Genomic DNA, 66,109 nt, shown 5'->3' with positions numbered 1-66,109 from the left:
CGTTCGCAGCTGATAATAATACTGTACGTTTAATAAGATTAGTAGTACGGCACTCGCAACGTTAAAATTTTATTTTTTATTTATGTAACTAATTTTTTTTTATTGATTGCAAGTTGGATGTGATGTAATATAACAGATTATAAGGTTTAATTTTAAATTTTAGTTAACTTTGTATTATATTATATTACGTGTACGATAAATATGTGTTGTATAATAATTAAATATAATTAATTAATGAGCAACTTTGACACTAAGTTTCGATAATGCGTGATAAATTACTAATCAAATCGATTACAATCAAACCGGTTCATTAAAACCATACGTTAATTGATTCGGAAACGAGTTATTTAAATACTAGACTTATTTAATTAGATAAGTTGATATGAAATATATTTCGAATCGATTTTCACTCGATTAGATCTGCTAGATTCCTTTAACAAATTGAATTGAATTCACCGTGTATCATGTTTTTTCTTTTTTTTTTTAAATTCAGTTTATCGATAACAGGACATTATCGACAACATTAAATCTTTTTAAAATGATTTTCAGATGAATAATTGAATTTGCTTCAAAATCATAATCTTCCGTTTTGTATTTTGTAATTTATTATTATATTAATATTTCGGATATTACTTAATACGAATCAAAATCGACTGCCAAAAAATGACAAATTTGTCTTCGCATCTTCACTTCCCAAGATGATGACCAAAAAACGATGTATAAATTGTAAATAAATCGTCGCAAAGCGACATCCGCGGGTCGACGGCTCGTTCGTTCACCGAAGTAATGTTAAGTGATAGAATAGCCATATCTTAAATGGTTCTGTTTGTTTCGTCTCCGTAAAGGTATTGACCGCGAGCGCTTACCGCGAGGCGACGTGGGCGTCCGATTGGCGGCACAGCGTCCGGTCCGTCCGGTCGCCGGTCGGTGCGCGGCGCAACTCGCTAGCTATACGACAACCTCGAGCGGGCCAACCGAGTAATATCTCAAAAATGATGGGATCATGTAGTACTTCGCAATAAATTTCGTTTAACTGTCGCTTTTTAGGAGTGAATATAGATAATAAATACTTCAATCGGTTAGGGGTACGGAAAAGGTTTTTTGTATTATAATATCCGATCGAAAACGAACAAATCAATCGATATCTCCGAACAACAGCCGAGCAAACGCGCCTCTCGGTGACGCATTCGATAATTTTTTATAATACATATCATTTTCAACGGTGGCGGTAGGTCGGTTTTAGTTATATCGAGACATACGAATGATAGTATATTCGGGAAGACAATAATATAAGGACTCCAGTTAGTGGGCTATAGGCTATAGAGTGGGCTAGGTTCGACTCGTAAACGTATTCCTGAAACTGAAGTGACTACTTGTTCGTTAGAATGAAATGAATATTTTTTAAATGAATAAATCGTAACGACTTTATTATCGTTCATATTTAAATAAATTCTTTAACAAAATCAACAACACCAAATTATCTTTCTCTCGGTTGTTTATCAAATTTATGTTGTGACTGTAAATACATTATATATTATACATTTTGTAATGATATACATGTTAGTGCCAGATAGGTTTTTGTATGAACGTTTATAGTAAGATCGTAGCTCGTTTGTCCGTCTGTCGCGACGGTGACGCCTCGCCGACACACGAACGAGATCTGGGGCGGTTCTGTAAGAATATGTCGGTACGTATTTTTACACGGCGATGCGCCGCTCACGGTCGTCGCCGCGACGGCTGGCAACACTATCGCGTTCGGATGCGAACACAAAATACAATGGACAAAATACAAAACTTTGTAATGTTGTTAATAAAACGCGAGATGCCTTGTATATAGTATTAAATAAGAAATGTGTAGTTTTCACTCTATATTTTAATTAATATGTAAACTATATTTATAGAGAAGACGAGATCATAATAATTAATAAGAAATTATAGTGAGGGAGCGTGACGAGGCCTGGCGTGCGAGTCGACGGGCGGGCGGGCTCGGCTCGGCAGCTTGCAGCGTCCGGCGTGTTAGAGCGTAGGTTAGCTAGTAGCACGCGATTGGGCGATTCCGTTTACCTTGAGCCAGTTACCTGCCGCGGCGGGCGCGATCCGGCGATGCTATGCGCTGCGAGTCACGGCGGCGAACCCGGAGCGATAACGCGCTTAGCATTCTTTTAATTCATTCAATATCGGTACTTACGATTCGCACAAATTATTTATAATTCTTTTTTTTTATTTTGTTATTTATTATGACATGTTTAATTTATTGTACTGCGCACGAAGCGAAGGTTACTTAATGACGAGCGTCCGAGCGAGCCGGCGGGCGCTCGGACGGCCGGCTGTTTTTTTTACGGTTTCTTTTATTCTTGACATGTTGTGTATAATTCGTTCTATAATTATTTATTTTTAAATCAAAATTCCTCGTCTAAAATCATCTCGTTCGGAAACTCGCGAAAATGTACTTTGATTTTTGTTAACGTTCTTAGTTTATAATTTTGATTTATCGAGATAAATATTACAATTTGTTGCTTATTTAATTTTAAGGCTAATCAATTTACGGCATCGGAATTACAATTAAATATGATCAAGTGCCCTTTGTAATCTGCAATACGGATAAAATTAGGTACAGATAATTAAAAGTTTAATGTTATTTAGACACATAGATTAAAAGTGCAGCCTAAGCTATGGACCTTAGCGTTCCTTTGTATTGTAAAGTTACCTCATAATGTATTTCGCACACGAGTCGATTCCGACGAACTTCGGACCACAGTGATTATGTTCAATTACAATCAAAATGAACCCTAAAAATGACGCCAAAATCTTATCGACGATTTTTATATTTTAAGGAGTAATGTGAACGCCGGTTACGAAGGCTAGGCGATTGTTTTAGGTAAATTGTAAAATACTGTTTTTTTTCCATTTTTTTTTCTAAGTAGCATCTTGTGTTGATAGCGTGTATAATTTGTTTTTTTTTTATATTTACGTTAAGAGATATGTATAAATTTGTTTTCCTTTAATTTTATTATTTGTGTAACTATACCCTATGTTATTGATGATAGAATACATTAATTTTTATGTATAGTATATTTTTGGTTCTTTATTTCCCTTTTTTTCCTTTTTTTTAAATTGGCGGTATACGGCTTAAATCGATCAGCCACTGTTCATTATTATTAAAAACACAGCGACACTGTTCACGCCTCGTAGCGGTTTTCAATGCGGTTACGTTAATATTTTGTCGTTTTGTAATTTGTAGAAAATACGCGTAAGTAATTTTAGCATTATCGTAAAGGCTCCGGTCGGTGCGGTTTATTAAACGCCATTAACACCAAGCAATATTTATCACTACCTCATGATATAAATGTGTGAAATCATATGAAAAAGTTGTATAATAAATACATGTTGTAAATCTTAATATGTTTATCAATAAAAAAAGTTATGTTTCATTAAAAATACCTATCAGTATATTGTATGTAATCCGTTCTCCATATTTGTAAATGCTATATATATGTAATTTGACTTTGAACTTCATCCAAATAACTGATATACCATTTATGGGTCGTTTGCAATGCTTCAGTATTTAGTGTAATAAGTTCAAATACCAATAGTATCGCAGTGTGTATATTTTTAGCCAATCATTTTTCAGCGATTTAGTTATTAATCAAATCAAAATGTACTTCAAATCTAAATCCAAAAATATTTATTATTTTCTAACTCTAACTTAATTCTGTTTTATTATAGTATAAACTTGTATTGAACAATTAATATACTTTATTTATTTATTTATGTTTCTTTACATAACATACATGAGAATTAATAAATAAAAATCAAAGCTTACTAGATAAGTATGAAATATTTAACAAAATATACAACTTTTTCATCGTGGAACACACAGTATGTACTTGCAATAAAAACAGTTCAAAGTGATTTTGTAATGCCTTATAGTGTTTCAATAGCCATTCTAGATGTATCGATTATTATAAGTAAATGTAAATTCAGTACTTTTGAGAGTTTATATTGAAATTATCGCAAAATTAATAAATTAAACATATATATGAAATTTGCTAATTGAAAAATGTATAGCACAGTTAACATTTTTATTTTTTTTATTCATCAATGCAATTTTTTTTTTTTTCGTAAACATATTTTAAGGTATCAATGTCCACCAGTATGCTCACAAATTGAATACGTCATATGTCACAGCACAGCAGCACAGATAAAATAATACGCTAACATAGTGTGGTGGAGTAGGCTTCAAACCTTGAATGGAGGACTTCACTCAGTAATAACAAATTTTCATTGATAGAAATAATTATTAAAATGAGACTTTATATACATTTTGTTCAGCTGATTGTTAAACTATATATCTTCAAAAGTACTGAACTCATATAAGCAATAGCACAAATCGAAGCATATAATGAATATGTCAAAGTAGATAATATTTAGTCGTTATATTGATGTCGAAATTGGGTAAGTAAAGTAGGATCGCTGCAAGCTCGCCGCTAACGAATTAAAATCGCTGGATCATCTCAAACTGGCTTACAACTCGGCCAGATCGCATGTTAATAATATCATCTATAAACACTTTATTTTAATTATATATTTTCTTTTTTATCTGCATTAAAAAAATAACTATCATAACATGCGATCAGTTGAGCGCTTGAAGCGCTTTAACAAACAATGGCTTAATACTAACATTATAAGGCAAAAATCCGAAGAAAACACGCGCGAAATAAAGCGATAAGAGCTTTGTATACGATAGATATAGTTTATTCGATGCGGAGAAGCCAATGAATTAACTCTCGTATCAAATATGGTAAACAGACTGCAGTTAAAACAGGCTAGATTAATTAGTAATGAGAAACCGTGTTCCAACATTGTTCACATTAGCTGTAAGTATTTGTTAGTATAAGTATTAATTTAATTGACTCGACGACAAATAACAGAATTGGGAGATCAATTGACTTCACGAATAAAACACGACTTGCAATTTTGTTTACCATATTCAGAGGATAATTTGTAATTTGGCAAATATCATTTCATTTGCAATTTTATTTGTTTATTAATAAGAATACATTGACCAAATTCAAACAAATATTACGGATAGTTGTGACTACAACGGATGTCTTAAATGGAATCGCTCATGTGTACAAGAGGCCGAGTTTTAGTCGTATTCATGACAAAGTTCATGCTAGATATAATGAAACGAATGTTCACATTAATATATTCGTATTATTAAGTTTTACGTCTTGGTGTTTAATTACAAAACAAATGTAGACAACAGCTAGCGAATACCTCACAACTCTGAGGAGGGGAATTGAATTAATTTATTTTAGAATTAAATAAAGTTCAAAGAGGAAATTTAAATTGTGCCTTAGTGAGAAATCGGTCAAAAATTCATTTTGAGGATAATGAGGAACGTGGTGGTGTTACGGATAAACAGTGAACACAATCTCGCACTGTACACAACTGCACGTTATGTAAAAAGAGATTATATCGTTTCAAATGAAAACCCCCTTCTGATTTATAGTTGAACTAAATTAATGCAATAATGTTTAACAATATTTTGTTTTATTGGATGTTGTAATTGATTATTGATTATATTTACATTATATTATAAAGAAGTAGATCAGTATCTATATGTCGTAGCAATAATTTAAGAGTGGCAATAAGGTCTAGTGGATTTGCTTTTGTGTCTTTGAATATATAATTATTAAGATGTATAGAGTCCCTTCGTCCTCACTAGTCCCCCGACTCCCGACGCTGTACACTGCTTACCGAACCCTACACTATGTTCAAAATCTTGACGTTTTTAAAAATATATATTTTATAATACATAATATTGAAAATTAAGTAGAAACGATTTATATTAAGTATTTAATATTTCATCGATGTGCGTGTTACAATTATTTTTATTAATTGCTAATTTGTAGCTTATTACGAATGAATGGATTATGGATATTATGCTTCTTAATCCGAGTCGAGTGCAGACAGGGCGACCGACCGTATGCAATAAGAGATCGACGGCGATTGTTTCTTCGGAGTCGCCGTGTCTGAACTCAGCTTGAAGTTTTTGTCTTTCCCTCTGCCAACATTTGAATCGTTTAGTACAATTTTGTTAGTTTTCCAATTTTACATATTATTAACGTAATACAAAGTGCCAAGAGTCGCAAACCTTTCCTAAGTGCAATTCCTTCTCAATTACTGTACATCTGTATGTTGTGTGCAATCTACTCTATTGTTTAAAGGCGTATTGTAATTGCTGAGCCTTAAGTTTTCTCGCGGGATACTTCACGCAGACGACGACACCAACACACACATCCGTTTGCTTCGCTTTCTCCGCGAATGAATCCAATCATTAAATGTTTCTATAAATTCTGTCGAAGTATCCCGTTGAGCGAAAGTGAGAAAAATATAACGAAATTTTGTAACAAGTAGATTATAATACAGCCAACTATAATGTTCTAAATTACGTTTTGTAGGCGACGTTTTTTCGATAGATCATAGTGAACGCGAGGCTGGTACGTACGAGTGATTTGCGCAGATTTGTTACACGGCTTCGCATCGTCCGCGGTGTGCGCTTAGCATAAGTCTAACACAATCGTTCTACACCAAGATATGAAACAAGCGAAGACGTCGGGCCTTCGCTAACGCGAGCCGTTTCGTTAAGGTAGTGCGTGTTATCGTAAGAGACAAACTAATGATAGTATAAAATTGTTTACCACGCGCCCGTCAGCGGCGTTAGACGAAAATATTATTTTTCTTAGATCACATTATATTGTAATAAAATGGTAAAGTCTAGCGCATGCGTGTGAGCGGCGCGCTGGGCGACGGTCGCTTCACACAAAGAGTATTTTTTTACGAGCGCCGCGCCCCTCCCCCGCCACATGTTTGTTATGTTTAAGAGGAAATATCTATTGTCTATTCCAAGGGTTGAATAACTACCGACACTTTTTTATATTACAATAATTATAGAAATTATTATTGACTATGTTGTTTCCTTTTGTATGACCCCAGCTTTATCTGAAGAATGCCAATAAAGAAAATACAAACTAAAATACTAATATACATTTTTATCTATAAAGAAGGCAAGGCAAAAGTATAAAAATATAATCTCTGTAATAATTTAATCTCTATGTTACATTCAAAGAAACCCTTTGTGAGGTATTTATCGCTGCGCTGCGCCCTGAGCGCGTCGCTATGCGAATGCTATAAAACATTACGTACAGACCTGCTGTCTGCAGCGAGTCTTAAAAACTAAAAAATATACATGGTATTACTCATATGAAAAATATGACATACTTTTATTACTATTACATACCGAATATACTTTTGCAATCTTTTGAAAATGAGATAGATTGTGTAAATAAGAAAGATATTGCCAGTAGCCGAAATCACAAAGCAAAATGAAAACAATACGCAGAAGCTGGCGACAATGAGGAGACAGCCTCTTCAGTTTACTAACGTGGTCATATTTGTGACGTCAGAATAGGACCCGATAATTCGACATATTCATTGTAAAAATTTGAAATCAAATCAAATACATGTAATGAAATAGCACCTTCATTTTTGTATCCGGTTACAATTACTAGTTCAAGTTCTTGTTTAATAGATAATCTAGAATAGATGAGGTAGGATTTGGTAGGACAGAATGGAGACGCCGTCGAGCTGAGCGCCGATGTCGACGCACGCCGAGATAATTACGACGACTTGCTTAAATCTATCGAAACAACACTTGATTTACCTGGGTACATTAAGTTCATTTGTTTATTCGATTCTGATTATAATCTTAAGGGAGATGAAGTCTTAGTCCATCAGTGAGACATTTACAGTTCTTTTAATTTAGTTATATGAAAAATGATCAACTTTGCGAAATATGTTAAGAAATAAATAATTGAAAGATACATTCAAAATATCATATACATAACATCAATAGCTCTGAGTAATAATAATAAAAAGAAAATAAAGGTATTTGTAAATACATTTAGCAACATGTGACTTTAGGAAAAATAAAACGTAATATTTTTTAGTCAAATAAATGTATTCGATTTAATTCCTAACATGCTTCTTCTTCTTTTTCTTCTTACTGGAGTGTGCTTCAATTAGTTCCTCTATTTCTTTACTGTCTTCTCCGAGTCGCTTCTCACCACTGAAAAGAAGAAACACAAAAATATTTATTGTAAGTATATGTGATCACTTCTCGTTGGTAGAATGACTTACAAATTAAAGCCTCTGTGAATAAACATATATAAGTACATATTATATTTTAAAAGATTTTTATAGAGTTCCCGTTGTGACTCATCGCTAGATAATGCTGGAGCACACAATAGATTAATCATAATAGGCTATTTGACTAGTTTTTAAAATCCTGTTTATATAAGATTTTTTTTTTATATATTGTTTAGTAGAGGTTAAGGAACCCAGTAAAAGTTGTTTTTTTTTTAAATTCTAGTACATATTTGCTGAAAAATATTGCGCGCAAACGTTACTTTGACAATATGGCGCTGCAATGGGGTTGGTGATGTCACTTTCTTGTATTGTATCTGCGGCACATATAATCCACATACAGTAGGCAAACGAGGTTAACCAGCAAGTGACGTCATCATAAGCCCGACCAATCAGGAGCGTTTTGTGTCACGTGACAAACTGATTACAATAATTGACAATTTATTTTTCGCATTGTCAAATAGCCTATTGTCAATCATGTGCTGCTGTGGGCAAATTGATTACACTGCATGGATTACACAGCCAACTGCCTACCTGGCGCCAATCCACCTTGTGAAAGTCTTTACTGGTGGTTTTGAGTGTTAGGTGCTGGGGATTAATCATAATGTGGTATCATCCACTATTTTAAGTGTTTGATCTATTATACTCTGTGATGAACTTTGAGATAAACCAGGTCGTAGCTACCACATATCACTATTTATAGTCAGGAAAAGACAAAGGTAGTCTATAGAAACTATACTAACCTCTTAACAGATACTAATTGTTTCTGGTTGGAAACAGATAGAGCTTTGCCCCAGTCGAGATCGCTGCCCTTGATCCTGTACTGCGCCAGATCTTCGCCCATCAAACGAGATAGCTCCTTACGTTGTTTACGCTCCAACTCCTGGAATTTTAATGATTTAATTTATTTGAGAAATACGATAAAATATTAGTTTAATATCAACTCAAAATAAGTTTTATCATATGTTTTATATAGTTATAAAAATAATTAAAGTAGTCGTAAGCCCGGTAATAATGCCATTTGTAAAATCGCACGGACGTTCCACTTCACGAAAATGACGAACTTCCGTAAAGAACTTTCCCCTTCTATTTAACCGCTTAGAGGACGAATTTTCTAGAATATAACAATTAATTTTTATTTATATATACAAAATTATGTCAAATAAACATATTCAACATAGTGTAACAACTGCTTTTAATCATAGCTTATTTATAAATAAATGCCTAAATACCAATTATTATGGTTCTAGTTTTAAAAATGATGAATTTCCCATACAAAATTGGCTCCTCTATTTACCTCATCCAGACTAAATGCTCATATAACTATTTCATTTACAAAACATAAGCTTTAACGCTTACTGCTCATCACATTACATAAGGATTTGATAATCAAATATTCATACCTCTAATCTCAGTGACTTCAGTGGTCAGTCATTTTTAAAGTTTTATTCAGTACATTTTACCCAGAAAACTTGACCTTCTTATCAAAGATTTTAATGTATAACGTTTTTTTTTTTTTAAATATAATTTGATATACATTACAGATAAACAACAAAAACAAAACACTACGGCTTTTCAGAACGATATTTTATTTCTAAATTTCCAAATAAGTACAAATATACCACAACCGAGTAATACCTTTGCCGCCTTCGACAACTCCTCTTGCAGACTCTGCTTGACTGGTTCATCTGATTTCACGTCCGCTACTTTTTCGTCTATGCCCATTTCCTTCGCAACAGTAACTTCTAGAATGGAGTTGAGGGCCGAGTTAATCTTCTTGCAGGCCTCGTAGAACTTCGCTAGGATTTGCGAGCCAGGTAATCCGAGCTCACTTGCGATGTCATCTACATCTTTCATTTGGAAACCCATTGCAACGAACAGAACCTGGAAATTATGGACAATTTTATACTGAAATTCTTCGAAATACTTCAAAATAATGACGTCACAAATTTAAATTGTACTGTCTTTAAAAGTGTTAGTTATCAGAGATTACAATTAAAGTGGCACTTCTCATGGTCAAATATAAAATTAAAATCCAATTCACATGTAGTTACGCTGGCCTGGCTAATTTGAACCCGTTATAGCTTGTGATCCACAAACGACATATAATACATATCTTTATCGCAATCAAAAATATAATAACAGGCTGGTGTTTTTGCTAATTAATATTGCTCGCTTACCTGCTGAACAGCGTCCAACTTAAGTTTGACCTTCGTGTGGAAGACAATGTTGGCGAGTGGGACCAACAAGTCCATTATAAGGCGGTAGTCGGCTTGCTGGCGACAGTACGCCTCCAGGCGGGCCAAGTCGTGGCACGAGAGGTGCTGCTCAATGAGTTGCTTCGTCAAAACTGTTGACATATTAATAGTTTTAACCTTACCTCCTCACTCGCAGCTAATAATTGTTTACACTTCAATTGAAAATATGAACTATTATAAGAAAGGGCAATGTAATGCAGTTCAAGTAAGTATATTTCGAAAGAGTTCGATTGGAATATATACACCATACGAATACCAATGGTGATACCATGGATATTGTAGTAAAAATGTAATATAATGGCTTTATACGTATTTATAATGTGGTACTATATCATAAATAATATACTTGTGAAATGTACACGATAGTCCTGCCGGTAGGAGCATTAAGACATATCAGTCGGGTCGAATATGCACACGGTGTGCACGAGACTGGCCCCCTCCACCGGCGGGCCTACAACCGATAAGGAGGCGCGTGGGGCCTTACGGGGGCGCTGGGCGGGCACGTGGTCGTTGAGCAGCGCGGCGAGCGCGAGCGGCGCGGGCGCGCGGCGCAGCGAGCGGCCGAGCAGGCGCGCCAGGCGCAGCCGGAAGTCGGAGAAGTACGCGCCCGCCCAGCCCGCCGGCCGCAGCGCACGCAGCAGGATGCACGAGTGCTCGCCCGTCAGCTCGTTGCTCTTCTGGCTGCATGTTCATACGCAATTTGTGTTATCCGGTTATAGTTGGGGGGGTAGTTGCGCATTTTAGGTAGTGATTTTATGTTGATCATTTTAAATATGACTGGTCAGCGAAAGGAAGCGGCAATAAATTATCAACTGTAGATGAAATACTAGGCGTTCTTTCGTATTACAACAGACTCACCTTAAGTAAACTGGTACGAATTTCTGCGATTTCCAAAATTTCAGAAGTTCCTCCGTGAGACCGAAACTGGTCCCCAGATAGTCTAAGTGTTCGGCCTTCACTTCTGTAAGTCTTCTGAGTAGTGTCGGAGGTTTAGACCTGAAAAAAAAAACGAAGTTATCAATTTCTTTATACTATAGTCCTTAATATTCATATAAATGAATTTGTTTATTATTATTGTGACTATTCATTTCTATTTTAAACGTTGTATTGTAAACGCATATATTGAAATAAACATAAGTAATATACGTATTTAATCTTATCACTTTTGGGTTGTATTTTCCCAACAATCGTACCTTGGCGTTATATTTTCAGTGTGTAAAGATTCTTTCTGGTTGACTGTTCGTGTGTCATCCTCATCGCTGTTCACTTCTTCAAGGCAAGGAATATCACCCGAGTAGTACGCAGCTAACTGTTGCAAGGCGCGCTTGCCGTAGCCCATCTGTTAAAAATAATATGTCAATAGGGAATCCAACTCACTCAGTTCAAACGCTAACTAAATAACAGCATATACATTTCCCACTACTGGACAACAGCCTCCTATCCTTTCGAGAAAGTTTGAAGTTAATTTGTTAACTTACAATGGAATCAAATATTGCAGATTAATTATAGAAGCCTAATCACATGTTACATAACTGCAAAACTGCCAATTTCGCGCACGTCACGTACGTGTGTACGTAAAAATAGGACGTTTACGTTGTACGTCTCACTCTCTCTGCGCAGTTAGTTGGTCACCGACAGCAAAATTCGATAAGGATTATTGTAATGCATATTTATTTCAAAAACATCCCCAAAATTGCTTCAGTCATTTTCTGCATGAATAATGCTCATAAATATCATAGAGTCGACATGGACCAGAGATCATAACCGAAGAAATTTATCATCTTGTACTTGAGTTGTAAAATGAAGATTTTTATTAGTAAACTCTCTTATAGCTTTTGTCCAGCAACATTTACTGTATTTAAAGACTTTTCACTTTTTGCACAAAGCATATACAATTTCAGTCCATTTTAATATAGACGATTGTACCAGGTAATACAAACCCGTTGGTACGACGGGTGAGTCGCTATCCTGACGATTCTCGCCCCTGAGAGCTTCGGGAAGTCTTTATCGCCGAACTGTTCGCAAATGTTCCAAGGAATGAGGTCACCTGAGGCTTTCCTTCCTCGACCCAGGCTGTCTTTTACCGATCTAAACAATAAAATATTAAAAAAAAGATTAAAGTGTATTGTATGACCTGACCACGTATTCTGCGGCTACGTTTAACAGAAAGGTAAGTTTCAGCACAAGGGAGATCTCTTCTCCCAAGGTCTGTGGCGCATTAGCAATGTAAGGAATATAGGCAGTTACTATTTACCAGCCACTATAATTGAAGACTATATTATATTTTCAAACAAAATACAGTACTATCTCACCAAAAACATTTCCAGTTAATTCGAAACTTAGATTTTAGTTATTTATTTACACTTGACTCTCACCTGTCGCTGAGGTTCCCCTCCAGACACAGCTGCACCACACACAGCACTTCGGGCAGCGCTGCGCGGCTGGACGGCGCCAGTAACACGAACAGCTGGTGGGCCGGCGCGTCCGCCAGCAGCTGCAAGTCGTTGGGGCTGTTCTGCGGACCAACATATTCTCTCATCGATCGGCAATGGAGTTCTCAGATTACATAGAACCAGGATGATAAATTATGCTCACTTAGCTAGGAAAGACTGAAGATAATGCGATCTATTTCCATGTAAATGGACTTAGTAAGAAGTCAACTAAAAGTTCTTGATACTTTTTCACACTATAAATGAAATATCAAATTGTACGTTCAGGTAAAGCTAAAGTATATTGAAGTATATGATAGGGAGTTAAGGACCTTCGAAATCTAAACGTCAGACGTGATTTTTTAATGAGTAAAGATTGTTTCTAATTGAATCTCGTGTGTCGATATCAGTCCGTCAAGGTTATTATTGTATATAAAATACTTAGGTAGTGTATACCTTATAATGACTGGCCACGTATATGGCAACGACACGATGAAGGAACGCCTCGGCAGCTTTGTGGTAACAGAACAGAGCGTCTCTGTTAACTCTGTACAGATCGCAGGCGGCCGGCGGCGGAGCACCCACGCCCACCGCTGGGGTCACCGCTTCGAGACATAGCAACGAGTTGAGCCACTGCTCCACTGCGTCACCGGATCGGTAACGGATCGGCTCCTCCAATTTTATCTATATTGAATATAAAAAATCCTTTTATTTGTTATATATTTTCGATATTAAGCTTATTAGTTTTAATTTGCATTAGTTATTCTAAGTTGCAATGAGACTTGGAATATCACTTCTGTACTCTGATCTGAGTCGGGAAACTCTCCTACTACTGTGCCGGGGGTGTACGCGGGGGGGGGGGGGTCGACTCACCGGAGGCGGCGCCTTGTGCTCGGTCTGCAGCTGCGCGAACAGCTTGAGCGACAGCGCGCGGCCCGTGCCCTCGTACCCGGACACGGTGGAGGACAGCAGCGCGAGGGGCGCGCGGGTGGCCGCGGCCGACACGTGCGCGAGCGGGATGGCGGCCGCCTCGTCCACCAGCACTAGGTCCGCAGCGGACAGCAGCGCATGGTCGTCTGGAGTGATGTACTAGGACAGAACATTTTGCGGTGTAATTAGAATTAAAATGCGTAATTTTGAAATACGGGAAGTTTGTGGAGTTTTTTAAATAAAATGAACAAATTAAAAGTTGCCATGCTTAACTCCACTGTGATAATTTTTAATATATAGTTTTATGCAATGTTATCTCAATACCTGTACAGTCTGGCGAGAGTTCCTAGAAATGTTGATCCTGACGATGGCCTTCTTGAAGTCGGGGTTCGTTGACCTCACAATGTTGTAATCGATATGTTCTTGATATAAACAAGCATCGAGACCTTTTAAAACAAACTCAAACAAGGTGATCAAGTTTTCAGGGTGAGGAGAAGTGACATATATGTTCACATAGCCTAGTGAGACGGCGGCAGCGACCGCTAAGCCGAGGCAGGCAGACTTCCCGCGACCTCTTGCGGCAGTGAGACAATGTGGAGGTCTGAAACAAAATTTAAAAATATATGCATTATACCATTAATAAAAAAAAAAAAAATATATCCTTGAAAAACTTTTATTTATTTAATTGCATTTGTTATACTAGTATATATTTACTTGTGTACATGATTTTATTATTATATGTATTATAATTATACTCGGTAAAAAATATTACTATAGACAAAGGTCTATTAAAAAAAAAGAAAATTTCTAGTCTTTAAATTTAGTATATGTAACAAATCTTACCTTGACTGTTTATCAGCAAGTGTATTAATAAGCGCAACCAATGCAGTAGCCTGATCATATGTGCGACATAACGCTACTAGTGGTCCAGCTGGTGGAGTGTCCGATAAAGAGGAAACTAGCTCAGTCAACTTTGGATTAATACGCTGTAAGGAAATAAATATAGAAATATAAGTTTATTTATTTTTGAATGCATAATGTGATGGAATAAGTTTTACTCCTTATCTTTAAGAGGGGAGAAAGCTTTTGCTCAAGATATATTATGAATATAACTTAATAATCACCTCTGGAACAGCATCAACTGGTTCCACTTGGGCTGTTTTTGAAGATATTGGAAGTACATTCAAGGCATCATCCAGAACAAGACATCTGGGATTATCCGTTAGAGACAAAAGGAAACGCTCATTGAAACGGTTTGTAACTGTGTCAAAGGCTTCTGTTTTGAACCTAAAAATAAAAAATATGTATAATAAATACTATAATTGATAAATCATCAAAAATAGTAATCAAATAATAAAAAAATGTGTGCACTATGGAATACATTTTACCAATATAGATAGTTACTAAAAAGTTCTGTTTCACTCTTTCACATCACTAAAAAAACCATAAATAAATAAGGAGTAAATTAAAAACATGTACAAGTTTTGTTAATAAATATAAATGACAAATCACAAATAAGTAATGTTTAGAGAATATGCAAAATTGTCATATGTTGTACAAATTCTACATGCACAAGAAGGGTTATGGGGTGGCATGATAGCATAAAAAAAAGTATCATACCATTTGCCCTCACAACATTGAAGGTCTGAGGTGGTCTAACAAGTTTCACATAAAAAATATTGACCTTATAGTTTCTATGTCAATCAACCTTATATTAAAAAAGAATGCATTTTAAGTAAATGTAAATTGTACCTGGAATGGACATCCATTGTTATAGAGTGCAGCTGTCTTAATGAGTTCATGGTTTTAAGCAAGAATATTATAAGTCCACCTCCTTCAACAGTTTCTATTGTACGAGCCATCAAATTAGGAGTGAGAGCTTCAAAATCCTGAATTAAAAAAATAAACACTTAACATTGAAAAACCTAATAAATTAAGCTGAGCTACACAGGTGTCAAAAGACATAGTTCACTTTTCATATAAATGGAATTGTGATTCAACTGGGAAATTTGTAGAATTTAACTTTAAATTCTTAATGTAAATACTTATTAATTATTATATTCACAAATGACAGTATAATAATATTTATACATATACATACTTGGAGAACACACACTCCATATGTCTGTCCAAGCATAGTGTGACTCTCTGAATAGTAGCGGCCATGTATAGTAGTTGCTACTCGGAATGCATCAAACAGCGACTCCTCTGACACCTCCAACTTTCCTGCTGCAATCTTTTTAGCTCTTTTTCTTCCATGACTGCAAGAATTAAAATATAAATGAAACATAGCGTTAAGATATATTAATACCATCTACATGTGTTTAATTGAAGATAAATTTTAGTTTTACAAAAACAAAAACCGCATGCAATAATAAGAATAAAACTACAATTAAACTCTTTAAACTAACTTGCTAATGGCTTCGTCCTTGTTCTTGTAGCACCATAACACTGTAGGTCTAGCTTTGACTGTAGATTTTACAAGCATGTCATATAAGATTGGCACCTGAAATTGATTGAAAATGATTAATTACTTACTTAAAGCTTAACAGAAGACGATGAATCCTTGTAGTTTACAATTGTTAGAACATAACATATAATGCCGTCTAGTAATCATTCAGTTAATTAAAAATTTAAGTGTATTGATTTTGTGCTTACTTGATCTCTACTTTTGTCTCCGACGAGAAGGAACATTGTGCGATGGCCAAGCTTGACGCCATTTTCTATCATAACCCTAATACGGTTATCTATTTTCTTTTTCACCATTTTGAAATATCAATAAAATATATAATCAAAAACAATTATGAGCGCTTATAACCTAAAACCACATGATTATATTTTTATTACATGGGATTTGACAATTTACATTCAATACAGTGACATATGTCAATTTTCATATTGTCAAACCAAACCGATACCGTATTGTATCAGAGATATTACTGAAATGGATGGAAGGAATGAAAAATGGTAAATAGTGCTTCTAGTTTAACTGTAGTTTTTTAAATTGAATTTTTCACGTATAATGCATTGTTCTACTACATTTTTTTATATTGTCTGACCTACTTAGGCAATATAATTGTATTTTTTATACTTTAGATTAACCATTTCTCAAGCAGGTAATAGATTCAAACAAAAAATGTTTTTATTTATATATGTGTCTTAATTTACTATATATAAGGAATCAGTTCAAATCAGCACAAGCGTTTCTCTTCTCAAACGGAGTAAGTATAATGATTTACAGCATACTACTTTGAGATACCCGGATAAAAAGAAAGGAGACCATCATCATCATCATCATCCTCCTGCCCTTATCCCAATTTTAATTGGGGTCGGCGCAGCATGTCTTCTACTTCCATACTTCTCTGTCGGACGTCATTTCACTAGTAACATTCTTTCTAACCATATCGTCTTTCACACAATCCATCCATCGTTTCTTGGGTCGTCTCCTACCTCTATATCCATCCACATCCATTTTCAAAACCTTTCTCACAACATGGTCCTCATTCCTCCGCATAACATGCCCATACCAAGACAGCCGGTTTCCAGATAGTTTCTCGGTAAAAAAAAGAAAGGAGACCAATTGGATAAAATTAAAGGATATACATAGTATTGCAGGGTGGAATTGAGAGGTCTAGAAGCCCTGTCGTGATGAATGAGTGAAGTGGGATTTAATATTGAAATAAATTGAAAAGCATTGTTTTTTTTTAATTGGTGTTTTTCAATCATTTAATTTGGAATTAAATTCATTAAACAAACATAGGTAATTTATAAATATAGTAAATTACAATTGACCTACTACATTATAGTTTTTTATTTGACTTAGTTGTTTACGCGGTATGAAAAACAGCGATACTCATATGGTTTATATGTACATGTATTCTAAAGTGATGTCGTAAATAAACACATTTTTTTGCACTTACATTGCATACGCTAGCTGAACGCTACAAGAAAGATCATAATAATGTACTACAGTATTGTACATCTTATAAAGGTCTTCAAAAAAGATGGTACAGGCCTATCTCTTAGGAATACCTAGAATAACCATTTTTTATCCTTTACTTTTTACGAGAAATAATGGCTTATTTTCGAAGAGATTTTAAGCATTACAGCATTAATCCTTATCCAATTAAGTACGTTAAATTGTGCATTGAATATAGATCAACATGGCCCTTTACAGCATGTAACTTAAATGAATATTTTTGAAATATGTCATAAAAATCGGCTAAATTGTACTTTTTGTTTGTTTTTACATAAACTTGCTATCATTAATGAAGCTCAATGCATCCATAATATTGCATACAAACTGTATCAGCATTCTTTATGACTTTGTAACCATATGATTTATATATGAAAATGTTTTAGTCATCTTGAATATGATGTTGTAATCGAGCGTGCTGACCGAACTTATGGTCTGCATTTCTAAAGCATTATCTTCTTTCTTTTTTTATAAAATTATTAATTTAACGTGATAGCGTATTGCAAAAAACCTTCGCTTGTCTTCATCGATGTTATATTTTTGTAAGCGTGTAACACCGACACTAATTATACAGTAGGTTATATAGAAACACTGATCGCGTCGTCCGCCGTCGCTAGCTTTGCAGTTTAACTGTCACTGTCAAATGTGTTAGAAATTCTAATTCCGGACAATCGGCATTTTTTCCAATTATAATAAGTTTTGAATAACAAATAAAATTTTGAATATGTCACATGTCTTTACTTTATTTATAAACAGTATTGTTATTTCTTAAAAGTCTGTACTTCATTAATACGTGAATAGGCGTCCGTCTAACGCCTTTTATAAAATCTAAAAAATGGCAAAATCTCAAATAAATACAAAATCAAGAGATTATTTGCGTGACAAAGAAGTATTTTTGAAAGAACTGAAACAGTTCAACGAAAGCAAAAAGTGAATATTACGTGTTATTATTGTAACATTTAAATAAATACATATATAGTGAATTAATACATATTTAAATAACAATTGTTTGTTTTTCAGCATACCATATAAAATACCTGTAGTGAACGGAGTGGACATAGACTTGTATCTTTTATATTCATTAGTTTTACAACGAGGTGGCCTGAGTAAAGTGAGTTAAATGAAACATCATACATATTAAATTTAATAATAACCAAAAAAAAAGTGCAATATTTAAAAAAATAAACAAAGATAAAATCTGATTGCTTTTGTTAGTACTGGTAGTTTTAACGAGCCATTTATATTTTGAGAATAATTCTTTGTTTGTTTTAATTAGTATTATTGTTTTAGTATACAATATATTTTATTTTTAATATTTTACATATAATATCTTTAATTATATATTTATTGAAATAATTAAAAAAGAGACCAAAAGAAATATTATGCTTTTTTAAATTAACTATTTCTCTGTTAAATAATCTGTAGCTAAGTTTTATTAAAATATTAAAGTTGTCTTCATTTTGTAGGTAAATCAAAATGATACATGGGAATCATTTCTACGACAGCTACGTCTGCCTCATCCCTGCGTGAATGGATCAACATTGTTGAGAAGAATATATGGCACATATTTGGAGAAGTATGTCATAATATTCTTTATTTATCTAAGACTTAATACTTTCACTAGATATACATATATATATATTATTATTTTCTATATATACATACGTAATTCTTATAGGTAATACAGAGTTTACAGTCTTTAGAATCTATACTAATATTATAAAGGTGACAAGTTTGTTTGTTTGAATGTGATAATATCAGAATTTAACAGTCGGAAACAAAAACATTTAATACAGGTTGAATAACATTTGGCAGTTAAATATTATGATAGTATCAATCTAGATAATCTATCTATTTTGGTTCAATAGGAAATCAGGTTTTTTTTTATAAAATATGTAGACAGAAATATGCATGAACAGACTGACAGACAAATGACTCTAAACCTTCAGAACACAACAATACCTAGTATTACAGTATAATATTTGACGAGTGGGTGGTTCCTGCCCAGATGGGGTTGCACAATGCCCATCACGTGAACAGTACATTTACTAGGGTAAAACCTGTGCTAATGCATCTCAAGTTTTTTACATTTATATACAAATACTACACAGTATCCTTAAGTCTACTACAAATTGCAAAATAATAAAAGGGTAATTTACAGAAAAGGTTTCAAAGTAATACATTATTTATTTTTATAAATGTACTATGATCAATAATTATAATTACAGTTTCTATTTATGTGCAAATTATTTGAAGAGTAACGATTATTACATAAAAGTAGGTAATCATGATTATTTTTATATAAGCAGTTAATTTTGCCCAACTCTAGATAATGATGAACATTGAAAACTGTATAAGTAACAAATAGAATTAAATTTATCTTTTAATGGAAATTGTTATTGTCAACTGTTTTTAAAATATCAATATAATATGTTATTCTTCAATTTTCTGTAGAAATTTTTATAGATCAATGAATCATTCATACATTGTGTCATGCTAGGTGATAACTTAAGTTGCATTAAGTGCGATTATTCCAAAAGCCATTTGTCAATTTTAGATATTTTTAGTTTATGTGCTGCATGTGAGTGTGTATGTGTATATAATCACAAATATTATAGTGAAGATAATTTATTCCATATATATTTTTATGGGATTTATTTTATATAATATAGATATAAGTCGGAAAATAAAAGAACATACAAATCGTAATAAATCACTGAAATAATAATAATTATTTCAGTAATTATCATTAAAATCAATTGTCACTAATGTTACGTTGCAAAATTTTGTAGAGCTTAAGTAACTTATTTCTTGAGTAATATTATTGTCACATTTTATCCTCAAACATTAGACTACAAGAGTCTTATTTTTATATGCTAAGCAAATTATACAAACGAAAATTATTACTCTAACCTTCAAGGACACTGGTAGTCTCAGTAATATTTATAAATGACAACTAAAGTTGAGTTTACAAATGAATACAATAAATTAATGACATTAAAGGTTTTTTTTTAAATTTGTTGGTGATGGTAAGTAAAAATAACTAATAAATGTGTGGTAACTAGTTACAATGGTGGTTATTGCTACCAGAAGAATGAAATTTAAAATAGGTACATAAATATGTACATCCGATGAGTATATGTAGAAAATGTGTATGTGAAATCAGAAAATATTTAAGAACAGGTTTTAAAATTATCAATAAACTTTAAAATAAGGCACAATGATTAAATTATTTGCAGATATGAACGAGCTAAAGGTCCTCCTGGGAGGGACGATGATAATGACCTTGATGAGGATCCTAGAAGAGGAAGAGGTGGCGGTATGCCAAGAATTTCGTTTGGCAGTGGTACATATATTTCAGGTATAGTGTGAAAAGGAATATGCCAATTTCAAGAGGCTTTATTTAACCTGCCTTGTTTTATAACCAGAATGTAGTAAACATCTCATTACAATTATAGACTGCGAAATATTATGATTTGCATACAATGAAATCATAGTTTAATTTATGACTTGGATTTTTTCTTCAGTACTTTAGCTTTGTGTACTATGTCTTGACAATTTGTCTGATATTAATTGTGATGTATTTTAATGGAAAAGTGAAGGAAAACATTGTGATGAAATAGGTCTGTATTTCGAGTGGCGGAATTAGCTACAAACTTTCACCTCACATGGAGAGAAGGCCGCAGTGCCACAGTGGGACTAAACATTTACAAGCTGTCACTATACTTAAATTTTTCCACAGCTTCTGGTGAGCCATTACGAACTGGCAATCGTGTGGCTGGTCCTTCCGAGCGGCTCACACTATCTCTTCTATCGCCTATGCCCAACGAACAAGACTTTGCTGTAAATGTCTGCACAGTACTTGCGGCAGATCATTCCAACCGCTTACCTTTGAGCACTACACACCATATATTGGACTTCTTACTGGCCCATGCGGGTGTTTATAATCATTGTAAGTATTTTCAAATCAGTATTTGACCTAACTCAATGATTTATTTTAGTAACTTTTGTTTTTATGAACTATATGTATTTACTCTTAGCAAGTCTTCGAGACACAATCGGTCGATCATACTATGAAGCTCGCGGACGCTATCCTCACGAGTTTTGGCAGTTACGAGCTGGCGGCGGTGGTGCTAAAGAGCTAGCCGATGAGACCAAATTTATGCAGCCCGGTTTAGAACAACCGGAACTTATGGTCCAGGCACTCGCTGCTCATAATACCTTGACGGACTGTTTAATGCAGGGTGGAGAAGAGGAAGACAGCTTAGAGAAGATTATAGAAGATGTGAGTTTTTTTTTCTCCAAATTTGGGCGTGTGCCTTTTTGAGTGATTTATAAATCTTTCATGTTCATTTTTATTGTGATAATGTCTAGTTTTCATTTTGGTTTCAGATATTTAACATGTGAAATATTATAGGAACTACGAATAATATTATTTTATGCTCCATCAGTAATTATTTCATTCATCATCATTTTGATAGTTATTTGCTTTAGTAAATAACATAAAAATTTGCAAAATAATATTTCCAAAATAAGTACATGTTACACAATTTTAAAATAATGTCTCTTACAGGATATTCACGAAGATTGGGTTACGGAGCCGTCGGAAGAGGACCAACTTTTCGCTCCAGAGCTCACGGGTGGGGCTGGGTGTGTGTATACGCAGAGAGTACTACAGATTGCGTCTATAGTACGATCACTATCATTTCACGAGGAAAATGTTCAATATCTAGCAAGAAACACAACACTTATCCGGTAAGTATTTCTTACGTTTTGTTAATAAATAATATCATACTATGTATAGTCAAGAATTTCTATTATCTAAATGTACTATGGGTACAATTCTCTTTATGTCCTTGGTTTGTTATATTACAGTATTGCATAATTTATTGTAGGAAAGTTTTTCTTGCGATGAATAACAAGATTATATAATTACAAATTAATAGACCTGTATAAAATATATTCTAATGACATATATATAAAATTTCTAATTCTAGATACCGTTTTAATTACTTATTTTACCAAGAGATCTTTGATTTTATCTTGCTAAATAGCTTAATTTCTGTTTCAGATTCCTCTTACTTTGTGCTAACTGCTGGGTTGGTACTTTAAGGCAAAGTGGGCTGGATACATTAGGAAATGTCTCAACAGAATTGATTATCAAGGTAATACTGGCTAGATAGTTGAGGTGAACATTGTAAAACAAACTCTTAACATTATTATTTAATACATATATAAATAATATATTTTGCTAACTAATATAATAGGGGCTATTTACTAAGTTGATCATAAATATAATATTCATCGTAACTATTTATTAGGATCCTGCAACTTGTCTCATATCTCGGCATGTGCTATCAACGATACAATCGGCGCTCGTTTCACAAGATCGCGCAAGAGTGTTGGCGGCCCTGGAGCTGCTCAACAAATTAGCGCAGAACGAGGCGAACGAGGAGGCGCTACTGAAAGCGCTCGAAGCTAAGGTACACGTCAGCCGGACAACTATGTCGCTATACGCACTAATGAAACCGTTTTATCGATCGAAACTAACACATGGTTATATCTTCGTGCGTGCACTCTCGGTTCTCCTCTGATCTCTCAATGCGCGCAGGTGTACAGCGACGTGTGCGCGCTGCTGTCCCTGCGCGACATCATGGTGCTGGTGTGCACGCTGGAGTGCGTGTACGCGCTCACGTCGCTGGGCGACCGCGCGTGCGAGGCCGTGGCGCGCGTGCCCGGCCTGGCGCACACGCTCGTGGCGCTCGTCACCGTCGAGGTACCGCCCGACTGACTAGTTCCTATCGCATCTATATCGATCTAGGAATTGAGATAAACGAACAATAGATTTACGTATTCCGTACAATTTACTAGTAGTTAACTAATAACAATTCTTGATTTAAATATTTAATACAACACTAATTCACTTAACTTTCACTTTAATTTTACTTCCAATGTTCCGATAGCAGTTTTCTCAACGTTCAAAACGTATTTTTTTTGCAAATCCATAACGAATATCATAGATTCAATTCGAGCTCTCGACCAATGGTATCGCGTCAATTCAATATCAAGTGTCATTTATTTGGCTTTTGTCGACGGTACGTATGTAAGAATGTCATTAAAGTCTCTCGCGTTGCCGGCGCACGAGGCGCATCGAGCTGGCTCATTAACGTTCGAACGGGATCACGGTGTCCGCAGGCGCAGAGCTACGGGCCGCGCGCGTGCATCCTGATGCGCGTGGTGGAGACGGTGAGCGGGCCGGGCGCGCTGGCGGCGGGCGAGGCCGAGCGGGCGCCGCAGGTGAGCCGCGCCGCCCACGGGCCGTCGGGGCAGTCGGCACGGTCTAACGAACTCGATCCGCCGTTTCAGATCCCACAAAACCAGCCAGCGAAGCCGACGGAGCCCCCGCAGACGTCGGCGAGCCCGGCACCGGCCCCCGCGCCCCCCGCGCCCTCTCCTGCTCCCGTCGCGATGTCGTCGCTGCAGCAGTCGCATCTGCAGCAGAGGACAGTGCAGGTGCGTCTAAATACTTCGTATCGGTAGGAGATATATAAAAATCGATAGTGTCTAATACCGACCTTCTACTTCTTCCATAGGAAAACGAGCATTTCGCGCAGGCGTGGCTGCGAGCGACATACGAGCCGCTGCCGGGCAGCGACAACAGCGCATGTGACGCCGCGGAGCTGTACCGGCAGTACCTCGCGTGCTGCACCAAGCTGGCGCGCAAGGGGGTTATCGCGCCCGCGCACTTCCCGCGCCTCGTCCGGTGAGTGTGAGCGAGTCGGAGATGTTGACCATGAGATGAGACGGACTATTGAAAGCATAAGATGAAGTTATTTTATTAATATTTGTCAGGCGTCAATAGCCGCTCTCTCAATCTAGTTTATCATATTTGTAGTTACTTACGTAAATTAATGTTGATTTTCATTCAGGACGGTTTTCGGGGGCACAGTTGGACCAAATACCATTACGACTGCATCCGGGGAAACGCAACACGTGTACATCGGTATACGAGCCAAGAATTTGCCGAATAGAAATAATCCTCCTGTTGGTCTGTATCAATTATTTTCTGAATATGATAATATTTGTACGAGATACGTGATAACTGTATTTGTTTCGCCACCCAGGACCTTCTTCGCCAATTCTAAAAGCCCAGCTAACAAATAAAACGGCTGTAGTTGAAACGAAACCACCAGTTGTGCAAACGCAGGTATGTGTACATAAATTGTAGCCTGTTAGGTGCTGTATGTTTAAGTATGTATAGGATTATTTTTGACTACTTTGAAATTGTCGAATTCCAGACCCCGGCTGCGCCCGCTCACCCGCAGCTGTCGCAGGCGCTAGAGGGCGCCAGCAACACGTCGCTCATCAAGCACCTGCTGGCGCACAAAGTAAGCCCGCCCGCGCACGCGCACGCGCAAGTAAGTCCCACTACACTAACAACACTAACCCGGACCCCCCCCCCCTCCCGGCCGCCTGGCCACGTAGCTCTCTAGTCTAGCATTTAGGTATGGATTAAAGAATCTTAATTTTATTGGAGGCGATACAGTTGTGATAGTAATATTAGTGTGTTTTTATTAGAATTTTATTTGGCGATAACGCTTAAGCTAAGACTCGTTTGTTTTGCAAAGACCGTCAAACATTGATTATGGTCTTAATAATTCATACTTTTGTTATCTAAATTATCAATGAATAGAGAATTTATATCAGTAATACAAGAATAAAAAATATGTACCCATAAATAAAATACAGGTGACATTTTGAAACTACCCATGTTTGTACCATTTTTTAAAACAATCTGAAATACTATTAAATGAAACATAATTACATTTTCACAAAATGTTTGATAATTTAAGCAGGTACAATAATCATCAGTGTCTACTGATGTACAGTGACGGGTAAAAGAAAATTATGTAGTGTTTATTCTAAAGAAATTAACAAAGTGCATGTAAAATGTGTATCGAAGTTTATATGAAACGTAGTGGCAAGTTGTAGCGGAGCATGTCGAAATAATCTAAACTAACATGATTTATTATAACCTAAGATTATTGGCATGCTTAGAAAAAGCTTATTCGAAGCATGAGAGGATATGTAACGTTTGAACTAAATTTTAGTTTGTAATTTAATGCCGAAGTGAGAGCATTACTATACGGTCTTAAAGACTGCAGTAGATATGTTTTGTCGAAAGTTTAATTATACTTTATGTAGGTTAAAAGATTGAAAATGGTGGAGAGCTTTTTGTACTTAATATAAATTATAAATACGTTGAGTAGAGATGAGTATATCATATGTGGTTATTTACTTTAAAGAATTATATTTATGATAGTATTTTGATAACAGGTTTCATAACAATGGACAAGTTTTGTTTTAAATTGGGTTTTTGAGTTTTCGTTTTTATATTACGTCAATAAAGGTGATATAAAAACGAAAATTCAAAACTCAAACTCTTCATTGGAAATAATATTTTAAATCACGTATATAAAGGAGTCACAATTCACAATGACTGTCACGTCTAATGTTAACATGTTTAGACACAAACAAATAAAATAAATAATGTGACGTCATATTCGCTCGGAAAACTTAAACACGGCATCTGTTCTTAGTTTCAAAACATTTTTAACAATTTATAATTTTTTTTAAAACTTAAAAAAAACATATTTATTTATATACATTTTTGGTCTCTTTATTTCGACCATTATAAATGTTCACATACCCAATTAAAATGTTCGAAAAGTTGACGATTACAGCTCATTAATGTAAATGGTATTCTTCTGTCTGAATACTGCTAAAAAAGTCGATAGACCTAAACTGCTATATATTGTACATCATATTCTATATAAAATACTACTATGCAAAGGTTTATTATCTATGGTTAAGTGCAGATAAATTTCGAAAATTTCAACAAAAGATCGGAATGAAAAATAAAGCATGATTATATATTCAGGTTGCCCAAAGACAACAAAGTCAACAACGAGTGGTACCAGCAACAGCGGGGACTGTTGTTGTTCAACCTAATCAATCATCAGTACGTATATGCTTAATTATAGTACAGATTTATGTGAAATAGATGCTGATTTGATTTTCAATAATTACAGAGTATGGAGGTTGATCCTGAAGCTTTGATCAAATGTACGACAATTATACCAGGGGGTGTTGCCAATAATACGACTCAAGGCGAGAAGGTAAATTTTTTTTACACGTACTAGAATTTATTTTGGAGCCAATGTTTGTACCCAAGTATAAAATTTTGTTACTGAGTAACTTGGACATGTGATATATCTTTAAATAAAATTCGAGTTAACTCCAAACATTTTTCACTATTGCAGATGGTCTTAAACGCCGGAGAAGAAGTTATAGGTAAATATAAATATTTTGAGAATATTATATAATTACTAGTTTTCGCTGACGGCTTCGCTCGCGTTTCAGGGGTCGGTTGTCAGGTATTATTCACACAATATCTTTATAAATTATAGCTTATGTTTTATTCTGATGTTATAAGCTATATTATTGTAAAGTTTCATTAAAATAGATTCAGTAATTTTTGCGTGAAAGAGTAACAGACATCCATACATACAAACCTTCGCCTTCATAATATCAGTAAGGATTAATTTAGTTAACGTAATTTTATTCAATTTAATATTTGTCTTTTCGTTTTCAGTACAAAAAGATGACCCGGCACAAATACAAATCGATGACCAGTTGACAATTGTGAGAATATTACTGTATATATTTTTCAAAATCATTATTTTTTTTTAAATAAGATGATTTTTGTGTTCTTTTTCGTCTTTAAGTTATATGAATATTTTTAAGATTATCTTCTATTCATTTCGTTAGAAAACGTCCATAGAATTTATGTAGAATCATCTTTCCAATTCTCGACAGAAGAGCGCGCAAAATAAAATGCTAGCTGATCTCCTTGAGAAAAAATCGAACCCACCCGTCCAAGTCGTCCAAATGGGACAGCAAATAAACGCACCGACTATACAAATAACCGAAACAGGACAAATCGTACAAGTTAAAACCGAAAACAATCCTCTAATTCAAATTAATTCGGAAGGCATACAGCCGAGCGCTCCATTCTTCCAAATAAAAAACGATCAAGGTCAATTGATACAGATTAAAAACGATCAGGGACAGATAATACAATTGAAAAGCGACCAATTACAAGGCATGATACAGTTTAAGAACGATCAAGGTCAAATCGTACAGATAAAAAATGACGGACAAAATGTTGCACAGATGATACAGCCGAGTGTTATTCAAGCTGTCAAAACGGATAAAGATCAAATCGTTGAAACAGTGGTGACGGACCATTCGTATACGGAGCCGCCGGCTAAAAAGCTGAAGATCGAAGAAAAACCAGAGGTAAATGAATGATTGTTTAATTTTTTATAGAAACGAGTATGAGGTATTGGTGTCGATCGAGGTATAGTCGTGGATAGTTTGATATTGATAGACTTCGACATCGGTTGACCGATCACCGAATGTTGTAAAATGTATGTATTTTACACGGAAGTTTTTCTATTATCTAAATTGTTGTGTCTCACCGATAGATGGCGGTACATCAACTAATTTACTATTTTACCGATAGTCGATAATTGGTGTTTATATAAACACAGACAGGGAAGAATCTGCAGGGTTTTTCTAGTGTTACATTTTGTATGAAACATATACTAAAAACTAGTTGTTACCCGCGACTACGCGTTTTAGGTGTTGGTCATAAGAAAGACTGCCCTTCCTTGGAGTTCAAGCTTGCTTTGTACTAAATTTCATCAAATTCGATTCAGTGTTTTGGCCATCATGGAGCCACAGACGGAATAAATAATATTAGTAAAGACTAACTAGATTTTTAAAAAATTTACTATAGTTAATGTAGCTTTGATATAATCTAAGGTACTTGTTAATGTTAAAACTTTGTAATTATATTTGTTATTTTTTTTTAGGCAATATCGCGCTTTATTATTAAGAATAGAGTTTTGTTAATTTATGAACTATTTGATGTAACTTTTAGCTTTAATTTGGGGCGATAGTAATATATTATATTATTAGTTAATATAATAACACTGATTTAAAGGTCTGGTAGGAGGCCATACTTGATTAGGCCACTCTTGTATAGAAACAAACCTATGCATATACTTGTTAACGTCTGTACTTAGTGTGTAAGGTATAGTTATTAATATATAATTTGATCGTTAGAACAATTCTCCCCAAGAGAGTGTGTCTAAAACTGCCGCTAATCTGTACGCGGCCTTAGCGGCTTCCGCGTTAGAAGATGAAGATGATTTGGTAAGTTTATATAAATTTCATATATATAAGCTACTGACACGATATATAACACTGGAAACTTATTAATATTGTTTATAAAAAATAATGTTGGTACACCTGTTTTGAGATTAAATCGATCTCGAAACTGATTGACCGATCATTAATATCGACCCATATATGTATTACCCTTTTCGGAGCGAAGTTTCCTTACGCGGCTTACAGTAAAGTATATAGAATACATCAGTTCAATTAATCAATCAGAATCATGTTTTGGAGAAACCGCGACGTAAAGAAAAAGCGTGATACCCTCCTCCTTTCTTGATTAAAATTCACGCGTGTTTTTATTAACAATTTTAGTTTATTGTGTCTGTCGTTTAATATTTAATATAAAGTGAAAACAACTTCGTTCCGGTTTCCGGTTGTCTAACCACCCTGCATTTTATAATCAATAAGATTTTTATGCTTTTTACTTTGTTGTAACTTGTCGCTAGATGGCATTGCGTCACATGCCCGTGTGTGGCAGCGATGTTTTTTTATACTTATATATACAGGCAGGACAGCCTGCCGGATTTTACTAGTAATATAAATCGGTACAGCTAGTCGGTCATTATTTCAATATTTATTTTTTGTATTTCATGTAAATATCGTGTCAGTAGCTCCTCATTTGTCTTATTTAAAAGCAGTTATATTATGTTAATAAAGTAATTCGTTGAATTTCTTTCATGTCTGTACCCAAAGCGGGCCCGAGGGATTATATTGGCAGGAGCTTTGACTGCTAAGGTTTTTACATAATTTTAGATAGGAATAGAAAAAAAAATTCTTAGTCACCGAAGTGTGACGGACGCTGGCGCTACTTCAACTCGTAGACAGCGTAGATATTGCGTGCACGTTTTAAGCTAAACTGTAATAACTTTAAGAAGAACAAACCAAGCTTTTATTTGGCGGCATTTTAAAACGATATCACAATATTAGTTCAAATCTATCAAATGATTATCTCGCAATGTATGACACTGCTACATATATAGTTAAATAAAAGCTTGTAATAAGAGCTAGTGTAGTGTAGTCGGCGACATGTACGCCTCCGACGGGCGGCCGTTAATTGGCCATCCGGCTTACGTTCGTCACACGACGACTCGGGGGAGACACTACTGATTTGTATTCATATACATATATTGTATTTGATTGTATTCTATTGTAATTTATATTATGCCCGCGATTACACTCGCTTCGTAGTTTTCGTTTCACAAATATATATATATATATATAATATCAACGAAATACTGTTATTATAATAATTTTGTATTACCGGATTGGTAAGTAACTGCGTAATGATTGAACGCACTCCTAGGTATATAAAGCACACACAGTATGTGTACTTACATACATTGTTAATAACTAATTTTATAATTACGGTATCAAATAAGCTACAATATTGTTCCACTAATGTAGCTCCCCCCAAAACAAGACGCCGAAATTATACCATCGGTACTGGTCGCGGGCTCCTCTGACAGTCAATCGGTTATTATTCAAGAGCCGATATTACAAGTAAGGATCGTTTTTTTTCAGTGCTTGGCGAGGTATACATGAAATGCTTTGGGACTATTCGGCTTTATACTTGATAACACTAAAATGTACACACTAATTATTTTTATTGTAAATAGGAACTAATGTAATTTAAATAAAGATTCATTGTAGATATTTGTGAATGCATCTAATTTTAATTAATTAATGTTACGACTGACTAATGGTAATGGGAGCTTTTTATGGTATATTTTATTGTAATATTTAGAAAGATTATGCATTTCTAGCTTGAGACGCTGACAACAGACGATTAGGCTTCTGTTGACTCTACTTAAAATAATTTTTAGCTTAATCTACTAAATAAGTAGCGTTGGAAAAATAATGTTGATCATGATTGTGTTTCAGAAATAACTGCGTGTTCGAAGTAATAATATTTGTAATACAAATTGTTATTACTTCTAATATATTATTATATGGCATGGTTAAAATATTGGAAAATCCAAGGTAGTTCTGTAAGCGTCTAAATTGTTATACCTCTTGTTACAGCTGAGTCACTAACAACTTAACTACGTACAAGGCATTTTTAGCTAGTATATTAACTTGGTGTTTAACTTGGCGTCGTTGCTGGTTCTACAATATTCGGAACAAATATATGTATTATTATTAACACCCGTATCTGTAGGTCCAACAACCAACAATGCAAGTTCAACAACCAACGATCCAAGTGCAACAGCCAATGCAGGTCCAACAGCCTACTTTGCAAATGCAAGCGTCGACCATACAGGTACGTTTAAAATACTGCGAATGCTAGTGGTCGGTCATTGGTCGAAATCAATTAATTCATTCATTGATAATAAAAAATTCAGATACGTTGATTCGAAAGGTATGGAAAGTGAGGCTCCACTGAACGATACTTTGTCATACAACAAAAAACGCAAATGTCAAAAAAGGTATGATTGATTTTTAATTTTGACATTGGCCCTGTGATCGTATACTGTGAATGTTTCATATGTAATATATGCGCATGTGTGCGTTTATCAAACGCATGGTAGTGTGTGTAATGTTTTCTTATTAATTTAAATTTTCATATTTAGGTTCAGCAACCAACTCTCCAAGTTCAACAACCAATGCTCCAAGTTCAACCGATGGATGTTCAAAACATTATCGCTTCTCAATCAGGACAATTAATATTACAAGGTAATATAATTTGTTTTATTGTTATTATTTCCGTTTAGGTAATGCAATTGTTTTTATTGTGTCTGATTTTTAAAGATATATTTTTTCATTAATTTTTAAGTTTTTTTTCGATTCTGGAATCAAATTATATGTTGGATCAATGCCTCCTCTCATATTAAAAATAATGTTAAGTTTGATTCATTTACAGAATACTTATAAATTAATTAGCCTTATATGTTTCGTTTCGGCTGTAATACATATTAATGTTTATATAGTATTTATTTAAGACAGTAATAAATATGAGTTTTTTTTTTATTTAATAGTCCCCTCTATCTATTTAGTACTGTCTAGACGTTTTATATTTTAGTCTAGCTTTATATTTGTATAATAATAAAAATTAAAAGTTTTACGTTTTACTGACTTTAATTAGTAATGTGTTCTAAATAAATAAATAACAGTTATTTGTGTGTGTGTGTGTGTCTTTGCAATTCTTGAGATACTTTATGATAATGTTATAAAGAATGTTCGAATAATTTTAACCAATGTTACTATTGCCTATAGAAAAACCAGTTACATCTCAGACGACACAGTTCATGCAACAGCCGATGCAGATTATAGCAACACAGGGTACATCACAAGGTAGGATACTCATTTATTGTATTATACAATATATTAGGGGTGACATTGTTCTGTTGACCGTCAGTGACAGTGATTTCTTAAAGGAAGTTTGTCATGTGCGTTGGGTTACATTGTGAATAATACAATTTTGTAATACAAGTGCTCAATTATTTCACTGACCACTCTCAAAATCCGTGGGGATGGCGTTCATACTACCGATGACTGCGTGTTTCTATCGACTTTTACTGAGATCTTATAGACAAAGAAATCATTTGATTGTCAATTGATTGGCCCGACCCCTTACAAGCTAACTATAAATCCGTTTATTCGCGAAGCGTGTTTCTCAACTTAAATTATCGGCGTGCATTAAAAGTATTATCTTAATTGTATTGGTTTTGCTGTCGGTATTCTTGTCGGAGCCATATCACGCACACTAAGACATGTCAGCACGAGACTCACTCATAATAATGCACGCTGATAATTCAACGTAAGAGATGAGCCTTCTTGAGCGAACAGAGGGCGAATGATGCACATTAAATAATATATTAGTAGGATAACGAATATGTCAACTTAACGTGTATCGCCGCGTTAATTAACATTGAAACCGCATTGAGCAGCCACTAGACTATGAATGTGTGTGTATATCAAAATGTATTAAATAATCCTTTGTTTCAGCTGGTCTAAGCTACATAGCCCAGAATATACCCGGCAATATGATGCAAAAGACAATTATAATTGTACAAGGTCCCACCGGTGGCGGACCCTTGACACTCACGGTATATTCATTTTATTATTCAATTTTAAAAGGTCATATGTTTATTAACAGTAATCTGTTTCCTAGAATTATCGTTCTTTAATAAATATATTGTAGTAAGTAACGTTGATGATAAATTGTATGTTTAATAAAATTTATAAAAGGTAAACAACCCAGCCGGTCTTGACGAGGCGACGCTAAACACCCTTATTGCTCAAGCAACAGAGGCGATAACGCAACAGCAAATTATTCAGGTTATAACTTGTAGCCTAGCCTGACTAACTGCATAGTTCCTTCATTAACATTTTCGTTTCTGGGCATTTTTTTTTTTACTTTAGCGTTTCTTCACCTTTTTTTAACTTTAATATTTAGTTTTATACTAGTAAGTTTCGGTTTCGTTTCGTTCGTTTTTCGAAATTAACTTTTCATAAAATTCTGCGCATCTAATTGGTTGGTATATGGGACTTTTTAAAATTGTTTCAAGATTTCTTTATTTATTCGTTTGTGATTGGTTAAATTAAAAAATGATTTCTTTTTTTTATGCTGAACTTGTAATTCTTGTAAATGATTTATTATTTGCATAATTATGTTATCTAGCGAATTCATTACTGTAATTAAGATTTCATTAGATTTTCCTTATTCGGCCGAAATTAATTTTCACATCTAAAATTTTTAGATTTAAAATCGAAAATTTGAATAGTCAGACAATATTTTTTTAACCAAATGTCATTAGATGTCAGAGCGTAGAACAAAATTGAGATAAAATTATGTGTGTCAATATTAAATAAATAAATATTGGACAATATCACATACATTACTCTGAAGCCAATGTAAGTAGCTAAAGCACTTGTGTTCTGGAAAATCAGAAGTAACGACGGTACCACAAACACCCAGACCCAAGACAACAAAGAAAACTAATGAACTTTTTCTAAATCGACTCGGCCGGTAATCGAACCCGGGACCTCGGAGTGGCGTACCCATGAAAACCGGTGTACACACTACTCGATCACGGAGGTCGTCGTAATATTCTATCACTTGTATTAATATATATTTTATAAATTCATTTTGTAATATCAATTTTCTTAATACAGTACCCACTAATCATATCTATACTAATATTATAAAAAGTAAAGTTTGTTTGTTTGTATGTAGTTACCAAAAAGGGGTAATAACCGGGGCTAATGATCCAATTCTAAAAAAAAAATCACTCGTCTAAAGCCACATTTTCCCCGAGTGCTGTAGAGTATAAACTATATGTATATAATATCATTTTCATAATTAATAAATTCCATCAAAAACAAGTTTTATTAATTATTACTAGGATAACATGACATTAAAGGAAGTTGCTTGATTAGTATAAATGCTCACAATAGCCTACTTTGATAAAGTATATTTTGATTTGATTATTAATTTCGGTCGTTACAGAGTTCGAACTACAATGGGTACTACAATTGACATTTGTAAATAAACAATATAATGTATGATTTTATTCGACATTGTTTAAATAGGAATTCAACGCTAGTGTGACTAATCGCTACAAGCTTTGAAGATTTTACCAGCCAGTCATTTTTTTTTATTTAATTAATTATGCACTTTGTAAACGGCACTTCGCTTATTAACATTATATAATTTATCTGGCAACATTCACGATTTGGGAACATCTACTATACATTTAATACATCATACTTGTAAATATTGTGGTCAGTTCGTGATCACAAGTCAAATGGAACTCTGTCAAAGTAGCAGGTAAAATTAAAATATATATGTTACTGTAAAAGCTCGAACTACGATAAATCCTAAGATTTTCCAATAAAACCTAAGATTTACCAATTGTTAGTGGTAAATGCCCAAAACGGTTTGCGATTCGAACTTTTGCCACCATTCGCTTGAAAAAAATCATGTCATAACGTGTTCTAAAATAATATCCGAAATGAAAATGATTTAAATAGGTTAGGTTAGTTATTTATTTAACGTTTTGGGCATTTACCATTAACTATTGGTAAATCTTAGGTTTTACTGGAAAATCTTAGGATTTACCGTAGTTGGAGCTTTTACAGTAACAAATATATATATTCTTAAAAACTAAATGTTATGTATAAAATGTATAATACACATCGCGAATGTTTCAAGTTTCCCATTATTTTCATGTGGTAATTAATGTATGAAATGTGTTTTGTAATTACATATATTGAAACCTTTGACCTTGTATATAGGTTGACGAGAGAAGGTTTTAAATAAAGAGGTTTTATAGGTATACAAAGGGTTCCTACGAATTTAATTTATTATAATTTGTATTGGTTGTAGAAATGCTGATATTTTGATTGAACTACCTACCAAACTCGACCAAGACCGACTTGATCTCTGGAGATTAGATGAATATTTATGATTATGGTCTATAAATAATTTCGTATATAATTAAAAAAAATATATATTTGCAAATGATACGTTGAAATGATGAAGTATACTTTATAAATTTGAATGTTACGCAGAATTCGGGCGTGATACAGTCGACTCAAAGAGTGATAGTGAGTCAGCCGGCTCTCGTGAGCACGTCACAGCCCATAGCCGTTGTTAAGACCACAATAACACAGGTTCAATTCACGGCTTATGAAACTGCATGTTATACAGTAGATTGGAAGTCGTTGGAAATATATTTTGAACATATCGTTAATTTTTATTTAGTTATTTGTTTGTTTAAACAGAACATTGTAATCTGTAGAGCTGTTATTTTGTAATTTTTCTTTCGATTATTGTGGAGTAGTCATTATGTGTAGTTTATTTTTATTTTTTAAACACTTGTTTAGATTTTATTTAAATCGTTATAAATGTGCGTACAATTGCTATTCAGTTTTTATACAGCATGTGTACTAGTTGGTTGGTTTTTTAACTACCGTGGTCGCTCACTTGGTTTTGGGCTTATTTTTTATATGGTAAATGTTTTTTATTTGGTGTAATGTTATAGCTGATTAAATATGAAAATGTTGTTAATTATATGTATTAAAGTTTATTAATTATTATTTAGAATGCTCCACAAATAACGCCGAGTCAGCAACCGATAATAACAACGCAACCGCAACCACATAAAGCTCAACTCGTGAACCAAGCACCTACACAACAGATCGTTGTGACGCAGAAACAACCACCGGCACTTATAAGTACTTCATCGGGCAACCCGATAGTTGGAACGAACCAGATCATACAAGGGAATCAGCAACTGTTGCAAGGCAACCAACAAATTATAGCGGTTTCAAACAACCAGCAGATAATAGTGAACACACCCATGAAACAAGGTGTCGTACAGCACAGGGTTGTTCAGCAACCACAGAGAAGTCAAATTACAACGGTTGCTATTTCGAACAACCAGACATCGACGACGATGAGCGAAAGCAAAACTGTACCCATTCAAGGCGGAACGGTAAGTTTCATTAATATTTAAAAAAAAAAAAAAATATGGATCAAAAAATAATAGCTTCGTACCAGTTCGTGAGGTAATCTTTCATCAGTTATCTCTATATGTTGACTTTTTTTTATAATTTCATTAATGATTTAAAGAGCTAAACGTGATGTTCGTAATTCTTCTAGAATGTTCCATGTTTTGGATTGATTTCGTATTTCAGAAGTCTCAGCAACCAATAATACGACAGGTGATCACGCGGCAGCCGGTCATGATGGGGAACACCAAGATAGGCGACAAAGAGGTGCTTGTCACGCAACCTGTAGCTGAGGTACTTATGCAAAATTTTAGGACAACAATTGACTAAAAGTTTTTCAATGATTACAAATTAGGTAATTGGAAAAAAGGTTTAAAACTTCATAAAACTATTTTTTCTCTGCACAGATTAAAAATAATACGAAAGGAATTAGTCAGTTTACGCGTTCCTAAAATTTTACATGTAAAATGTATGTAATAGACTGCATTATTTTATTCGATTTTTTAATTTAATATAATACAGGATTAATACTTTTTTTCTCTTGTCAGAAACAAGCAGTTCCTAAGAAGACGGTAACTCCACCGCCGCAGCCTCTCCCGCCAGGCGCCGAGGACACTCCGTGGATATGCCACTGGAGGGGATGTGGCAAGTGAGTATTACCTATACTAATATTATAAATGTGAATGTAAACCTGTCTCGTACTCTTTCACGGCCAAATTGAATTTGAATAAGCTTTAAGAAATCCGAGGAAGGACATAAGGTACTTTTTATATCTAACGCCTAACGACGTAAACCTAAGCGAAGTCGCGGGCGACAACTAATTTTAATATTTAAGTCTTTAGTGAGTTTTGGAAATATTAATATAAGTAGTGGATCGCCCGCGAAACATCGCGTTTATTCATTTTTTTTTAGGATTTTCGAAACCTTTGACAGGTTTTGTTTTGATTTAATTTCGTTGTAAACTGCAAGTCACTCTTTTAAATGCAAAATGTGATATCATTAGTTCAGTTAAAATGGGAGTTTGTCGAAAAACAATTAACTGAAATTTTGTGTACGTTTTTCATTTCTTTTATTATACAGCCGTAGTACCTCTTTTTAAACGGCGAGTTACTTTTGAATGTAGTATTTTTTTTTAATTCTTTGTTAAATCTTAGCAGCTTAGTAAATTGCAATCAAGAATCCTCTTTAATTTTCTGCACATCTGCGGCTGGAGCTCTTCAAAATGAGACCATGACCGATTTTTTATATGCAGCTATCGTCCCGTAATCACTGGGACAAAAATCGGCTAACGCTATTAATGTATAAGATTAGTACCATCGTTGATGGTGTTAAATCTCTCGATTATAATAGTATATGTTTTAATTCATAATACCAAGGGTAAATTATTCGTGGTAGTGAAGTAAGTTTTTAACTATTTGTGAGCAATTTATGCGTTATTACATATCGGAGACTCGATGCCATACATACCCTCGAAAGGAGATATAATGCCCCCGACACTATCGGCTTAATTTAGTATCACAATAGTTTACGGCTCCCCAAGAGCGCCGGAGCGACGTTTCACGTGCGTATCGGTTACGCGACAGAGAAGGAAACCGTTTAGTAAAGCCGAGGAGCGGCGCAGGTCGTTCGGCGGCGCGGGCGCGGTGTTCGCGCACGCGGCGCGCGCGCACTGCCCGGCGGGCGCGGGCGGCGAGGCGGCGTGCCAGTGGCTCGACTGCGACCGCGTGCCGCGCCGCACCTTCGCGCTGCTCAACCACCTCACCGACAAGCACTGCACGCCGCAGGTGAGCCTCCAGCACTCCCGTACTCACGTACTTCCTACGTATACGACAACTATATTTTATATGATGATGGTATCACCATGCGGTCGTGAGAGAGATCGTCGTTAACGACGGAGACCAACCCTCTCTGCTCTCATAATCCGATGGGACGGCATAGGCGTCACGACCGTGCCTTCCGAGACACGAGAGTGTACACACTTCCGACTACCAAACTTCGAGCTGTCTCTGAGATTTTTCGATAGAAAAATCCAGTAACCATTTAACGACCCGACCTGACGTGTAAACGTAGGACCTCGGGATCTGCGACCTTATATCTAGCCACTAGACCAACGAGGCAGTGCATTTTATAAATATCAGTGGTGGATAATGAACGGCCGAATCAAAATTAGAAATGAATTAGATCGTTTGAATTCAATTTAATGTAGCTGAAAAACTTCGCAGGCGTTAAAGGCGGTGTACAACTCGCGTAGACATACAGTCGCCGAATCGGAAGCGAGCAAGCCGGTGTCGCTCGGCTACCCTCCTAATGCAGCTCTGGCGGCACTCAACAAGCATGCCACGGATATGTTCAATCCACGAGAACTCATGGTAAGTTATACGTTACATCTCATACCCTGACTAAGGTGTTCACAACACTTTATTCGGGGTATAAGTCTGACTTTAGACTAACACAGCAAAGCAAAAAGTATCGATAGAAGTGTGTGATTCGTGTACTTTAAACCGCTCATCCAACAAAATGATTTATTTGCATAAAAATATTATGACAATTCACCGATTCATATTTTAAGTAAATAATTAATAGGTCCGTTTTGCTGTCCGTGTATTTGATTACATTAATATTATTTATTTATTATAATTATTTATATTATATATGGTAATACTAATTAATTATATTGTATATTGTAACACTGTTGTGTCTGAAATTAGAAGACATCAGAGTTTTTTGTAATCAATTTACTTTAAAACCATAGGAAAAATAAACACACTTAACATATTTGCCTATTTAACTTTCCTTTTTTGTATTTTTGTAGTTTTTGTTTGTTGTTGCGATAGAGACTTTTTCTTTATTTATATGTACTGTGCTGAATTTGATTTAGAAACTTGATAGGAATGAATTTGTTGAGTTAAACTAATTTTAAAAATTTATAAATAATCTTTACTATATTTTTATGTCATGTTATTGGATGAGCGAGATTTGCACTGAGACTTAATAGCGCACGGCTAACTTATATATTATGTTCATAACATATGTATTAAATAATATAAACATAATAATATTTGAATATATATTATGCTAGAGTTGCAACTTATATTCGGTATTCGATCCATTTGCCTTCTTGTATGCACTAAGAAAAAAATCATGAAGTTTTCTTACGAGCGCGAACCAATCACAGGACAGAATATCTAACGTCATACTTGCGCCAAATATGGCCGTAAATGTTGGCCTACTTTAACCAAAACTATGGTATTTTTATTACAAGCTTTTATTTTGCAATTTGATTAAACAATTTGTGCTAAAATTTTGTAAACAATTGCGGAGTTTTTGGAGGTATAATCTTGTAAGTTAAATTTTATTTGCTTTAGAAAATTTATTAAATAAAGGCTTGTGTTTCATTAGATAATTATTTATTAAACTATTAACCAAGTCAATGAATACTAATGTAATCTCAGTTCAATATATTTGAAAATTTTATATAATATGTTTAGCGCATTTATTGTGTTGCACTAATATTACGTAGCACATTAGACAATGAATAACACGAGGTATGCGTATTAAATAACTGATTTCAAAATGTCTGTATTATATTTTACTTAAATTAAGTGGCGGCAATTGAAGTCTTAGTTACGGGCATTTTCAGTAAAAAAATGGAAACATTTTTCTTAGTTTTACTGGCAAAGTTTGTGATAATGAGATTATGGCGATTTTCATGGGTGACATTGGCGAAATAATTGGTACCTTGGTGGCACACCTAGAAGCAATTAAGCTTAAAATTTAGTGTAGCGACATCGTTTGATTTTACTTGTTGGTAGAGCTGTGTGCAATTCCGTCTAGGTAATTACTCACTTTATTTACATCACAAAGAGAAAAAAATAAAACATGGATACAGCCTAAATAGAAGTAGCATACAATTTTGGCGACCTTATCGCGACATAGCGGTCTCTTCCAGGCAACCAGTGGTGTAGGTGATAATAGAATATGAGATAGGTGGTGCAATGGTAATAGGTACCACCCACTTGTCACATATTTTCCACGTATTCCAGAGAGCAAGCTAGTACACGGGTACAGGGGACATAACATCTTAGTTACCAAGTTTGATGATATAAGGGATCGTTAATATTTTTGCATCGCCAATGGCTCTATGGCTCGTGGTGTCCGTTTAAACTAAGGTGGCCCAAATGGCAGTCTTCCTATTGATTAAATAAAAAAAGGTGACGAATATCTACTAACTTTTGATTTGATCAAAAGTCGATGAGCATCCTCGGTAATAAATAGTATAAGAATATAAAATACTACATTTTTTATTTAATTTTGGTTGAGGAATATAATGTCGATTTATTATGATATAAAACATTTTGAAATCGGTTATCACAATATGTCGCGTAACGTCACCCGTCACTAACTCGTCCTGTGTGCAGCACCGGGCCGATGTGAGTCGCACTCCGGACTTAATGGTGAGATTCGTTTGCTGTTGCTTAGTAACGGGGCTCCATTGTTTTTTGACTCGTTATAACACTTTAATCTGTATTCTTAAAGCGGGTGTGACGGTACATTAATGAAGGTTTTCTGTACCGTTAATTCTATCAGATTATGTCGGATTATAAGAGAGAGAGACAGAGACAAAGAGAATAGAAAGTGTGTTTGTGTTTGCGTACACACTTGTGCACTTAATGTCTTTATATGCCCAACTGAAATTGGTCAGGACATATTTATCTAAAGTACAGTCCGCGCGCAAGTTGTTATAGTCCATTGAAATGTTACATTGACTGATCATTTTCTAGAGGATGCAATTTTGGTAGTAAAAAGTAACATAAACATAATTGTAGACGCAACGATTTGCTACAAATTATGTGTTCACAAATTTTCCGTACAATTAATAGTTTCGGAGATATAGTTCAAAATATGTTTCCAACCCTTTTTTAAAGATGGCGGGAACCCCACAGACTGGGTTAAGGTTATATTGACACCCCCTACATGTCCCACAAATAAAATTGTATCCTTTAGTTTGACTCTAAAATTGTAACATATCAATGGACTATTACTATATTACTTTTTAGTGAATGCACAAGTATCCAGTCGCTAAATATCCAAAAGGATGAAAGCGAATCAGAAGTAGTTTTTTAGCAGTTGTCAGTAATTGATAACTTGATAGCTAGAAACTATATCATGTTCTTCTGTCTCTGTGATTGACAGACGATTGAAAATCTTGTTAGACTTCTGTGCGGATTATAAACGCTCGCACGTGTGTAGGAATTCTTCATACAGAATATTCTAAAAAAATCAAATTATTTTTAGATTTGAAAGATATCGCTTAATACCATTACATACCCATAATTACTTAATACCTTGAAATTGTAATATAAATTTCTCCAAATAAGATTCACTTTATATAAATAAAATAACAATAACAAAGTTCGGAAATAAACCTTAAATGTCGTAGTAATGACGTCATAGTAATTATAATATGGCGGACGGTCGCGTTAATAAGTATATTCGTTGATTCGTTGCTATATATCTACGTGATTCTGAAGTCTGTTTTTATTTTTATATGTTCACGTACACGTGCCTCTTGTTTTATCAATTGTATTCTAAAATTGGAGCCCCGTTATATTTTATTGCGATTGCACAATAGCTGACTTTTTTGTTTGACTGTCCCGTCCGTTCGTTTGTTTTATGTTTTATTTGCGGCTTTTATGCGTTTGTCGTCACTGTCAACACATTTTATATTTATCGTTATTTTACGTAAACAGACAAACAATTTTTATTTATGGGTGTGTTTGTCTGTTTATACGTGGCTAGGTGCAAATGCTTTGTCATTTTATGTTTATCATATTATTTTATATAAATCAACAGAATGTGTTCAATACTTTTTTACGTAAAGTTTTTTTTTATTATATTGTAAATCAATGACATTTGACATTCTGTTTTTAAAATTAAATTTAGAATTTTACTTTCTTTGGAATAAAGTATAATTCTTATTTTATTAAATTTTTGAACGTATTCTGTTGATGTGTTGCTTCTTGTGCATATGTGTGTATAATAATTCTATTCGTGATTACGTTTAATAAATATTTTTATAAATAGGACGAAAATGAAGGGCCTGTGACGAAGAGTATACGTCTTACAGCCGCTCTCATTTTGAGAAATATCGTCATCTACTCGAACACTGGTCGGAGGTAAGTTTTGTATTGTAATTGTAAAGCAGTGATTCAAGAAAAATGTTTTTTTTTTTTTTGTGTGGAAATCCTTCTGAATTTCATACTAAGAGTACCGTAGACAAAACATAATTACAAGACAAGTTGTAATAGAATCCCCATAAATTCTTATTTCACCTAACCGTCATGTTAAAGTATATTATAATTTAAAAAATGACTGTATTAATTTCGATTAAAACGTATCTTTCATAATTAATATATTTAATACACCCAAAAATTAAAAAGGGATAGCGACTTTAAGTTAGTAAATACTTACTGTGCATTCCTCTTTCTTATCATTCATATAATAAACCAAAATATTTATCAACAGACTCCTACGTTCGTACGAAGCCCACTTGGCTTCGATAGCTCTCAGCAACGTGGAAGCGTCTAGAACGATCGCTCAAGTTCTCTACGATATGAACAATATTTGAGAATAGCTTGACGGGCTCAAGCCCGACCAATAGTGAAAAAAACTTTTATTTCATATGAAACGTACGTGGGATTATTAAAATATACTGAAAAAAAAACAAACAAACAAAAATAATTAAAATACACTTAGTGCGTCAGTTACACGTGAAAAAAATGAACCATTTATACGGGAGTAATGTTACATTTTTAAATGTTATGTAAATAAAAATCGACCTTAAAGGGAATTCTCAAATGGACTACATAAATACTTACTTAGAGATCCATATTCTTAAAAAACATTTTTTTTAAAGTGCATTTATCGTTGTTTTTTTTTTGTTACCACATATAGCGTAAACACTTGATGAGATTTAAACGAATTTTAACTTTAACGTGTCATACGTTAAGGATTAGTTTCGTGAATGTATCAAGAAATCTAATTGTAGAAATATCATAGATAAAGTATAAATAAACTAAACCCAATATGGCTGATGTATGTTGCCATATTGTAAAAACTACATCGGTGTTATGTCATAGTTAAAAATGTAAAGGATACATTAAAAAAAATATATTTCATTTTGTGTTATCGTACAGTGACAATATTTGATTTGTGTAATTATTTTAAATTGTAACTTAGTTGACAAATAATAATTGTTTGAAATTTTATTAATAGTTAAGACTGATTTTAAAGTAAAAGGAATACCGTAAATGTACCACTGCTGGGCTGCAGTCTCTAAAGGACTTGCTTTTATTATTTTTTAATTAGATCTAATTATCTTTGTAAGATAAGCCATCTGAAAATGATTTTGAAGAGGGCTTAGGTAGGAATTGTCTCAACATAAATATTGTCTATAAAAAATATTTTTACACGTACCATAGATGAGTGGATTATGGATGATGAATTGTAAACTGTATCTGATTGACAATATATACGGAAACTTAAATATGTTTATTTAATGGATGAGTTTTAATCCTCTTTTAAGTGCACTAATTGATTATTTTTCCGATAAATTCGTACTATGATCCGTACTATGATTTGTACTTCGATTTTTGCATGTTTGAGCCAGTGTAAATGGCAATACCCACTTACCATCTGATGGAAAATCGCAAGCTTCCAACCTGAGCAAGGGTTATATAATTTCATAGATTCTTAGTAACATCATACTTGATTACATTTAGATACCCGAAGAAGATTCCAGAAATAACAATGAAGAAACGTCAAGACAGGATGTTGTAAATCTAAATAAGTGGTTATATACTTAATTATTTATGTGATTAAATTGTGAATTTAAATATAAGTAATGATATAATTAAATGTAGAATCGTAATAGACAATAGAGTAAGTTAATGTTAGGAAATAAATCATTGGATAATATCTGGAGTTTTGTTTATATTCTGCTGGTCAACGAGAAAAAAAGAGTTTCAATGAGGGTCCGACACCTCATGACCGATACTTGGTGGTTTTCTGACAATGTTTTCTTTATTTATGGCAGAGGTGGCAAACGAACAGGAAGCTCACCTGATGGAAAGTGACAACCACCGCCCATGGAGATTTGCAATACTGGAACTGGAAGGCTTGCAGTTAATTGCCGGCCTTTAAGGAATATGTACGCTCTTTTCTTGAAGGTTCCTAAGTCGTATCTGTACGAAAAAACCGCCGGTGGAAGCTGGTTCCACAGGGTTTCCTTCAATAATCACGATTTGAATAATTATAAACCAAATTTACAGGATCAAAAATCAGAGCTTGACCGGGCATGATTGGTTACGATTCGCGTGTTGTAACAACCACGCCATCTCGGATCGACAGTGTGATCATAGTGCTTAGGATTTTTTTAATTTGAATTTAAAATAAAATAAAACGAAGAGTTTTATTTTGTTCAGTTGAAACGCATGTGCCGTTTCCGTCGGAACATTTTCACGAAATTTAGTTATTCGTGAAACTTGTGAAAACCATGTGAATTGAAAATTCGTGAAAGCGCCGATACAGTTTGAATTCTAAAATAAATTTACTTTCCAATGATTATTTTTCATGTACGTATCTCTATAATTACGTTATATTATTTAAACGTTTCTTAATCGTTTTAATTATAAGTATATTAGACGTAACGTTGACGTAACCCGATTTTTTCATTAACTATTGAGTAGTCTTTCAGACAAAAAAGATTTTATAATATTCTTTAAAATAGATGTAATGATTTTAATAATTAAATCAATTCAAACAAGTTTTTTTTTATTATATATGTGGACGGGCATATGGTCCATCTGATGGTAAGTGGTCATCACCGCCCATAGACCTTGGTGCCGTAAGAAATATGAACCATTCTTTACATCATCAATGCGCCACTAACCTTGGAACTAAGATTTTATGTCACTGGGTCACTCACCATTCAAATCGGAAAACAACAATACCGAGTACTGCTCCTTGACAGTAGAATATCTTATGAGTAGGTAGTACCTACCACCAAGTAAAGTACATTATTGAATGAGGCTCTTTAAATCAAACTAGAAATCCATAAAATTGTACCAAATGTTACTACGGCTTGTAAGGTAGATTTTATCGATAAGCATCGTCAAGGAACCATCACATTCACCATATTCTTCTATTGAGTTGTTAATATTTTTATAGATAACATTTAAATTAGTTAGAAAATGTGTAAAGAAAAAAAAGCATCTTGGATTTTATTAAGGATGGCAACTCATTAATTTTTGATTTTTTAATGAGGTTTTTTTTTTACGTTTTCTCGTAAGTATTCTAAAAAGGTTACATGGTCCAACAAATGAGTTCCTAACCCTGTGTTTTCGAGTAACAGATGTAAAATTTATGTGAAAAACGGTCGGAGAGTATATATTTTAAATATGCTTCTTGAGGAATTTTTCGTGTTCAGGCTACAAATTGCGCAAATATCTCGTTTGCAGGAATCTAAGTCCATTGACCCAAGATCCAGATTCCCATTTATAGATAAATTATTGTCTTGGCTCATAAAACATTTCAACGCTTTTTATTAAAAATATTTTGTTATATTTTAATTTACGTTTAGCGAAATAGTCATGTCAACACCCACTACAGTACTATATAGTTGCATAGCTGACCACAAACCACATCATAATTTATCAACTTAAACAAACACCACATTCAACCCCAGTTACATGTAATTTTTATAACATAAATTTATAGTTATTTCAAGTTGAAAATTTCATTAGTGAGATTATTTGATAATTTATGTGTTATTTATATTATAAATTTTGTCTGTTTGCGTTAATGCCAGCAGTGAATTATGTGGGTTTTGAATATATATTTTTTAATTTACAAGAAAAAAAGCTTATTTAGTTTATGATATTTTTGTACGAGCTAATAGCATTGCTGGTATACGTCGACAAATCTCGTGCTGCGTAGGTACTCCTTACTTCAAGATTTTGGACTGCTATTTAAAATTTCGCGGGAAAATAAATCTTTTTAATAGTTCTAAAGAAAAATCCGCGGCACAATTTATTTAGCACCCGCGCAAAGCTGAGGCGGATCATTAGTATTATAGAATAAAATGAAAATCTGGGTCACTTATAATGTTGATATTTTGTTTAATTATGCAACAGCGGAATGATTAATTGTTGATTTAATATCCCATTTGTTTCATTCGTTTATTTCCATAACCACATTATTAGTCGAGTAAATAATTACTGTTTTACGCAATGGACAAATGGACGTCTCGCACGAGGAGAACTATCGTGAAACTTATTTGAACTCGTTGAAAAAGTTCCTGTGTAATCTTTGAGTAGAAATTTTCTGACTGAAATCCTCATCGCTGTCTGGTGTTAGGTCTGGTGACACACCACATGTATTTCAGCCAGAAAAGCATGCTCTCTTTATTACTCTAATACTTTTAGTTTTCTTAATATAAATTGTGAAAATGTTACTCGATCGATAAGAGTTTAGAAGCGGGACCAGTAGAAGCAGGATCTACCAGCTTAACGTGCTATCTGAGGCGTGGAAGTGTAAATAAGCCATCTTTCAGATTCCGGGCTGGTATTTCGTTATTACGACTAAAAATCTTATTTTGCTGACCGGATTCAGAGTTTGATTAGTCGTAAAAGAGTAGTCGTAAAATACAGTAAGTGACTACCAAAATAATCGACTTAGGTAGACTAAGTACAATCAATCAAATCGCTGGTTTTAAAAATGTTGAAGCCAGCGACGCGATCAAAGTATAAATAATGACATATTAATCTGATAAAATCTGAAAAATAAATAATGTGTTACAATGGGATTTATTCGTCTTGACAGGAGGTATCAATAAATCCGCCCGGAACCGGATCTCCGTGAAACAGTGTACCCTTATCAAGTCTATACTATCCTTTATAATGTATTTTCTAGCGTCAAACATCTTACATACCTATAATTTCTCTGCGATAACACTAAGATTTTTTTCGTTTACAAAACTAGTGGCAAATTTATTTAAACAAAATTGTACTTTATAAATATAATTATTTTAAATTTTAATATAATTAATTATTTAATATAACAAATTCTAGTCAATTATTTATTTTAGTACGTTAAAGTAGTGTTACGAGACTAGCCCTAGCCTCCATACGGTGCTACGTCATAGGATATTATAATTAATAATATCACATATTATAAATATATACAATTATTATTGTAATTAATTGATCAATAATTTGTACAACTTTAGTTAATATTATTTTATATGGGATAACATTTAACACTGGCATGTAACACTATTTCTTATTTTAAAAATGTTTGAGCTGTCATAAGGAAAACAATTGGATGATTGTGAGGGATTGTAAAGATATATAAGAGAGATTGGAGCATCATTGTAGAAGCATAATTTTATTTTGCCATCCCGAACTACTGAAATTACAGTAGTTACAGTACAGTAGTTTTAGTAATTGTTCTTTATTTCGAAATGTACATATGTAGGTATTAATAAGCGGTCTCTCTCTTATATAATTATGGCATATACAAATAAAATTTTACAATAGTTACTGTACAGATTACCACAGCATGGAATGGTGGAAAGAAAGCATTGAATCGCAATTCCAATCCTCTGGGCAAAAAGTAGGGCTGGTTCATGGCCTACTGTGGCCAGTGGAGGCAATAGGGCGACGTGTTATACTTTTAAAGATGGTTAGATGATGATTATTACTCCGTGTTTAAACTGCAAATGCGACAAAGGCATAATTTAGATTTAGAGACGAGAATTTAGATCGTTTGTTCGCTTCAGTTTCAGCGGCCAATAAAAATGAAAACTCCACAATGATGTTTTTTAACTTGTAGTTAAAACTAACTTCGTAATGATAATTCATAAAGCACATTCGTAGTAAGCTACTGCAAAATCTACTTACAAAAGCTTGTAAGAGTTTCATCACCAACCACAAAGTTGATGTAAAATATCAGCTGAGGCAGGCCGTTTTACTAACGAGCACCGCCAAACCGAGACTCTAAGAACAATTAAACTTTCGCATTATGTTAATCACTTTGAACCAGTTACGAACTCGCTCTGAAACGATTGAAGTGGTTCAGAGCATATCTATCAGCTTTATTTTTCTTAGATCTAGATTGCTTAATCAATTAGATTGGATCTTGTGTAGACTTAGTGGAATGGCTGTGTGCAAGCCCGTCTGGGTAGGTACCATAATTTCATCAGGAATATTCTCACCAAACAGTAATAGTATAGTTGTATTTCGATTTGAAGGGTGAGTGAGTACAGGCACTAGAGACATAACATCCTAGTTCCCAAGATGAATATATACGTTTAAAAAATATATTGCCCGTTACGTACGCGTATACTCTTAATGCACATGCTTGTTGACTTCCAGGCAGGAGACATAACATACATATAATTGTATTTAACTAACATGACTATATTTTTAGATTATGAGTAACTACTGAGTTTCTTGCCGGTTCTTCTCGGTAGAATCTATATTCTGAATCGGTGGTAGCTTTACTTTAAATAGTTTGTTAAATGACGATTCAAAAGTGCTTGTAAAAGCCTACTTAAATAAAGTATATTTTGATTTGATTAACATGTCCGTGTTCACGCCACAGCCACGCGCTGCATTTTTTAGTTGTATTTAAACATCATCAGCTTTCAACTTTACTCACGATTTTAAACTATTGCGAGGTCAATTTAATATTCTTGTGCTATCCATTCGAAAATATAAAAAAGTCTCGCAGTGAATCAAATATTAATTTTAGTATTAACTTATTTATTTAATAAAGTAATAAATGATACCGAACTCAGTTTTATATTATTAAAAATGTATATAGAATTGTTTAATTGAGAAAAATTAACTTGCATACATGTTTATTACGAAAATTTCCCGGAGCGAATCGCCCGTGGGAAATTCGTCTATGAAACGGTTCACTGCAAACGTAATGAATATTTTTAATGGAAAAACAAAGTTGTATGTCGATGTTGTTTCTTGACGAGGTCGTGACTTTGGAAGTAATTAAAACGGTCTCAGTTGCAAAAATGCTCGCGGCGTGTAATGTTTATATTTATTTAAAAGAATAAAGTAAATACAGTCAAAATCTGTTATAACGACATTGAAGGGACTACTCATATTTAGTCGTAAAATCCGATAGTCGTAACAATCGGTGATGCTTATTTTTTTATGAAGTGGTATTATTGAATGTGTAGGTCATAGGTATTAATAGGCAAAATATATAAATGAATGAAATTAAATTATATTTCGTTTATTTCAATCAAAACGTATACGTATTAAGAACGAACAATGTCATTTTCCTGTATGCATAAAATCTGTAATTTTAACTTGTTTGGAACACTTCTGTCTTGTATACACATTTTGTAATTTACTTTGGAGTTTAATCAGCGTATCGTTATAATGCATGTGAAACTGTTCATTAAAACGAACAATCTTGCGTAATACACTAACAGCATTGAGACCATCATTCAAAGTTGCCACTGTAAATTGTTCATCAGTTCGTCTTTTTCTTCTTGAACTTCTCGTACAGTATCATCTTCCGTAGCCGGTGCACAAATCGAAATAGACTTATCTACATCAATGCACTCGTCTGCTTCAGTAGTAATTGTTTACAATACGACTCAGCTGGTTGTTCTACAGATATAATTCTCCAAAAACATTAGCCAAATGTGGTCGTTTAATGCGGTATTTCGTTGTAAACAATGTCGTACAAAGTAATATTTTTGATAAGACAGTTATATAGCATTCAGCCGGGACCTTTGATTTTGGTCAATATAACCGATTTGTTGTTCTAAACGATGTCGCCATAAACGGTTTTGACTGTATTTTCAATTAAAATGAAATGAATAGAAAAGTGTAAAAACACTACAGATAAATTTTCTGTTACAATATAATGTTTTTAATATTATATTTTTTTATTAGAATATTTAGAATATAACTTTATTAGATTTTTGGTTTCATTTTTTACGAGTAAAACTTAAAATAGTGTTTCGTATCAATGAACGAAAACATATATAAGTTCCTGAGTGAGCCAGTGTAATCACAGGCACAAGGGACATAACATCTTAGTTCCCAAGGTTGGTGGCGCATAGGTGATGTAAGGAATGGTTAATATTTCTTACAGCGCCTTTGTCTATGGGCGGTGGTGACCACTTACCATCAGTTGTCCAAATGCTCGTCCGCCAACCAATGCCATAAAAAAAACCGTCGGACTGAGAGTTCCTTTCCTATTAAAGAGAAGCCTTCTTTCATTACTCACCAACAACCGCCGTGCACGCGATCTATTACAAATGCAAGCACATGAATATTCAGAGATGTTCGAACCCGTCACCTTCAAGTCATGGTTCACGTGTTAATTACAATAGAATAACACACTGAAACATATTCTATGTATGTTTGTATCTGGCTATCGATTCAGCGACCCTCAGCCGAAAGCTGGAACCAAGCGGCCATCAAACAACAATGGGGATCCGATCGCTAGCTATTACGTAGGATTACGGTCGACCTTTGAAATCTCCTGAATAAGACACGAATACCCGATAATATATTAGGTACCCGAGGTCACTTAGAGGCTTTTAATATATTATGAAGGTATACTAAGGAATCCCTTTGATATCGTGCGGCTTTATATTAATAGTTGATACTTATAAACCAACACAGTCTTAACAACAATATTTATGACCTTAGGTTAATAAAATAAATTTCTTAATTTAACATTCATACAACGGTCTTTATTATGAAATAATTTATTTTTAATAAGGATTTAATTTTTTGCCTTAAATTTTAACAGAATTGGATTTTATTTTCAAACTAAATTAAATTACTGATTTTAATATAAATGTAGTTACATTCTTGTTTCTAACGTAAATTCTCTTTTATTTTCTTCATAGAATAGGCGGGCATGCAAATGGGCCACCTAATGGTAAGTGGTGATCACTACCCATGGACATAGCCGAAAGACATATTAATTACATTACCAACGCGCCACCAACCCTATGAACTAAGATGTGTCTCAAGTACACTGGTTCTTTTACCCTTGAAATTGAAATACACTAATACTAACTATTGCTGTTAGACGGTACAATATATGATGAGTGGGTGGTTCCTGCCCAGACGGGCTTACGCAAAGCAAATTAACTTATAATACCTCTTATAAATTACTTATAATATTATATATTAAGTTTTTTTTTAAATTAAAAGTGATAAATAAATATTATTCCATTGCTAGGCGAAGGAAATCATTTTCTGCTCTCCGAATTTTGATTTTAGAGACAAGCTACTTGGCTAGCCTAATGCTAAACGATCCCTTGTAAACTTCACATATTTGAGTCTTAAGTGTTTGCGCAAACAGAGCTCTCTGTTCAATCTCTCGCATAATCGGCACTAACGGCGTTACGTGCTTTCTTAGATGCGAGAATGTAATACTAACAATTTCCTAACTTGGGGTTGTTACTGAGAATTTCTCACTAAAATACTCAATAAAATGTATTTGAACGACTAATGGCTAGGATTCCAACACGGAATATCATGGACTGCTGGCGAACAAACTAGACGCTAGTCCACTACAACGAAACATAATGTAATCAATGAATTATATTATACACCATGATCATTATATAAAATATAAATATTTTTTTGGTTATTGATAATGAAGACACAAAAAGCAGATTTGAATTCAAATAATAATAAATGTAATGACGATTCCATGATAATCTCCCATAAATAGGTAATTCGGTAAGTCAAAGCGGGGTGTTTTGGTTGCACGCGGGGACGCGGTTGATAACCCAGATAGCCACGCTTGAATTACCGTACTGCCATTGTCAAACGTAACATTTATACGTGAAATATTTTCAAGCGTATAGAAATGGTGATGTTTTGGAAATGTTTGTAATTATTATTTTAAAATCAAATGTTGGGAATCTTAACATCATGTGGAGATCATTTACTTGGTGGTAGGGCTTTGTGCAAGTCCGTCTGGGTAGGTACTACCCACTCATCAGATATTCTACCGTCAAATAGCAGTACTCAGTATTGTTGTGTTCCGGTGTGAAGGGTGAGTGAGCCAGTGTAACTACAGGCGCAAGGGACGTAACACCTTATTCCCAAGGTTGGTGGCGCATTGGTGATGTAAGTTTTTTTTTAAACTTTATTTTTGAGATACTGATTAAAAATGAGTAGAGAAATGTTTGAGAGTTTCTGCATATTCTATCTATAAGGGTTTTAATAAGGGTTGAAAATTTTTTATATAGGTTAGTCTGAAAATTCATAATTTTTAAATTAGAAGCATGAAATTTTATTTTTGTGCCACTGATTAAAAATTAGTTGATACGTATTTAAGTGTTTTTGGATATTTTACGCGTAAAGGGAGAAATAGACTTTGACATTTCGTATACAGGTTAGTCTGGAAGTCCGTCATTTTGAAGTTAGAAGGTCGAAATTTTATTTTTGGGCTACAGATTAAAATTGAGTTGATTCGCATTTAAGCGATTTTAAATCTGGATATTTTACCCTAAGGGCTGAAATACACACCAATGTGGTATACAAAGAGGTCTTACATTAACGTAATATTTTAAGTTAATTTGTAACTATATTCATATTCTTCGCGAGCAAAGCCGCGGGTAACAGCTAGTACTCTATAAGTAATCTTTTATATGGATTATTTATAAATTGCAGTCAAAGTTTTTTTTTTAAATTGGTATACATGCATGAAAATCAACAAATAATTCCACACTCTTTTAATATCCATATTTTTCATGGAACGAAATCCTTTTTCCATTAATGATAAAAAAAACCATCGTAAAGCTTATTACGTTGCAAATTTAAAAAGTGGTTTTGTTCAAAAGCCGCAGATAAACTATAAAAAATCTGGACATTGGAAGGGCATTATAAAAACGGGTTTGGATATGTTTTTATAATATAAATTTGAACTAATATTATAAAGAAGAATTTGTTTGTTCCGGTGCGCTAATCTCAGGATTTAGCAGTTCGTTTGCAATATATTTTTGCCTTAAATTACTCACTTGTTAAGAAAAATTATATGCTAGTATATCAGTGTCACCGTCGGCTTCTCAAATTTCATGACGTTCGGTTGAATAGTTGAGAAGTGAAAGCGTTACAAACAAACGAAGAACAAACAAACTCCCTTTTCATTTATAATTAGGATTAAATTACGGTGCGATACACTGAGACGAAGTAGTAATGTTTACGAGGGTAGAATCCCATGGAGCTGTTACTGTAATATGATGGTTTCTTGGAAAAGCGAATATAGAGACTCAAGCTTAATTATAGCGGCCGGGTTTTTCGTTTGATTTAGTCCACTGCAATCAGGAGTAACTCGTCATTTTTTTATTATCATAAAATTAATTACAAAAGGTTTAAAAATTCCAAAAAATTATGGGTCTCAAAAAAAAAATTTAACAATAAGATTAATTAAATTTTTAGCAACCGCTTGTGCCCAATAATGAGCTAAGGTGTACCCAATAATGTCTATTCGCCATTGATACGATGACGTCATTTTCATCCGACACATGCAGGTTTCGTCAGTGTTTTTTCACCGCTGAGCATATATTTTGACTGTAACTTTTGACATACAAATTAAAGAAAATTCAGCGTTTCTTGCACTGGTTTGAACCCGAAATCTTTATTGAAATGCACTTATTCTAGAAATTGGACCTTCTCGGTGAAAATCTTTTCACTCCGTGCAACATTAACACTGTAATAATAAAGTTTTACATCGGATCGGAAGCGTTTTTATTTCCCAGTCTATGATCGCCTGTATCACGAAGAATCATTTGTTTTTATGACCCTTACTAGGTCTACTTTGACGTGGAGTATTTTCTTTGTTTTAATATAAAAACATCAACATTTTCTCGCTCTTATTTTATTTATTTTTGGGTAAGGGTTGGCGTCAGTCGAGCGTCAGGTAGTCTGAATCTTCATGAGAATGGATTTGCTTTTAAAACTTATAATATTTATTTTAATTTGATTATTATTAAACTTGTTCTTCAATTTTGTGAGTCACATGAAATTTTGCCACATCTTTTGTATTCAGACCCAGGGTTCTAATTTCAGGCCGTCCTATTAAAAAGTTATCGATTTTTTCAGTCGAAAAGTTAGTCAGTAGCTGCCCGAAGTCCGGAATACACTCTGATGCTATGGAAAGCACGTAAAGTCATGTCGCATTGTTTCGGTAGCTGAAGCATCGGTTTGCCGACACATCAGATTTTGAGAAAGCTGAAATTAAGCTTGCACCTGTTTTTGAGTACGGATTATTTATGTCTACTCTCCTTTTAGGTTATTAATTGAATACCACAGTGTTATTAATCAAAAGGACATTATCATGCTTACGTTGTTTTTCTTCACCGGCGAGTAAGAAACTCCAAACAAGCCCATGAAAATTAGTTTTTCAGTTTGCATCGATTGTAACCCACAATTTTTGTTTAATATACTACAAGCTATAAAAATATAAATATGACCACTAACAATATAATATAGAAAAAAAAATCTAAAGAAAACTCCTTCATCAAATATATGTCCCGAAACATAAATGTATTCCGTAACAATATCGTAACGTGAATTTAAATGAACGATTAAGGCATACATTCAGATTTCAGTAAGATATTATTTATGGTATAGCAGGAAATTTTCATCGTTTTTGATGGAATAGAAATGCCCATTCGTCACATATTTTACAACCAACAAATATTACAGTCAATGCTTATTATTGTTGAGTTCCACTTTGAAGAGTGTATGAGCCAGTGTAACTACAGGCAGAAGGGACATAAAATCTTTAGTCTTACGGTTATGGCGCATTGGCGATGTAAGGGGTGGTTAAGATTTCTTACGGTGCCGTCATTGTACAGTGGTGTTGGCTTCACCATCATCTGTTGAAATGAAATGACTTGATGTTAATTTGCCAGTTTGGTTACCTATGTATATTTAAAAAAATAATGGGGTAACTTAAACGGAATTACATTGGAGTGAATAGTAATTTTGCCTATATTTGCAGTTTGCGTGTGAAATCGGATCGTTAAAAGCAAAACTGCAAGATAGCGTCAGTGAGTCGCGTGAATTTGATAAGATGTACATACGTACTTTTCTTTGATCTAATTCTGAAAAGGGATTTTTTATAATCTTTACCTTTTATGATTTTTTATGTCAGAACCACATAACAGATATTCGTACCAATGAAATATAATCTGACTTTTTATTAGTGGTGAGCAGACATGATAATTTTAAAAGGAGCGTAGGATTATCTTTTTTTAAATTGTGAAACTTTTATTGCTGCTATACAGAAATGTATTCTGATTTAGATCTTCTTTATCAAGTTACTAAAATAAAAAGAATACAATATAAAAATTAGATACACCAAAGGCACGAACATGTCTGTGGAGATGTAATTAAGTAGTGTGACCATATACAATAAATATTAAAACTAATAAAAAAATTAAACCACACCACACATCAACAATGTAACGGCAATCATGGAATCTTTGATGTTGTCCTTATTTCAGAAAAATACTGGCTTGTTCGTTTTTGAAATTAGAATGACTAGGCGGATTTGTTGAAAGTCCTTCAATCACAAAAGTTGACGAATACTAATAAACCATAAACTATGAAAAGGGAACAGAGAATAAATGTATATTATTATTATTATTATTCAAAATTAATATCATGACTTTCAGGCAATTAACGGAAACAACGAATTCGTATAACAAATTAAAATTAATGTACAAATGGACAAATGGAAACTGTTTGAACGCCAACGTTGATGAATTGAAGTCGTTATCTGTTGAAGTCAGGGTGAGTTTCAATAATTCCGTTTTCCACTTTATGTTAATGACTATCGCTTTATTGAAATTAATAATTTTATTAAGTGACTTTTTGTAAGTATTTTTTTATAGTTAATTTACCCGGCTTCGCACAGGTAATGGAAAGCCAAAATCTTAATTTTTTGGGACGCAAACTTTTGAGCGTACGTAATAACTCACCAAAGTTTTATGACAATCGGATGAATTGTTTAGGGACGCTTAGAAGACAAGCATATGAAGAAACGTTCGTTATAAGCTTTTAGTAAGTTTACATACGTCTCACTGTTTCTCTTATCAAATCTTGCTAGTTAAATTTGACCCCCATCCCTGTGCTCTAAATTGTGACCACGCGTTTATTTCTAGTGACAATACACGATTAACAAAATGAAATAATTTTAAATCCAATATGGCGGACGCTGTAAAATGACGATAGCCGCTTACATTTGATAGAAGAGAAAAATAAAGACAATGACACGCTTTTATTCTGTGAGAATTGTGTTTATTTTTAAGTATTTTTTACTAATACAAGAGTTTTTATTTAAGTATTTGTATTTATTACAAATATGGTAAATATAACAATATTCTTTTTTTAAATATTTTAGCGTAAATTGAATTAGAATTACTTTTGATTGGTCTATTCGTCTAACGGTCTATTGTATCGACATCGTCAGGTAAACTTCATAATGCACTTGAGAGAATATAGGGAATCTATCAATATAATTCTATGAGGTTGTAAAAATATTGATAAGCACAGTATCAATATTGATTGAGAATCGAAATCTAATGAAAAATAATATATTAATTTACATGGTCGGCCGTGCCGAGTTGCGCCTTTCATGTAAAAGGTTATTTTCAATATCTGATCATACTTAAGACAGGTACTGGTACGGTCTTATTAAAAAGGGCCTTTTTCTAATTAATTCTTCTTAAGAAAAATAAGCATAGTCATATACGTACAGTCGTTTTTAGTAAATTTGAAAAGGTACTACAAACCGGTGACCTAGAAACGAACATAAATTCTAAAACTAAGTTTTATAGTAAGACTGTAAAAGTTGTATAAATGTAAATTTTATGTGCCCAAGTAAAAATATATTACGTTTTATGTATTATTTAATTCTATCGAGATGTAAATAAATGAAGCGAATGGTTAAAACTTAACCCATTTACGTACAGTCCTAAGTTTCTCTTAGTAGTTAAATATTTATTTAATACTAGATGTCGGTCGGAACTTTGCTCTCGTTTTAGGGGTTAACCGTCAGGCATTAAGCATAAAAGGTAGCTTATGTCTTTACTTGGGGCTCGAGCTTGCTTCATAGCAAATTTCATCAAATTCGGTTTAGTAGTTGGTGGTAGTGGTAGGTGGCCGTGAAAGAGTAACAGACAGACAGTCAATTACTTTCGCATTATAATATTAGTATAAAAGTATAAATGATAAAATCTGACAAGTAGTAACAGTCTGCTGGACAGAAGCAATTATTTTTGAAGAGGGTACCAATATGTTACTCCAATTCGGTACAAATAGGGCACATTTTCATCATGAAAATTATCTTACGATGTTTTATTTCAAAGCTGAGCTCGAAATTTAGTGTCAGTGGTGGTTCCTCGGATTTTAATCCGCAAGATTCACTAAGCACTGGACCATCGCAGCTCACAAGGTAACGTTATCCTTTTTGAGGTACATATATTTGTAATAATTTATATTATAAATGCATATTCACGCAGTTGTGGCAATCACTGGACACACTAACACCTGTGTCTATTACGCAGACGACGGTGCGGGTGCATCAGAAAGAAAGATCCTAGAGCACAGCCTCAAGACATTTATAAACAAACGCGACATCAGAGTCGCCGAGACTGTACTCTCTCTGATCGAGCGCGGAGCAGGGCCAGCTGGATTGTAGTAAAGATTTTTCGTCATAGTCGTAATTTATATTTGTATACAATGTACATACAGTAAATAAAAAATATATATATTAATGCGAAAGTGTGCTTATTTGTTACGCTTACACGTCTTATGTAAACTAAATGTTAAATTAAACTATTGTCATTAAAAAAAAATTGGAAATAAGAGTAGAAAAAAAATTGTTGAAATTGAATTGTTTCAGATGCCAATTTGAAATTAGAACATAATCATTACTACCGATAAAACATTATATTATGAACTTTCATGGTTTAAGGTTTTCTCGTTCGAATTTCGAATGCCCATTCGAATTCGAACAAAAACACTAGATAATATAATAATACGCAGAATGAACGAGCTTAAAACTACATTGTTATGAATAGTTATAATATATATTAACCAAGGATCTGTTACATCTGGGCTGAGGAAAGTCAAACAAGGCAAGTTTGAACTCAATCCCAACTCGACGTCTTCTAAAAACTTATTTTAACGTAATTCTTGAGAATTTAAGACCAATTTTAAACTTTTTCTTATGATATAAGATAAAGAGAATTCATATAATATATATTCTGTAAAAAAATAATTTAGTGTAATTATGCGAAGACGTTTCGGTAACAGTTTTGTGGAAAAAATGTTTAAAAGAAAGACAAAGAGAGATATATAGAGAGAGAAAGAGACATCCGATAGATGCAGGTTTCCTCGTGAATTTTGTTTTCCATCGCCGAGAACCAGATCAATTTTATTTTAAAGACAATAATTTACACTCAAGCACATAAATATTTAGCGATACTTGCCTTCGTTTGAATCCGCAATCTTCGGTTAAGGTTTCCTTGTTCTTCCTACTGGGCCGATCGTCTACATTGTTATATATCCGGCATGAATATCGACCAATTCCACGCTTTTTCTAATCTAAATAATCTTGTATAAATAATATGCTTTATTTAATATAAGATTTAAAGTCATTAATTGGCAGAGCTGAAAGTAAATTGAAACTTCAACGAAGCGATAAAGACGATAAGAAAACATTTAGCCAAGTTTAAAATACTCTTTCCGTGTTATAAGCTTTGTTGAATAAGAAAAGTATAACTAACTAGCTGTGCCCGCGACTTCGTTCGCGTAGTTGTCGGAAACACTATCATGATTATCGTTTGATTGGTCACGTTGGTTTTTGTTATTATAATCGTCAATAAGATTTAATAATATGTTTTACAGTACTTCAGCGTAGATTATATTTTTAGTTTTATTTTCTTGTGGTAGAAGAACATACTGATTTTGCCCGCAACCCGATCTTGACAACGCGACATATAGTTGGTCGTGTGAAAAGCAGTCTTGACGTAAATCGATTCCTACGTGTTTAAATGTTTGGCCCTGTGATTTATTAATGGTTACGGCAAAAGATAACTTAATGGGAAATTGAATTCTTTTAAAATTAAAAGGTAAATCATTTGGAATCATTGGGATGCGAGGTATAAGCACTGTTTGACCAACTGCCGGACCAGTCAAAACTGTTGCAACGATCACGTTATTGCGAAGGAATTTTACTTGAAGGCGGGTCCCGTTACATAAATTGGTGGTTTAAGATTTCTGAGTAAAATTATCGCAGCACCTATTTTTAACTTCAGGGAATGTGGTGGAAGGCCGCTCGGGTTTAAAGAATTGAGAAACTCTTGTGGGTAATGGACAGCATCTTCTTGATCCATTACATTATCAATAGATGTGTAGGTAGTTATATCGCCTGGAAGTTTGGTTAAAATTAGGTCGTTAATTTCGTCAACGCTACTATTTCTCGCCGCCAATATTGCCCTTTGACACATCCATTGGTAATCTTTATTTTCAATTTCGACGATATTAGGGTAAACTTTTGATATTAAATCCTCTATGCTAGTCACTTTTTCTCCTAAATCGCGATCAATTTCAATTTTATTTTCAGAATGAGGTACTTTTCCATCTCCTATTAAAAGTAACTTTGAAGGAAAATTTGTACTTCCTCCCCCCAAATGTGCTCTCATATTCGTAGATAGTTTTAAGGTATGGACAAATTTCCATAACGGTGAACTTTTAAGGCAAGACCTTACAATGTCTGCTCTAGTTCCTCTTAAAATTAGCGGTAAAGTTTGTCTAAATAAATTACCAACATCTGTGTTTTTATTGCTTATTGTTATACGGTCAATTATGACAACCCTTTTCTTAAACATAAAAGAAATATTGTACAATAGTGTACGATTGCGAATATTTTTTTTGTTAACAATTCGATGCAGGTGTATCGACATCTGGATGTAAGACAAAAGAAAAAGTCAATTGTAAATAAATAAATCACAAACAAAATTCATACTCTGCCAAAACAAACAAAACGTTCAACAGGAAATGTAATAGTAAATCTGAATGACTTTTCTTTGTCTTGGATTAGGAGAAAAGTTCATGAATTGTAATACCTGACGGTAGACATGTTTGCTTAAACACTCAATTTTGATTCCAATTTTCTGTCATTATATAGGACCACTATGTACGTATAGGGTTTAAAAAAACATCAAGAAGAAGTGTATTTATCGATAGACCAGATTTACAAATTTGGAGTATATCATATATTTACAAACCTACCTTGACTGACACCGCCTCCAAAAATAACAATAATTTTAACTATAATATATTATCGTAATAACTTTGCTGACTTTTAAATAGTCTAAATATTTTTAATTTCATTTTACATAGTATAAATCTAAAAAATATTGTGATCATTGTTTGTTATTCATAGGTTTGTGTTAAGTTAGATTTAAAGTGGGTAGGTACATACTTATCTCCTTGCGTGGAAACACAGAACGTACCTACATATTGGTAAGTAGAATAAGTTACTTGATTATTAAGTTGTAGAATAATAAGCAATTATTTTTTACTTTTTAGAGCATATTATTTTTTTTCTCTTTTGAAGTCGGTTTTTTTTTGTCAAAATTTTTGTTTCTAAAAGATTCGGCCGATTATCGCTAACGTGCTCCTTAGAATTGTTCCGTTCCCTTCCGTACCGTTACTTTGTCATGGATCCTATGCTCAGAACCTTACCAAACTTTCACCATAGTACCCTTGAAGTATATCCTTTATAATAAAAAAAGAATCATTAAAATTGGTTGGCACAATTTTGAGTTATTCACCTATTTATCGCGCACATACATAATGCACATTTAAGACTTATATCGTTTTCATAGGGATACCATCATCGTAACAGGATAAAATTAAAATGGGGCCCCACGGGAAGCACTACCTTTCAAACAAAAAAAAATTATCAAAATCCAGTGAAAAGTTATGAGGTAACAGACATATAAAAAAAAATACAGACGAATTGATAACCTCCTCCTTTTTGAAGTCGGTTGAAAACAAACAATATTAACTTAAACGTAATAAGATAAACAAACCGAACAATAAGAAGTTTAGATTGTTTCTCCTTTGGTGTTATTATTTCATAAGGTGATTATAGTACAACCGTGTTGAATATGCTTGGACGTAATAGAAATTACTTGAAATATTGAACTACTAATTTATTTGTGTAGTCATTTTAAACGATATTCACCTATTTGCTTATTTGCATAATTTATTTTCTCAGTGATGATTAATCTGCATCGGTGAAAGTATCGCTCGCCAATTTGAACTTTTTTACGTGTGTAATGTAATTTTTATACCTTATTTATACCGTGAAACGTTTGAATTGTTTACTTGCAAAGTACGAAGGAATGTTCATTGAAATTTTATCTTATATCGTAAGTTAAAACTACAGCAGATTATGATTTAAATGTAATCGATTTTAAACGATAAAAAATAATGAGCAAATAAGCTGATAACAAAACCTAATTTTGATAAATAATTTAACTATTAAGAATGTTAATTTTTTTAAGTCGTTATGTGCATTGCTACTTCGAAGAACTACACCCGCGGGTGAGAGTGGCGAGCGCGGCGGCGGGGCTGACCCGCCTCCCCCTCAGCCGCCGCCGCGCCCCGCCTGCTAGCACACTCTTAACAAAGAGACATATAGTGTCACGGACTTTTTTTTTATTATTAAAAGAGGAATATATCTTTCATACACATTTTTTGAGTAACTTAAAACGTTTATGCTGCGCACGCATCGAAAGTCCATAAATGTGAATATTTTTCCCCGTTTTTGCAACATTTCTCACTGTCGCTGCGCTCCTATTGGTCGCAGCGTAATGTTATATAGCCTAAAGCCTTCCTCTATAAATGAACTATTCAACAAAAAAAGAATTTTTCAAATCGGACCAGTAGTTCCTGAGATTAGCGCGTTTAAACAAACAAACAAACAAACTCTTCCGCTTTATATATTAGTATAGATTAAAAAAAATAAACTCGGTAACTATTTGAATTTTCAAAAAAGATATTTTCATTATGAAACTTTAGATTGGTATGTTCTATTTTCATATTTTATATTGATAAAATAGGCAACTTCAAACTTCACTTGATGGTAGGGCTTTGTGCCCATCTCGATAGTACCACCCACGCATCTGATATTCTAACGCCGGACAGTCATACTAGCAACAATTACACGTATTTGTTTGTCAAATTGTCTTGGACGAAGACAAACAATTTGATCGTGTTTTGTTTCTTTTTAACCTACGTGGGCGTGGATTTATTGCATTTATATCTGAGATATGTAAATGTCATCGTTGCGTAGTAGTATGAGTCCAAGAACTCAAATTAATCACTGCTTTTTTTCCACCTAAATAACAATGTATGAGAACGACACACGTTCAAACGTATCTTAGCGCACACGTTAAAAAATGTTACAACACCAATTGATTCTCTAATAGAACACATAGATAAAATGGGCGGAGCTTCCTCTTGTAGACTGTAGTCATTCAACGTACACAGTTAACGAACATCTAGGGATTTAGAAGTAGTTCTTCAAAATTTTTATCGATATTATATAAAATATTTGTTTTGTAAAATTATAATTGATATTTGAAAAAACGAGAAATAACAAATAGAGAACTTTTATTAAATGAATTATTAGAAAAAATTATGTTCACTACAATTTAAATATACATACAATTTAAAAGGTATTTGGTTATTTTTATGTGATTTTACCTTCCATTTCTCGCCCCTGAGGAGAGGAAGACATGAGCGGAGCAAAGCACGGAAGGAGCTGCGGTTTCGTTATATCGACACTATCCCGCATTCTGTCGGCTGTCCCAGTGGTTTTGATGGTTAAGAATCCCGCATAATCCGGTTCCCCCTCTTGGGTACCGAATTTTTCCACTGCGTAAAAAAACGTCCTCGACTAATGTCTCTGTTGTAATCATAACGTAAATATTGACTATATAGTTAAGCACCATTTATTAATAAAACACAAAAAAAATATTATTATAATTGAATGAAATATAAATGATTGAAATTAACTGTCGCATACAATTCAAAAGAAAGAAAAATGAAACGATTTTGGACAACACGCGATATTAAACTTCATTATTATTTATTATTCATTTAAACGCTATTCAGTTATTCCATACAAAAGCACTTTTAACAGCTTAGATGTAAAGTGTTTTTAATCCACTCTTATAATTTACGCATTGAAGAGAAAATGTTTGAAAGAAAGTGTTGATACTGTAATGTGTTGAGGGTGTTTCATTCGTTCATTCCGACGATCCCTTCATTCATTATTCACTAGCTCACCACATCCATTCAAACCTTTTAAGGTGTATTGCTTTTTTTAAAGATAAAGATGGTAAATTTCTTTCGGAACGTGATTGTCGGGTCGTTTTTGTTAAGAATTATTATTAGTTTATTTGTATAAGAATTTTTTTTAATTTATTTATAAATCTTTGCTGGTTTTGCAAAATATTTTTAATAGTATTTGCGAATCGACTATTTTTTGTATTTCGATGAAATTATGACCCAACAAATCAAATTAATTCGGATAAATTATGCTAAAACGCATAGAGTAAGAACAAAAAAAATATGTCTTTTATTTTATTTTATTTATTTATTAGATTTAGGACTGTTTGTTCAATTATCTGATAACCGAGCGAATAACTTATTATATATAATAAATATTTAAAGTTGACGTTTGTGAACTTGAGTTGCCAACTTCACTGCAATCTTGTACGAGCAAGAAACACACATACGGTGTAGTGTGTGTTAGAAGAGGACAGCAAATGCTTTGACTTTCGTTTATTTGACGTTTAAAAGACCTACATTACATTTTCGGAGGTGCATCCATTTATTATTTTCTTTTCTCTTCAATTCTCGTGTGTGGTAAATTTATGGTTATATTTTTGTCTAGAGGCAGTAATTTGGTACTAGTAGGTATTAACAAATATACCTCTGTGCAACTGCAGGAGATTGCCTGGTCATAAATAGTATAAAAAATGTCCATAATTTCTAATATTACTTTGGAAAAAGAAGAAAATCCTCAACCTGAACCTTATATTTATTCCTCAGGGGTGTTAATGACCCGAGTGAGCTTATCTGATTAAAAAATGCAATGTTTTGTTATCTGTCAAAAATTACTTACTATCTAAATGTTTATCTGAGGATTGAATATCAGGCCTTTATTATAAATACCTGTATTGAGACTTGGAGGATATTAATCTTATTGGCGCTCGGACACCATCCAGTTCTCTGATTTAGATATTGAACTCTGTAATTGAAATGATGTAAAAGAGAAACTACTGAGTTTCTAGCAGACTCTTTGTTGGTAATTAGGTGGAAATAAATAAACGATTATTTAAAGAAATGCAACGAACGTATATTGTTAGCACAAAAGGTTACAAGCTTACATGTTTATCACTGATAAAGATAGATAAAATAAAAGTTGTCAATTAATAATCAAATAAGGTTGCTTCTTATATGCCAACACTCTTCTCGGCAGAATTTACTTTCGAAACCGGCGGTAACTTTGCATTTAATTCAATACTGTAACATGACTATTTGTTCAAAATTATTTTTATAAGCCTATTTGAATAAAAAAATGTTTGAATAAGACAAGGAATCCGGAATCCCACGAAGAATATCACCCCGTTCAAGAAAGACTTTCATTGAAGAAGTCCAATATCCCTCCGTCCGATGAGCACGTTCTTTTATAGTGGTCGTTGGGCAGGGAAAATGACGTATCCGTTAATAGCATTTCCGTTGTACGTATTATTTTCGAACGGTCCTATTTTCATATTTATAAAATATATTATATAATATTGACAGTTATTTATCCCGTTTTATATGGGAAGCATATATTTCATAAGCCCTATTTTCTTCTTCATAAAGGCTAATCCTTTAAGGGAAGGACGCTAATGTATAAGATTTGTTAATTTTATTTTTTTCTTGTCAAGTATTTTATTCCATACAAGCACCCTGCGTCACCACAAGTTCGTGATTAAGTGTAATATCTCTAGTTAATATCCACTCGGTTCGCTGCGCGTAAGTTATAGCTAATAATTGCAGAGTCAGTTTCACTTCTTCGCGAAGTTCAAACACTCTATTTTTAAACGAGATTACTACGGATTTGAAATATATATGAAATCTGAATATATGAATATTACTTTAACGCTATCGCACGGGTAGCGGGTGCATAGGTTACTGAATTGTATGACCGTTATTTTGGAATGAAGCTTACCAGATTGTAAACATTTTCAAAATGGTTATGTAAGAATTACAAGCATAAAATCTCGATACTAAATTACTAAATTTTATTACATATATGATAAACACTATGCTTAAGCCAATCACAGACTGAAAAACGTCTTTTATCATATAATTTTCATTGCTTAATTGATGTTT

The 66,109-nt window shown here is 33.8% G+C and overlaps 2 protein-coding genes across 10 annotated transcripts; one reads left to right on the top strand and one right to left on the bottom strand.

The window, feature by feature from the left end:
- Window positions 1–8,007: 8,007 nt before the first annotated feature.
- Window positions 8,008–16,693, bottom strand: LOC113391490 (RNA cytidine acetyltransferase). Its single transcript, XM_026627470.2, has 18 exons — window positions 16,487–16,693; window positions 16,240–16,334; window positions 15,930–16,089; window positions 15,581–15,717; window positions 14,953–15,115; window positions 14,672–14,814; window positions 14,153–14,429; window positions 13,772–13,987; window positions 13,355–13,582; window positions 12,845–12,984; window positions 12,410–12,557; window positions 11,663–11,808; window positions 11,328–11,465; window positions 10,954–11,150; window positions 10,392–10,561; window positions 9,850–10,095; window positions 8,955–9,094; window positions 8,008–8,134 (listed from the first exon to the last, which is right to left on the bottom strand). The coding sequence occupies exons 1-18, from the start codon at window positions 16,592–16,594 to the stop codon at window positions 8,035–8,037; spliced, it is 2,952 nt and encodes a 983-aa protein (XP_026483255.1). The 5' UTR covers window positions 16,595–16,693; the 3' UTR covers window positions 8,008–8,034.
- A 1,706-nt stretch (window positions 16,694–18,399) lies between these two features.
- Window positions 18,400–43,313, top strand: Bap170 (Brahma associated protein 170kD). Of its 9 annotated transcripts, none has more exons than XM_064218437.1 (37): window positions 18,400–18,734; window positions 18,825–18,915; window positions 19,271–19,380; window positions 21,044–21,165; window positions 21,547–21,756; window positions 21,845–22,089; window positions 22,378–22,559; window positions 22,876–22,969; window positions 23,126–23,287; window positions 23,416–23,580; window positions 24,000–24,101; window positions 24,171–24,317; window positions 24,398–24,567; window positions 24,734–24,852; window positions 24,929–25,011; window positions 25,103–25,192; window positions 26,746–26,826; window positions 26,897–26,983; window positions 27,128–27,158; window positions 27,460–27,509; window positions 27,684–28,166; window positions 28,998–29,087; window positions 30,516–30,611; window positions 31,270–31,371; window positions 31,682–31,784; window positions 32,325–32,402; window positions 33,057–33,157; window positions 33,300–33,389; window positions 35,625–35,726; window positions 36,158–36,550; window positions 36,753–36,860; window positions 37,115–37,215; window positions 38,188–38,350; window positions 38,789–38,935; window positions 40,985–41,020; window positions 42,651–42,742; window positions 43,092–43,313. In XM_064218437.1, the coding sequence occupies exons 1-37, from the start codon at window positions 18,640–18,642 to the stop codon at window positions 43,192–43,194; spliced, it is 4,824 nt and encodes a 1,607-aa protein (XP_064074507.1). In that variant the 5' UTR covers window positions 18,400–18,639; the 3' UTR covers window positions 43,195–43,313. The 9 variants fall into 9 exon arrangements, with proteins under 9 accessions (XP_064074507.1, XP_064074504.1, XP_064074506.1 ...); XM_064218434.1 differs by having other exon boundaries at window positions 25,103–25,222; window positions 27,687–28,166; XM_064218436.1 differs by having other exon boundaries at window positions 25,103–25,222; window positions 36,753–36,833.
- Window positions 43,314–66,109: the final 22,796 nt, after the last annotated feature.

This window comes from Vanessa tameamea, chromosome 22 (genome assembly GCF_037043105.1).
Source record: "Vanessa tameamea isolate UH-Manoa-2023 chromosome 22, ilVanTame1 primary haplotype, whole genome shotgun sequence".
In the NCBI taxonomy this organism is placed as follows: domain Eukaryota; kingdom Metazoa; phylum Arthropoda; class Insecta; order Lepidoptera; family Nymphalidae; genus Vanessa; species Vanessa tameamea.
Note: the sequence above shows the minus strand (reverse complement) of the source record. Positions and strands in the feature narration are given on the sequence as shown.

Coding starts and splice junctions, on each gene's coding strand:
- LOC113391490 (XM_026627470.2), bottom strand. CDS start 16,594: ATGGTGAAAAAGAAAATAGATAACCGTATTAGGGTTATGATAGAAAAT. Junction 12,558..12,844: donor GAGGGGAACCTCAGCGACAG/GTGAGAGTCAAG, acceptor TTTATTGTTTAG/ATCGGTAAAAGACAGCCTGG. Junction 10,562..10,953: donor CGTGCCCGCCCAGCGCCCCC/GTAAGGCCCCAC, acceptor ATATGTCAACAG/TTTTGACGAAGCAACTCATT.
- Bap170 (XM_064218433.1), top strand. CDS start 18,640: ATGGCAAAATCTCAAATAAATACAAAATCAAGAGATTATTTGCGTGAC. Junction 35,727..36,157: donor TTAAGACCACAATAACACAG/GTTCAATTCACG, acceptor ATTATTATTTAG/AATGCTCCACAAATAACGCC. Junction 36,551..36,752: donor TACCCATTCAAGGCGGAACG/GTAAGTTTCATT, acceptor TTCGTATTTCAG/AAGTCTCAGCAACCAATAAT.